The sequence below is a fragment of the Vanellus vanellus genome (assembly GCF_965231255.1).
Source record: "Vanellus vanellus genome assembly, chromosome: 3".
NCBI lineage: Eukaryota > Metazoa > Chordata > Aves > Charadriiformes > Charadriidae > Vanellus > Vanellus vanellus.
Genome location: NC_138907.1, coordinates 10,951,321 through 11,023,409, shown reverse-complemented (window position 1 = coordinate 11,023,409; position 72,089 = coordinate 10,951,321). Strand labels below are relative to the sequence as shown.

General features: G+C 40.4%; 1 protein-coding gene across 3 annotated transcripts; it reads left to right on the top strand.

Annotated features, from left to right (window-relative positions):
• Window positions 1-50,717: 50,717 nt before the first annotated feature.
• Window positions 50,718-61,253, top strand: ETAA1 (ETAA1 activator of ATR kinase; the record flags this gene model as incomplete). 3 transcript variants are annotated; one of them, XM_082481561.1, is made up of 7 exons in its annotated part: window positions 50,718-50,943; window positions 51,915-52,052; window positions 52,330-52,406; window positions 54,000-54,118; window positions 54,461-56,592; window positions 58,503-58,643; window positions 61,060-61,253. In XM_082481561.1, 6 exons carry the CDS (start codon window positions 50,718-50,720, stop codon window positions 58,616-58,618), a joined length of 2,808 nt encoding a protein of 935 aa, XP_082337687.1. In that variant the 3' UTR covers window positions 58,619-58,643; window positions 61,060-61,253. The 3 variants fall into 3 exon arrangements, with proteins under 3 accessions (XP_082337687.1, XP_082337688.1, XP_082337686.1); XM_082481562.1 differs by lacking the exon at window positions 61,060-61,253 and adding an exon at window positions 59,042-59,066; XM_082481560.1 differs by lacking the exon at window positions 61,060-61,253 and having other exon boundaries at window positions 58,503-59,796.
• Window positions 61,254-72,089: the final 10,836 nt, after the last annotated feature.

Sequence of the window (72,089 nt, the reverse complement as noted above, 5' to 3'; positions counted from 1 at the left end):
AGCAACAACCACCCTTTTTTCATTATTTTTTTAAAAAGCAAAACAAATAAAAATCAGGAACGGTACAATGGAACTAAGTGACTAAAAGCCTGTGTTGACCTACACTTAGTGCATGATGGTCCTAATTAGAGACAAGTAAAAAACGTTCTTCAGCCACTCCATTTACCTGCATTTAACCACTTTCAATTTGGTCAACTCTGTGTTGACCAATTTCCACTGTCTTGCTTGAAACAGCCACAAGATGAGCTCCTGTTGCATGTTCAAACTGGACAGACTATTCTACATTCCCATTTGTGGGCCTACACTTGGGAAAGCACTGAAGCATCCGCTTCACACACAGGTGGGGCTTTAGTTCTCTGCAGAACCAGGATTTAGTTACGCTGCCGAAATCACCACGCACAAAGCATAAAGATTTTTATGGTGTGGCCACTAGCAAGTGAAACAAGAACAACTATTTCTCTTCTACAGAACCCTTATTTCTCAGAAAGCAACTTTTTCCAGGCCCTACCGCTGAGGCTGCCTTTCTGCCACTCCTTACAGCCACTGCACCTCTGTCAGGATTATAACCTGCAGAAACACCAACAAGTAGAAATAACATGTTTTCCACTGCTCTGAACATAGCACAAGATGTGCATCGACAGACAAGGACAGTAGTAAGCAGACAATATTAAGCAGTAGTAAACACGCATCCTCATCAGATGGATCTGTTGCAGTGTTAATTGTGGCCTGCAGTATCTTGAAAAAAGTGAAACTGTATGCCTATGCAGGTCCTTTACTCAATAGTATGTTTGATCTCACTCACACATGTAATTTCATTCTCCTGCTTTGTCATTATTCAGCTTGTTCATTCCTTTTAATTACACATAACAAAATATATATGATAAATTACTGTATAGAGATTTAATTAAACATATTAATACACTTTAATGATCTTGCCAGTGACCAAAATTCTCCTGTAGATTAAACAGAAAAGAAGGCATTGAACATAAATTTGTACAGTAAATAAACAAAACACAGACAGCCTTGTAAAGCAGGAAGAAAAAACAGGCCTACACGGCCAATCTATTTCAAGAATGTTACAAATGGGAAGCATTTACTATTTTAAAAACATTAATCATATACTCACCCCATTTATTTACTTATCTGTGTTCTTCATGTAAACCCTTCTTGAAAGTGCGTAGACTCTTTAGAATTATAAACAAAATGTGAAGTCACATTTGGTATTTCACCTGTTTACACTGTAATTACTCAACTTCGCTGAAAGCTGATGAATGAGAAGGTTTTCATTTCTATCTGCACCCTTTAGCTGGAAGGAGTCTATTTCATATTTCAGTATAAAAGGACATGAGTTACCACTAGATGAGGTAAGTGGCAAACCTGCCTATGTGTATGCTCTGACCTCATGGATATTTGCCATAACTTTCCTCACATTTACAAAACAAGAGACAATTGGCAGTACGCGCAAGTAGATATTCTATACAGCTAGGTATCAAAATACTTGACAGGCTAAGAAATTCACATTCTAATGCACCCTACGATAAGCTTTTGACGACATAAACCCTCAACCTTATGTCACCTTTCTATGTTTTATTGTCTTGGAAGAAGATTATGGATATGTACAAGGTCAGAGAAGAGCTACCATTGCTCACCATAATATAAGTGGGAACTAAGTAGTTTCTGCAATACCTTGGCTATATACTTTTTACTTTCTCTCTTTTGGAAGCTGATTTTAGCTTATTTTTCCATTTGAGATGTTGCACAGCCCAGCAGTCTGCTACTTTTCCTTAGTTTCATGAAGAAATGGTTGAATAATTTTTTTTTCCATATTCACGAGACTAGACAAGTCCCGACACAAGCAGAAACCCTTTGATGGTAGCCAGAAAATACCTCTTGCAGGCTCAGCCCCCTCAACCCACTTCTCCCAGGGCTGTACCTGGACTAGGACCAGCCTCAAACCACCAGCCTTTCTCTTCCTCCATCCCAGAAAAAACACAGCCCAGAAAGAATCTCCACTGTATTTTGCTCGGTACACGTGATGAGACAAGCATTCTCAACTGTGAGAGGAAACGGTTACCAGCGATGTTTCCTGCTTGCATATTACAGATCTCTCAGTGATGCCACATCTTTGTCCTTCTCCAAGACATTTTTTTATTCTCCATTTGAAAGCAGAGAAGTCATTAATTAAAAAATTCATTTCCCACTGTGAGGGAAAACCCTTCTATGAGCAATAATGTTCACTGCACTTACATAGACTTAAAAAGAAAGCCCCACACAAGTCCAACATTGTTTATTTTGTCCCCTCCCTGGAATTCTGATCAAAGCAAAGGGCAGTTTTCAACACACGCAAGAAGAAAATGAAGCTGCAGCATGCTCAGAGTGCCCTTTCTGGTTCTCATCACTGTCACAAAGCCAGGTGAATAGCTGTGGTCATCCTACAGCCCTCCTCACTTGTAGGCAGCAACAAAAGGGCACAGACATAAGCATAAGTTTACTGGGGACTGAATATCCTTCCAGAGACAACCTACAAAGGTAGGTGCAGCTGAGCCAAACATACTGAAAAGCTGCATCCTTGAGGTCTTGTATCCTGGGCAATTTCAGACTCCATGGATTATGTATAGGATTTGGTTTTATACACCAACAGGTACCAAGCTTGGCAGCTAAATATATAATGACACTCTCAATTGCCATACACATGAACCTCTCCCAAACTCCTTTGGCCAGATAGAGCCAGGCAACATACTTACATGTGTTCAAATCTTACCATAAGGCCCCCGCAGCATCTCATCATCTTGCACAGGACTCATTATTCTCTGCTTCTCCGTTGCATCCACAGGGCAATTGACAAGCTAAGGATACGTTGAACATACCAAAAATGCCAAACATACCTTTCCAGAGTAAGCACTGGGCATCTTGGAACAGGATCCTAGTGTGTCTGTATTGCCAGCAGCAATAATTGGGAGAATTCAAGAACTAAAGCCAGGAAGATTGTAGTTTTTAAACTTCTCTCTTCCAGCAAGGGCATTTAAGACCTAAAAGAGACAAAAAAAATAAAATATCTATTAATGATAAGAAGATCCCTGCTGATTATTTCTTGTGCTACACTAAGGACTAATCTTTGCACTTTCTCTCTGAAAGCACTGGGCTAAATTGCCAAAATTATTGAAAAGGGCAGCCAGCTCTGGTCTGCAACATAGCAGCTGTCTAATGCCTCTCAACGCCCCCCAGCTGAATCTGGAAGGTCAACTCCAGTTTAAAAAGAGGATGCAGGTACTGTGCCATGGTCTTTGGGAAATGCAGTGACCAAGGCTCAGATCCTCTGGAATCCTAACTCCTCCTGACTAGAGGATATGAGTGTTAAACACATCTACATCTCACTCTATAAAAACAGCACCTCCAGGAGCAAAAGGCCTTCTCATGTGCCGATCTGGTTCTGGTAAGGGTGTCATCTGTTCATAAATATTCCTTAGAGACATGCTATGCAACCACTGATCTGAACCAAATCTGTTTGGACTACAGAATTTTCATCACAATATCACAAACTGGTGTTGCAATATACACAGAGCTGAAACAAAGAGGATTTATTATTCTATTGAAAGATCTCTTTCGGTCAAACTTGAATAAAAGCATCACATATTGATACTTTTGTAAGATCATACACTCAAATGAACACCAGCTGAAGAAGAGGACAATGGTAATGCCAGATGACAAACTGATATAGTCATCATATTCATCAACACCAACAGCAGTCGGTCACTTCCCCCCCTTTGCTGAATTAGCCATGAAGGATTGTTTTAATGATAACAAGAATGTGTTAAAAGCATGTGTCTCAGTGCCAGTTCTGAACGGGAAACTCGGAAGCCCACATCTGAGGAGACGGTTAAAAAAAAAAGACTTGCTAGGAAGGACTAAAAAAAGAGGTGAAAAAAACAAAATATAACTGTGTGGTAGGGAAAAAAAGTAGATTAAAGACTAAAAAGCAGGAACAAGTTTGACACTAAAAACATCCTGCATTATTCAGACTTGTGGAAGAGTGTGTGAACAGAAGTGATGACAAAAGCTACAAAATTCAATAAGATCACTGGAAGGGTGGGAGTTTTTGCAAGCAAACACTACAGCAAAGGAGAGTCTCAAAACATTTGAAATAAACATTGAAATTTTACACATTGAGTTACAAGCTTGTTTATAGGCTTCACGTGGTCTTGTTTCTTTGTAATCCTGAGAAGTCAGACAGCTGCATTGTACACATGGCATTTTCAAGTGACAGTGGCATTTTTAAAGGAGAAATCTGTTCAACAATTTGGTACTTGGGTCTCTGTTTTGAGACAAAAGCATTCATATTGATCTCAGTTGGATGAAAAAAATCATACATAAAGCTTTAAGGACAAAGCCATTAAAAAAAGGAATGCCTGATTGCTTTTCTTTTTAAATTACCACAGGTTAATGATTTATCTTTATCATTTACTGTTAGCAGCTGCTTATATAATGTAAATTCAGGACATATAAAATAAAAAGGTTGTTCATTCTTTTTTTCCAAGCATCCAAACAAGTTATAGTCAAAACTAAAAGAACAGGTGAAATAACTTCAATTAATTTAAAAAGTTGAAATTTTCATGTTTGGAGGTTTTAGTTTCTTTTTTAAAATCATCATCAGTTTGACTTCTCCCGGTTTCAAGCAACTCCCCAAGTGAAAGTATCACATCAGCCACACTAAAGCCCCTCTTTCTCTCAGTCATCCTTCACCCCAGGAAGCGTGTGTGTCCCAGGGGCAAAGGAAGGGGGGGGTTACGAAGGAGTAGAGGTCAAGAACACTCCAGCACTTGGGTTTTCCCTGCTGTGTTTTCTTCACAGCTGCTCCTACTGTGAATTTACGGTAAAGTAGGGAGCAAAAGTATGTCCTCTGTGGAAAGGGGCTAATGCAGCTTGCTCTTGCAAAAGCCATTCTAAAAGCCAACTCTGAAGCATCCCCAAGCATTTGCACTCCCTCTCCCTGCACCCCTCAAAATTAGGAAACTTGGGGCCTCATCCAAAGCCCACTGAAAGGGCTCATCAACTGCAAAAGGCTCCGCGCCAACATGAAAAAGCAAAACGCTTTTATTGAGACTGAGAAGCATATTGGTGTTTTCCTACTTTTTTCTGAAGCCTCGTTAAAGCCACAGGTGTGGGGAAAATTGTTACTAAAGCAGTAATAAAAATATGAAAGACTACTTCACCTATGGGCCTGGGATGGAGGTTTTGTTTGCCTTTTTTTAACCTAAATATTTATTTTGGAAGCACTAGAAATACCGAGAAAGACAGGAAAAGGAGGATTACCTCATTACTGTCATGATCTCACTTTTTATCAGAGCAACTTAGTCTTCTGCAAGGCCTAGGGGCACTCAGGAGAAAACTGAAATAATTTAGTGAAGAATAAGTGGGTTAAAAAAGCAAACTACAAATGAATTATCTGTACCTCGTACCACTTCTTGCAAAGTTCATTTCATGTTTGGGCCTTCAAATGAGGCTGCCCTTCATTTGCAACAGAAACCGCTGTATGAGGTCCAAAGAAAAGTCTGTCAGACCCACCTCTGAGAGATTCTGTTTTGCTCCATGGCAGTTCTTTCAACTTTAAGTCACGGACCTCTCCCCCCATAAAAATACTTTCTTGCAACCTGTGGCGACCTCTCAGTTTTTATCTGAATCTGCTCTAGCTCTGAAATACCCAGCATCTTGTTGAAACACTCTCAAAGAACTTGTGGCAGCAAGGGGTACATTTTTCCAAAACCACAGAGGGGATTTCTTGGGGAAAGCCCCACTGCCAGAAGGGCCGTGAACATTTTGGAAGTCTGTCAAGCTGAATATTGCTGCACCTCACTTTCTTTGTATTTTACTGAACACCTGCTGTCCGCTGAGACAGCCCTCTCCTTCCAACCCACACCTATATTTGTGATCTCCAGTGGGTAAATCTCCTCCATGCTCTAAACTAAGACAATCATGTGTGTTACACTAGAGGAGCATTACTCTCAGTTAGGAACAACAGCCAGACACTCCACTGTGCAGCAGCAAAGGATTTCAGAAGTGAGGGTTGAGAAGTTCAAAAACACGTGGATGTTATTTCCGTTGCAGGTGATGGAAATAAAGTGCTTTCTGTGGCCTGGTTTAATTTCATGTCAGCCATGCAAATCTCTCAATAACAGAAGCCAAACCAAATTTTCTAAGAGCACTAATCAAAAGCCCATCAAGGTTCATGCAAAGACTGGCTTCTGTAAAGTTTGGATCAGGCCACAGATAAATGCAGAACTTGCAAAAAAATGCAGAGAAACTTTAGTGCAGGTCAGACCTATGAAAAGAAACTTGCAAAGCCCAATATTTTGCAGGATTTCTTCCTTTGACTCTTTCAGGACTATGCACTTCTCTTAGGGAAGAGCATCTTCCTACAGTACCAGAGTACATTGCAGAGCCTGCGAGTTTCATCAAGTGGTTTCTACAATTACCTGAAACACTCCTCTAAACCACAGGGAAAAGGAAACAAAAGTTCAGTCTGTTACACAGCAAGCTGCCAGAAGAGTGAGCAGAAAAAGGTACTCACTGAAATAAGGTTAGACTGGAACTATTATAACTTTCACCATTCTCTGTCCTCCTCTATGTGATCCTCCAGGTTCCTTAGACTAAGTTACACCAACATAACCTTTCACTTAAGTGGGGTAAAGCAAATATATAATAAAATGAAAAGGTGCAGGTTGTCAGTTTTGATAATTTCTGGAAGACTTGTTTAAACATCTCTGGACACAAGAGTCACCTTTACAATTATGCCCTCAAAGCCATACACTTGTGCTCTGCCTTAGAAGATGTTTAAGCACATTTGCACTATTAGCCTGAGTGCTCAAGACCAATCAGGGAAGAAAGGTTTGAAGGTGATCATATACTCTAACTTGACGTTTTATTTCTTCACCGGTATTAACTTGGTGCCCTAAGTCCATTTCATTTTTCTTATACAGTGACTAGGCAGACAGTAGAGCTGTTTACAGATAGATTTGTGAGGTCTTTTTGTGCAATATATCTCCCATCACACAGACTGAAGCCGTCTTGCAATGCTGTGGTTGAGGGAAGCGTATTGTAGTGCTCCAGGGCCAGATTTACGCAGTTATTTTGGCACCCAGATACTTTTCCAAAGATGGCCCAAAGTGGTTAATAACAGAGGAAAAATTCATTTTCAGCATTCATCCCAAAACAGCAAGACAGAATTTGCCAGCTCCTAACAGAATGAACTTCTGTAGTCTAACAAGAAGGTTTTTACATTATTTTGTTCTCCAAACAGACTAAAAAAAAAAAACAAAAAAAAAAACCAAAAAACCCCAAGTGTTTTATCCAAAACCCATTTTTCTACTTCTGATTTTCAGTACAGTCTCTCATATCCCTGAATACATATCTGCATGTGAACACACTACAAACTCAGTCATGTAAAATGTACTTAAACATCTCTTTACTTATATTGGATGAAGGAAGGTATAACTTGATGACCATTTCTGATTCCCAACAAAACCAGTAAGGTTTTGCTATTTGTCACAGTGGGAGAGGAACTCTCCCCTTCAGAGTTCTTTGATCACAACTTTTCCCCACTCCCCCCCATCCCCTAAGGAAATATTCATCTACTGGCATTCTGTAAATGCACCTTTGCATTTATAACAAAAATGTACAAGATTCAAGGCAATAGCAGAATCTTGTGTGTTCTGGCAAAATCATTGATTTTCATCAGGGAGACAATTTTGGCTCAAGTCTAGAATACAGTCTGTTCTTTGGCACTAAGGATTTGCAACATCTTTGTGAAAATGCAAAACCGGGATACCTGCCTAGAATGGCCCAAGAAACATTTACCTTACCAATAAAAACAGAGGCCCACTTAACTATTTCCCCTAAAGGGCAGGTATTCATCTAATCACATCTGGAATCCTTTCCAACTTGGTTCCTGCAGCTAATGCTACTCTGTCATGATCTGATGGTTTAATCCTAGTTATTAAACTGCTTATTCTAGTTAATAATAAAAAAAATGTGGACAAATGCCTGCCTGTCAGTGCACCAACCTCAGAGCAAACACTGTGAAGCGGGCCCCTGCTTTCTCTAAGCAAAGAGGGAACACCGTTTGGAATTCAGAGTTTCAAAGAAAAGCTACCAGATCTAATGAAAATATTGACGAATTTACCAGGGTGGGTTTTTTTTTTAATCCCTAGACAACAAAAAAACAACAAACAAAATAAAACAACAAACCACAGCCTTTGCAAATCTAGTTTTCCCTACTACACACAAAGAAGTTCTTTCCCCTGGTCTCAGCAGACAAAATGTAACACATACATAATGCATACTTAATGTCTGAGCCAGCTGTGATATACTTTCACTCAAAATGTTTTTAACAAAAAACAATTTGTTAACAGATGCAAGTTCTTCATGATTTTACAGGAAAAAAAAAAAAACACCACACCACAATTCCAAGTCTTCATTTCCCAATGTTTCATTAAAACCAAATATTTTCAGATCCAAACGATAAAACTTTGCCAGCAGCCTCTGCTGACTAATAAGCCATTTTCTGTTGAAAACACAATATTGATGTGAAAATCGCCAACTAGTCAGGGTTTTTTAAATATATTTATATAGCTATAAATAAAACAGACATACCAGATAGACAACACACCACATGTAAAAACAAACTGAACTCAGCATAGCAAGAGGTTTCTATTTCCATCAGTGCAAACTTGAACCTTGTCCACACATTCCACAGCATGGGACTGGATGGATTTGTCAAAATCCAACTGTACAGCCCAGAAGTAATCCCTAGCATGATTCATTCCCTGCTGAGCCGTATGCACGTGCGCTAGTTTGGTCACACAAGAAGATAACCTCTAAAAATCACCGACTTCAAATAACGTCTGAAATGTTAATTGCAGAGTTCAGACTTCGCTTTCTGGCCCAACGTAAAATTCTTATTTCAGGCTTCAGGGCTGAGGCCGTCACCTCGTTACTCGCCGTCATCTTTCAAACGTATTGCCCCCTCGTAGTTTGGTCCTCCAATTCATCCATCACAAAGAGGCATGGAAAAGACTAAGGCATTTCCTAGGAGGAAGAGAGCTTCCACTACTGCTTGGAGGCTCCACTCCCGACAATAGCTCGGGTCTCAACTCCCTCACGGTGCCAATCACTTTAGACTCAAGATCTGGAAATTACCAAGTGAGAGCATTGTTGGGGGGGGGGGGGGGGGGGAAGCAGGTTTCTACCCAACATAAGATATTTACTTCTCGACAGAAATTGGTAACTTTCCACCTGTTCCACTATTAATTATCGTTAATGGAGGTAGATGCCAGATAAGAACAGCAGCTCCATTCTTTCTCATGCAGAGCTTTCATTTCTAAATTTTAGACAAGTAGTACAGCTTAAAGCTCATTTAACTGAAGGGCTTTGGTTTTATCAACTCTGAAGAAGTACTACTGGATTTTAAATGACAGTAACTACTGTCAAGATGATTGTAAGAGGTTATCTATTGGTAGACGAGACTCTTTCCCTTCCTCTCAGACAAACAGCACGTCTAATTGTATGTCCCACACTGAAAGATATCTCAAAGGTCAGGAGTCTCCTCCTAGAGAAGGGTAATGTCAACTTTTTGGCCATTTCCCCCTGTAACTGCAGTGCCTGCAAGAGGGATGCATCCTCATTCCTAGCTCAGGAGCATTGCTGGCTAATCCTTTTGGCCCCTAATCCATCTGCATAGAGGCCTCTGCAATGTCGGGAGTGTAACACAGCACACGAGTGCCATCCCTGCTACAAGGACTGAGGGGAGTCACAACAGTAACAGGATTTGATAATTTTGACCCTCGGTTAAAGGACAGAAGAAGGATACCAAGGACCGTTCCCATCCTATAGGGGGACCATCTTTCTGCCATAGAGTCCAGTCCCCACCTTCATCCAAGCCAGAGAGCTTGGCTTGCCTTAGTTCCATTTGTTTTGCTGGGGTAGCTTCCTGCCATTTTAGCACAAGCACCCAAGCTGAAGCAAGAGAAACAGCAGGAACACATGGCCAGGAAGTATCAGCAGGCTATTAGATCAGCTCATCCATCTTGTGGTACCTCATCTGTAACTGCCTAAATTAGAAATACAGCCTCCTTAGTCCCATACATAATCAAGAGAGAAAAAGACTCGGGCAGAGCGTGATTCAAAATGCCTAGGGTTAGTCCTTTCATGGCAGGTTTCAAAGTGGAAGCTTCAGCCTTTCCCAGAAGAAGCCTGCAGAGATTAACCTCTAAATTTAGGAGTGTAGATCAAGACAGAATGATTAGTCCCCAAAGAAAACAATTCTTGAGCTGAATTGTCCACAGCTACCAAGATTTACCTAAAGCAGGCAAAACGAAACGAACGCCTAAGAAAACACATCAGGGAACCTCAGGGCAGGAACGACAGAGGCATCTATAAGCTTCACATGGGGTAGTGACATCCTGGCAGCCATCTGGCAGGAGAGGACTCGAGTCCCTCAGACCTGCTAATACCTATTTCCAGCAGCATTTACTCACGGAGGCAGCCACTGCTCATTCGGTTCCTGGGGCTTCATGGATTGCCTCACCTCCAACGAAGCCAGGAAGCAAGAATTTGAATTCAAAGCGCATTTTCAGGTTACACATCAGATGGCCTGCTGGTAGAAAAATGCACAAAAGGGAAAGGTATGGATTACTCCGAGATGCACTCAGACACAGCTGCCAGGCCTCTGCATTTCAGCTAGATTAGTTCTCCTTTTTTTATGTTGCTGTTATTAATGAAGATGAAGAACCAGTCATTTCACCACCTCTGAAGAATGTGGCACTGGACCTGAGGAATTCCCCACATTCTTGATCAAGAAGGTGGGTATTAATGTTTTGGGGTGTTGCTTTTTTTTTTTTTTTTTTTTTTTTTTTTTTTCTTTCCTGTGCTCATCTCGGCAATTGTGTGCGGGTCACAACAGAATAGCCAGGTCTGAAAACACCATATTAAAGCTAAATCCAACATCCAAAGTCCTTGACCTCAGTCCAAGTCTCAACCATTTGAGTCAATGGGTAAGACTCCTGCTGGGGTCAGTGATCTGTGCTAATAATCCTCAGTCCTTTTTGGCAATTGCCACCCGAGCACACTGCTTAAATCAGAAGAGGACCAAATGCTGTCGTGCAGTCCAAGCTGCATTTTGAGACACAGTACACATCACCACAAATTACGTTTTATTTACTCTTCTAGAAAGAAATACAAAGAGTTAGGGTGTGGTGGAAGTGTTTTACTGGCAAGCTTGAGGAGAGCATCCCATGAATGGCTAAGCTTTTGCTGAGTAATATTGACATCACGCAAAATTACTCGCTATAAAAACCTTTAGACTATACCAAACTACTGTTTCAAAAACAGTGGCAGCTATTTGACAGATGCTCAGAGGTTCAGAATTTCAGAAGTAGACCTAAAAAGGCAGATTAATGAGCAGATGATGGTGAGGTAGTAAAGTTGCACAATAAATGAAACTTAGCAGATGGCTCTGCAACCATAAAAATCTCCACATTCCTAGATTGGATAGACAGAAAGGACACTTCCTTTATTTTCTTGAATTATTTCTGCCTTTTCCTTATGACTCCGGCAGTATTGGTGCTATCTGCTTTTTAAATAGTGCAACTTTCCAAATTTATTTTCCCTTCTGTTTTAAGCATAATGGATCTCATCGGACAAACTTTCTACTCTATCAACATGAAGGAAAACATTAGGGTGTGCATTCAGAGCTGCATATGCACAGCCCCATGTTTCCTAGGAAACAAGCGATTGCTCATCTCTGTGCCGAAATAAATTGATGCATCAGTTTCAGCTTCCTACAAATATTAGTATTTTGACTCAGGACAGAAACTCAAACACCCCCAGCATACTATCAGTTGCGATCGTCGTAATTCTGCTTCTGTTGCTTATCAGCATCTGAGAAGCTAGCAAGACCATATCGCTTGTTAGAGCTGTTAAAGATAAACTCTGATTACGCAGTGGTGGTGCGGACCTGAGGACAGGCAATCAGAGACACCATCGGTGCTCTCTGCCCAGGGAGCCAGCAGAGCCATATGCATCCCTGGGTGCTCATGTGCAGCCATCTGGGGAGGAAGGAAATTAGTGCCTCCCACCGCAGCACCTTCTGTTGGCTGCGCAGAGATGAACAGGAGTCAGAAAACAGGAATTTTGGCTTTGGATTATTTTGACTGACCAACTTCAAGTTTAAAGAGACTCATTCTGACACAAACTGATGCTTCCTCAGGTATTTCTACATTTGTACGAAAAAGCCTGGATTTCTCTCTTCTTTCGTTACCTCCAGGAGTTCCCTCCCTTAAACTCTATTTACTTTCATGGTTTTATGGGACTTTTTTTTTTTCTTAAAACCATATTCCAAAGTTGACACCAATGTATTTCTAAATAATGTTTTACTTCAGACAATTCCAATATTGATTTAACACTGCATTCCTGGAATCTAACCCTTAATAGCAGAGTTACTGCAATTTTAAGCTAAACGCTTGTGACGGTTTGACTCGCAATGCCAATACCACAGTAAATAGAACTCCGACTGATTCCACAGGAAGAGCTATTAAGGAATATATAGGCACATTTCAGATGTTCTGCAATTTCAGTCTGTCAGTAGCACATACATTAGGAACTCAGCTATCAAAATCTAAATTTTCTGAAAACTCCCTGTCATCTGAAAGATGGTCATGTCCCCTGACACCTATTAATTGCACTGAAAATTTCCTCATTATTCAAAATGTCGATTATATGAACTTATCCAATGTCTCCCATGACATTTGGATAATCGAGGTTGTATTGCATATGGGCCATTCTTGCAAATCTTTGAAGACAATTGACTACCCTCATGAGTAAAGGTTTGCAAGATCAAGCCATATAACACATATGAACAATATTCATCAAACATAACTTCAAAATAATTTGTTGTATATGATCAAGTGTTAGTATCAATAAATGGACATCATGGTAATAAGGCCTGAGTGTACAGCGTAGGTCTTTGCTAATATAGCGTTACTAATACTTGATATTGATCAGCCAGCAAATCTGAAACCTCTTAAGTTGCTTAACTGCTTTTTCTTTTGAGAATGGTAGTATAAGTTTCATGAAAGGACACTTTGCAGAAATAGGATAGTTTAATATTTTCTACTACTACTTCTTTTTCCCTTTAACTCTTTTGCATGAGTTGCTCTGGTTCATCGTTATAAACACTTTAAATTCTGGATAAAGGCAGGCTCATTAAAATAAAGAAAACAAGGAGAAAAATAAATAAATATGAATTTCCAGGACAAAAATAAAACAAAGTTTGGAAGCTCAAGAGATTAATACAATTTTGCTGCCAAGTGAAGCAAGCTACATCACCCCTTTTGTCATGAGGTAACCAATTCTAAGGGCAAGGGGGGGGGGGGGGGGGCAGAGAAAAATGTTTGCATGCAGTGTCAGCAAAAGAAATAGAACTTATTCTCAACTATTAATGCCAACAAAATTGCTTCTTTAACAAGTAGTTGTCTGTGGAGGGATAGGTGCTTAATTCTGCTGCAACCTGGACCTAAGCCAACTTCTGTCCAAATTCTACTCACAGCAACTAAACGGATGGAGATCAACAGCACAAACTTCTTTCTCATCATCTCTCCTAATAGTTAAAGACGTTTCCGATTATTTTTTTTCTTTATATGCTGATTATTATATGCTCTGCCCTCACAGCACTGAGGAACACCATAAATATACTTCACAGAAACTTTAACATCCAGTGTGTGTCTAATAAAAGAAATAATAGATTATTTTGCAGACTACTGATTTCTTCTTTCTTCAGTTGGGCAAAAGAATAAAGTCCTGAACCCACAAATACTTCCCTCCACAACTAACAATTCCTACAGCGTCAGCAGGCGTTACAGAGCTGTAAACACTAGCCAGCCGTCACTCTAGAACAGTCCCTCAATCTTGATGTCCTAGCTTCGTTTGTTCTTTAGCTAAGCAGCACAAGTACTACAGTCTAAGTCTGTGGAGAAAAGAAGATGTTTTTACTCATGTCCCACAGGTATTCTAGGTTTGGGTCTACCCCCTTTGGATATCACATCGCATTGTGGCCCAGCAGAAATTTCTTGAGGAAGTTAACAACTGGACACAGGCGTTCGTAAATACAACTCAAGAATACCTTATGTTTCTAGTAAATATTTTACATGGACCTATAGGTATTGTGTCAGACACAAATAAATGCAAAGACTAGCATTCTTTGCCAGCAAAGACATAAATGAACATTAGGGACAGAGACATTTTATTTTTCTCTTGGATTTTTTCACCCCATGTGTGCTGCATATTAGGCTCAGTTAGAAAATTTAACAGGCCTATACGACTAAATGGCAGCACTGTATAACCTACAAAAACCATGCTGAAGGATGCAGAGAAGCAAGCATCGTTGGGGTTAATCTTGAAAAAACAATATATCAGAAGTCCTCAAATGCTGTTGTTTTCCATCTGTTGCAAACCCATAAAATTTGCAGGAGGCATCTTTTTAACTTACTAATATTATTTGCTACATGCACGTTACTGGTGATGCCCATCTAGGGATAAGTCCAAACCACAGAACTCCAACATAATAATTTATTCCAGCAGCAAAGAAAAAAATCGCACTTTGTTCTCTAAGGATTATACACTTTGCTTTAGGGCATAAGGCATACATTCAGCTCCCCAGCAGGAAGCTGTGCAGTACCTATACTCCAGAGAATTAACTGGGTGGTATTCTGCCCTCTGCTATGGGTAGCCAAACCCCCTGCTGGAGGGGGCTGAGGCTAGGGGAGCCTGGGGAGGAGATCGACATTTAAAGCCAAAATACCTCCCTGACTGACAGGGAGGGATTCAGGGCCCACAGACCCACGCCTCTCAAGTCACTTCATCCCTAAGGTACCTCCTTTAATACAATAAGGGGAGAAATCATACCAAGGGGAGACTGCTCATCTATCAACACACAAGATATGAACGTCCTCCATTCACACCTCCAGCGCATCTTGGCCCCAAATGACTTGCACAGGCGTAAGAGGACTTCTCCTCAAACCACTCCCCAGGAAACAGCCTGTCCCCATGAGGATATCTCCACACTGGGAAGAAACTAATGTGGTTTTACTAACTGGCACCTTGCACCAGCAGAGCCGTGTGTTTTTTCCCCCCCAACAGCTTCACTTAAAATTCCCCTGTAGCATACAGAACAGCCTGTTTCCCATATAATCAGGGGTGGCAGGCGTTGTTTTGTTTTCTAACCAGGTGTCTTCAGGGAAATGAGAATCCTATTCCCACTACACTTTTCTGCTAAAAAAAAAAAAAAAAAAAAAGGTACAGGTCAGAGAAAAACATCTGATTACTGCAGTCAGTATTAGCACTTTCTCAAGGTTGAAAGAGGGAGCTTTCTACAACTGTACCCACGTCGCTTTCTCTGTTAATCATTACCTCGCTTCCCAGCCAGAAGAAGCATCAGAGATGTGCACAGCAGTCTAATCTCTCTCGTGTCTCCTGACAGTAGTACATTTAAACGCCACTTGTCAGCATCTGCAAGAAGACAACACTTGCTTTGCGCTCTAGTAACAGGTGACTAATTCAGGCTACAATGCAAATGGAGTATTTACACAGCCAGTAGTCGAGCCAGATGGAAAGATATAGCAAGACACAAGTCTATCAACACAAACCCTCGCCGAGAACACAGCTACCAACATCCTGTATTAAACCCGCTCCCTATCTGCAGCATCAAAAATTTCAGCCTGCATACTCACCCAAGATCAGATGAACTCATAACTACTAGAAAGACAATTAATAAATGAGGTAAGATCTTCCTTTGGGAAGAACACTAGATTGCTCCATTAAGATTATTGCAGCTGCATAACGTTAATAAAGGCATATCACTTTGCTAATGGGACCATCACTTCCAGAAGATTCCTTCACTCTCATATAAACTTTGTATCGATGCAGCCGTTTTAAGTTCATTTACTGGATCACACAGTGCCAGACATCTCACTGCAAAACCTCTTTTGCCTCCATATTTTGCAACCATACCCCTAATTGCATTTTTACTTCTGTCCACACTCTTAACTGCTACATGAAAAGTATTTCTTGCCTAAATTGATCTATTCCATTGTATTTTGGCAATTTCTTAACCCAGTCTGATTCTGAATGAATTTCTCCATGAAGGAGAACTGCATTTTGTTGAATTTTCAGACAGACCGGTTCCCACCATCCCCCAATCCTTCCCTCCCCCTTTCCCTCCCTCCCTCAATGCAATTTAGGTCACTTCAATACAGACATCTCCAAGTCATGGGTGCAACCAGGGTATCGCACATAAGTGACCTACAAAGAGGTCTGGTGGGGACTGAGCTGAAAATCTGAACCTTAAGGGATTTAAAGAAACATCATCTAATAAACATCACCCTTTCTTCAGACTCCAAAATGATCACATTAAAAGAAGCCAAAGTGCACAGCTTCTTGGCTGCACGCAAAGACATTGCTTTATTAATTTATGACTGCACAATAGCAAGATGGTAAATAACATGCAAAACTAACATGCAGTCAAAGAGGAAAGGATCTTCCTCTGCTACAAAAAGGCAACCATAAGTTTCAAACATACAGAAGGAGCCTGGGTTATCACCAACATTTTTCAGGTGCAGAGGCTTGTAGCTCACCCCAGAAACATTCACCTCCCATAAACTTCAGGTTTACAGGCAGATCTCGGAGGAATCTGGAGTAGAATAAGATTCATCCCACGAAAATCTGCTGACAGAAGGTGGAGTTGCAGCCCGGCCTCCTGCCACACATCCCTTAGGCACCAGGGTAAGTTACTGATCATTGCTCCTCACCTCTGCGCCTAGACTCGATGCTTAATGCATATTTTTGTGGAGGTTTAACAATGGCACACAATCCCACCTTTAAGCCTTCTATACATATACATAAGCTTCTGAAACAACTGGTACAAACCCTGGACGCTACCATTTCTTCAGGAAGCAGAGGTTCAACAGAAGTATCTTTCACTAAACACGGAAAGAGAAACCCAGGCTTCAGGAGGTTAGAGCTGGTGAGACACTGGGAAATAAGGCTATATACAGGTAACTGTAATGGGAGCTACATTTTCAGTATCCTTACATGCAGCTCTTGAAGGAGGACTGCTTTGCTTTGAAACCAAAAGATTCTTTTACATAATGGCATAAAATACAGTGGTCAATACAGAGATACTAGGGAATTACTGGGCACCCAGAAAACACAGGAAACATCGGAAGGACTGAAATCAAAGGGAGTACTGAATTTGAAAAAAAAGTAAAATAATGAAAATCAGATGCATTGCATGGAAGAGCCCTTAGCATTTCTAACGTTGTTACATCAGAGTCCTGCAGTTCTTAGTGGAGCAACTTACTACACAATTCTGATCCAAAAACGTATGACTAAGTGTTAGTCATGCACAACAAAATCATTTTGAGACCTTTAAAAAAAAAAAAACAACAAACCAAACACAAGAATTTAATTTAATACGATGCAGGATGTAGAAAGGACCCAAGTCACTGACTCTACTCCCCAACTACCACACCTTGAATTGCAAAACTCAGGGAAGACAACACCCATCTTCAGCAAGCAGGCTGGTAGCACTATTTTTGACCCTTTTCTCTCAAGGGCTAATCCTCAACGGCCAAGAAATATTTGAGAAATCACAAGGGAGCAGAGCTCCATTACATACTCACCTCCTGAAGATACACTTTCTTCTCCTGCACTTGGGATTTGAGTTGACCTTGAGGTAGGTTATAAAGATCAGTCCCTGACCAGACAAGATCTCAGACAGCTGGTAGTCCTTCCCCAGGTTTTGTAGCTTAGCCCGATGCCCGATTGGTTCCTGCAGCTCCACCCTCGCAATGAAGCAGCCCTGCAGGTGAGCACCGAGAGCTCTCCTGGCTAGCTGAAGGGGCTCTTCTTGGCTTTAGTATGAGGACCCCTTAAACAGGGCTCCCCAGAGGCTTCCTCTTTCTGCATAAAGCACGTGGTGCGTTCATTAAACAAGGGCAAAGCGCTGCTTTTCCACTTGGTCTACGCTCTCTGCACCAACTACCTTCAGACCAGCAGATTAGACCTGGTACTTTTTAAGTGCTTAATCAGGAGAACCCAACCCGGGTCTGATTTTGCTGTGTATGATTTTCATAGGTCTGAACTATATTTATATTGCAAGATGGATTCCTCTGGCTTAGCCTTAGCTGCTAACCTGAGGTGCTTCTTTTCAAAATCTCAATGTAGGTGAGGAGGAACGGACACCTGCAGAGTATGGCTGAACATACCTGCTGGCACAGCTGCCCTCAGGAGGAAGGGTCTCTCTTATCATTGACAGAAGAGGCTGCCAAGAGCAAGCAGACTCCTGGCTTAAGTACCTCAGCGCTTAATTTCCATGTCAGATAAAGCCAGCCCATTGCTACAAGGCACTTTTTAGGAAGTTTGACCTTCTCCCCAAAATTGGCAAGCAACTAACCTCTGGCTGTGATGCCCATTAGAAAGCAGAACTTTTTTCACCAGAGAAACAAGCCCTACCCCTCCATACTGTGCCAAATGAAACCTCTGAAAATTTGTTTCTCCCCTTAAACAAGGGTGTTTTTTCACTCAGTAGCTGTCAGACCCTCTGGCTCTCTGACAGAGTGGTATTTTTTTCTCCCTGTATTCAGGACTGAGCAGCTTGGTGAGGTAAAAGCCTGTACAATATTATAAAGTAATGACAGCCATAAAATAATTTAAATAATTTCTTTCTTACTTTCTACCCTATACATCAGCAATCAGGTTTTCTTTAGCAACAATAGCTTTTGCCACAACCCTAGGGGCAGGAACATAAACCATATGTACATAAAAAAGGTAACCTCAAGTTTCCTCTTCATAGCTCTGATGTGGAATACCACAGGCACATTTACTCAATTGTCCTTCAAACGTCTTCTGTACATTTGGCTTTTTTTCCCTTTATGCTTGAGAAGACCTCAGAGGCTCAGCTTCGGGGAATGTAGTAGAGTTAGACTCCTGTTCATTTCCGTTAGCTAAATTTATGTTGTAGGCTTCTGTTGGGAAATGTCATATTGTTTCATGATCTTAGTTTCACGTGTAGTGGAAGTACTCGCACTAGCTCTCTTTCCTTCCTAGGAAACCGCATTTCTTTGGATGGCTATCACCCAAAATACCTGGCAGTGAATCCAGAGAACTAGGTAAATTGCAAGGTTAATTATGAATGGGGTGGTGACAATGTTTTCATCCTCCTCTTCATCATACTGTTTTCTCTGGCAAGAAGTTCGGCACTGACAGTGTGCACTGGGAAGAAAGCAGTCCACATCAGAGGAGCGAACCCAGAGACGTGAGAATCCCACACTATGCCACTTCATACACGTAACGCTGGAAGGTTTTCTCCTCGAGCTGGAAAGCTCAGCATCTAGAGAGACTCTCTGCTGCTCTAGGAGACTTACCAAGAGAAACATACCATAAAAGCGTGTTGCTGAGGTGAGTAGGTGTTAGTCCAAGCCTTGTAAGTTAAAAGCAACATCTCATAATCTCTGCTAAATGTAATGGGTAGTCGAAGTAATGAAGCTAACCCAGGCGTAATGATTAATCTTAGTGTGAGTCGTGACCCTGGCAGCTGCATTCTGAACCAGCTGCAATCTATATAATGCATTCCCAGGAAGACCAGACAACAAGGAGTTGTATTAGCACACAGTGCAGATGGTATGAATGCGTGTACCAGCAGACTCAAGCCTCGCCAAGGAGAGCAAAGGTCTTCGTTTACTAATATTCTTAAAAGGATAGCAATTTGTCTAAGATATTTATTATGCTTATCATAATCAAAGAGCTTGATTTCTAGAATTAATCCTTTTATTGCTAACAAAAAATATTACCATGAAAAAAGGATGCTAGAGTGGACGCAGCCTCTGAGCAATGCATAGGATTAGCCATCAGCAATACATTTTTTCCTCCTCCTCCCCTTACACAGTGTCAGGGTCACGTAAAGTCAAAACACTAAATATAGGACAACATCAGTGGAAAGCAAAGCAAGCTTAGCTGGCCACAATGGAAACACAACATAGGGCCCCTTGCAAGGTAAACCCATCAAAACAGCGTGACTAGGCTAAAACAACAACAAGAGGCTTATTAAATCAACAGAGGGTGTTTGTGCCTTAACCCAGCTCTGTATTTATGAGATTCATTCTGGAGATCTGAATAGGTTATTGCAGAAAAGGAAACCAGGGCAGACAGATTAGGAGTACTTGCAGGGTCCTTTGGGGAAGATCCATAGGTCTGAAAGCATTTCATGGGTGGATTTTTACTCAGGAAAGGCAATGCCCCATCCAAAGCAAGGAAACAAAAACGTTCACCTAAATGGGAACTACCTGGATGGACAAGCCTCATAACATCTCCTGGCAAGTGCAGGAGAGATGGAACCAGCTTCTTCAGCCTGGGAAAAATCTCCTTTCCCCTGAAGAGCTCTGCTGTCACTAGCTCCTGACTCCTTCGATCTGTCACGCACTTTGAACAGAGCTACTGCTATAGGCTTTCACTGTCTACACCAGTTTCTTCTTCCTTTCAGAGCTGTCAGTTCAAAAGGAAAAGAGCCTGGCAATATGCTGGACTTTTCAAAGTTTATCCTCTATCTAATTTGGGTCATTCTCTGAATCATCTTTAAACAGCCACTGCTTATTGAGAAGAGGCAGCTGTACCCATATGATAAGTTTTGCAGTGCTCAGTACCTGGATTTTATGCTGCAGGAATGGTGAGATGTCTGATAGGACTAGGGATGTAAAGGTTTTAAGAACTTCAGTGGCAAAGCGGCCGAAGAAGTAGAAAGAGTCTTACAGCATTTTGGTATTCAGGCTGCTTGTTGGTACAGTGCAGAGCAGCAGTCTAACACGCTAGTACATGCCTGTAAACTAAACAGAGCAGCAGGTTTAATTTTAGGTCTAATGGTTGCTGACAATGAGTTCCTTTTGATCCCATCTTTTGCTTCACTTTAAAATATAGCTTGAAAGATACATGACATACAGTTTAAAACCAAAACCCAGCTCTGGGTCTCTAATCTCTTCTATCATTTCCTCCTAAGTTGCCTGTCACTGAAGCAGCTGAATACCAGCCATCCTCATATTGGGAAGTTCGGGTCTACTTCTGACCTGCACTGCCGTTCAGAATCTGTAGAACAACTGGGAATGGTGCCATAAAATTTCATTTGCTGAAGAGGCTTTCTTCTAAATTAAACTAGTTAGAACTAAGCTGATTCATAGGAGCACGGTGCGTTTTTTTAAAAATTGCACTTCTATGGATCTAAGCTATTCTCCCGTTGCTTGAAAAAAATACACCTATCGATTAAGACCTGTCCTAACGCACAGTAGCTCTTCAGTAATGCTGTAGTGAGCAGCTGTCAATATAGGGTACCTAGATCATCAAATAAAATGCAAGCATCTTCGCAGTCATCATATACAGAGACTGGAGATACTGGTGTAGCAAAACTTGCATGAGAAACCTGATGAAATGTCTTTATTCCTGCAAGCTGGTTTTGGCCCAGCTGGGGACAGTGCTTTTCCTGGGTTAGGCAGTAGATTGTGCAGGTAATGAGCCTGGTGCTTTTCCACTTACTCATGGGAGAAAAAAAACAGTAGTCAGTAACCTCGAAAAGACAGATAAAATAAATTCTTTACACTGAACGTTCCCCACATTATTCTAGGCAACCTTTTGGAGTCTCTCCATCCTTAGCCCAGTATAAAACAAATACCAGCATTGCTTTATCCTCTGTATGTTCCTGAGCACTTGCCAGAGGAATAACATGAATTCCTGTATTAATCTGTCCTGGATGACACATATTTGCTGCACCCCACCATCCCCAAGGAATGGCTGTCCCAGCAACTCCCGGACCCAAATGTGGGGCCCAGAGCAAAAGGGCAGGGATATGCAAAAGTGAGTACGGTCTGAGCCATACTAGTTTAAATCTTTCACATTCCTGCAGAGTTTCTGGGGAGTAAATGGGTCAGGAGCTCACCAAGCTACAGACTCCCACCCCACAGAAAGCTCTTCACTGGGAAACCTGATCCCCTCCACACAGCAGACAGCCATCGATAGACAGGCTCCTTTCCTCCCAAGTCTCTTAGAGACTTTAATGACTTGCAGGGGACCCTGATTTTGGTTCTGGGCTCCACCACAACATAAGCAACAAAGGCGGCTCCTAGAAGAGATGGCACAAATGAAGGCGCAGTATAAACCAGCGCACACCTAAATGAGCTCAGTGTTGTGCATTTGTAGTATGCTAACCCCCCCACCCCCCATAACAGCAGATTATTATTCACCTACAGTAACATCTGTTCCTTTGCCACAGTCTCACTGGTGTCAGAGCTGTGCTGGAGCAACTCCTATATCCCCTTCCAGGAAAATCTCCAGTGAGGCACAGTATTATAATGCCCTGACCACTGAGAGTTGTATACACCAGATGGATACTACCAACCTGAGCACTTTAAGCACATACATCCTACAAATTAAAGCAATCAGTCAGCCTCAAAGAGGAGTAAGAAATATCAGCAGATTTTTTTCTGCCAAAAATTCAGCTTCACAATAAAAGCTTCAATGCCAAACTTTCAAAGGGCAAAACTGTTTCATTCTGTTAAGATCAGTGATTCTTATTTCTGTTTTCTTGCTTTGCTTTTATTTTATGGCATGCTAAACTACCAACATTGATATTATCTACTTACTATTTTAAAATACCAGAGGCCTATCTTCAAATAATTTATTGAAACAAGCTGTAAGATTCCAAACTGATTTTTTTTCTGAATTTACTTTCCCCTTTAAATTATCTGCCACTCACCCCCACCCCAAAGTTTCAGACTCTGCCACGGAAAAGCAGTGGTGTTCCCCGAGCACCTTTGTGCAGTGTATACACAGACACCGCTCTCACCTGTATAACTTGAATTACTCTCTTCAGCATTTACCAGGGGTTAATGCACCCTTGGTAGGCTGAGCAGGTGTTAAGGTCCTCCAGGAATTACACCCCATCCCTGAGAGATGCTGAATTGTCTGCCTGGAAGCCCTCAGCCACGGACATGTTCTCTGTTAAGGCAGAAGAGGGCAATCTGGAAAGGGTAAGTGAAGCAAAGGCACAATGAATGTAGTCCTTATCCTAGGGGCTGGCCAGGAAAATGAGCTCTATAACAGCTAGAACCCTCCACAAATAAGAGAAATATACCTGCCTGGTTGCAGTTCAAGGTCCTATCTGATACAATTCAAGGTGGCGCAAGTCATTTCATGCAGACCACAGCAACACATGCCAAATTCGTTTCACCATTATTTCACTCTTCCATCAGATCAGGGTGCCAAAGGTGAGACAGCAGCAGTTTACCCAGTTTGCCCCTCAGTTTCTTCTTTCCTGGCTTTTAGCATCTCATCTGACAGCAAGCTGCCAGAGTTTAAACAATCTCAGAGGCACTCACAAACCATATCCTTTTTTGTTGTTCATTTTACAAAATTAAAAACATTAAACATTAATGTCTCTTGAGTTTCCTCTCCCCCTCAACCCCTCCCACCTCCCAAAGTAAAATATGTTTTTGTGATTCCACATCAGAAGGAAACAATACTCTGTTGTGCCCAATACTTCATGGGTGTGGGTGTTTTCAGGAACCACTTCTGAGAAGAAATCCCAGAGGTTATTGTAATCATTCCTTTCACTCCTGGGTACTCAAGCACAGGATTGCCTGCAATCAATTTGCTTTTGCATCCAAGTTTTAAACTCCCTGTGTATAAAAGTATCACAAGCACTTTCTATATTAATCTATGTAGCAATGTTCTAAAGAGCTTTTTATTATGCTGCAAAGAAATTACAATGCAGACCAAAAGCCACTAAAGCCTACTTGAGTATTACACCAAATACCAAAGTTGGGTCGGATCCTCAACACGCTCCAGCCAGTGTAATGGAGCAGTCTTGACTGCATTCACCAACTCTTTTCAGGGCAAATTCAGGTACATGTCCCTGTAGCACAGCCCCATAAGCCTACCTTAATCTTACAATAAGAAGGATTATAAAGCTACAAAAAACATGACAGGAAATTAGAACACATTTAAAGTAAAGCATATGAACAGAGATCCTGATTGCTTTCAAACTCATCTTTTTTTTTTCCAGTTTTATATCAAAGATTTGGATCAACAGACAAAGATATCAGAACCACAGGCTGCTCTACAAGTAGCCCAACAAGAGGGTAATTTAATCATTGAGCTCTAATCCTCGGAATATTCCATCTGAAACTACCCCAACGTTTGCTACTCAGTATTAAAGGTACTATTTAGTGTCTTGGGGAAACAACTGCTTAACACGAGGAACTTGAGACCACCTTTTCACCTGCAAATTGGCTTTAAGGAACCCACACCACTCTTCCCACACTGTCCAGCTGCCTCATTCCCACAGAGAAGGTTTCTCAGGAATTCTGAGCTAGTCCGTTCCCAGCTACACACAGGATTTTTCACCTCGTCAGCCAGCGCTGCTGGATATAAAAGGATAGTGCACGGGCAATAATCTTACGCGTGCCGTTTAGGATTTTCATTATGGTTAACTTTTTTATGGAGAACCTATAAGCAGGATGTAACGCCCTAACTACCATCTTTTCAACAGTATTTAAAAAGGTTGGGAATGAAGTAGTTCAATTCCCACAAATGGCTCAGAAATAAATTTTCTGTTTGCGTGCTGAGCTGTGCTGATTGTGAGGACAAAAGTCCTGTCGCAATATTTCCCCTTCCTGGCTGGACACGCACACAGACATTCCTACTTCATATGTTAACTTCTTATCGGCTCCAAGTGCCTTTTCCCTGAATGCTCAGGCACCAATTGTAAAATTCACTTGGATGTCCATGCTGAAATAAAATGACTGTAGTGCTTCAGCCCCAAAACCTTACAAACCTGACTGAAACAAAACCATTTCAAGATTTGAGTGATTATACACAAAAATCCCCCAAACCAGTGAAAATGTACATTCTCTCTGCTCACTACAACTTGTGGTAACTTGTGCAGGCTGGATTTGATCCAAATATCTTGCAGGGAGATTCCTTAGCTCTGCATTAATCCTTCACATCAACTCTAATCCTCTAAGTAAACTGTTTGCATTTTGCAAGTTTTCATCGTAAATGACAAGGAATTTTAGGTTAGAGATAACACAAAACACAACAATGTAAGAAAGGAATAAATAAAGAAAAGCTATTCAGGGTCTGACAGTGCTGGATAAGTAAGCAATATGACCCATAGGGCAAAAATAAGAACAAGAATGAACAGGGGGATATATGTTGCAGGTTTTGTAAAAGGTAGTACAGGTTTGGAAGAGCCATAAAAGCAAGTCCCACAGTAAGTAAATGCAGCTGTAGCTGGAGGTTTATGAGAGTGATGGATTCCCAGAGTAGAAAAAGAAGCAACTCTAAACAGAAAATTGTAAAAAAAACACAGGACAGTTCAGTCCTGCTATGGGACATTTGAGGGGACGGAAACGGCAACTGCTTTCCAGCCCCTGCTGATTAGAGTTTGGGGAGGGGGGGGAGCGAGAGAGAAAAATGGGTAAAATCTTGCAGCCTCTGAGAACAGGGGCAATACTCACAAATGGTCACAGCAAATGCTCAGCACATCTACCTACGGCTATAACCCAGCTCCAGAGACTTTTCTTACACATTATACAACTTCCTTTCTTAGGTTAGCTCATCATATTTATTTCTGTTATTTTTAGTCATTCTTTCTAACTAACCCATTTATGATAACAATCCTGCACCATAACAGACTTAGGAATACTTGTAAAACTTCAAAGGAAAACACATCTTTTATCTGATAGTCTTTCAGTACTATACTATTTTGGTATAATGACAATCTTTATCACGAAAATTTTATTGACAGTGATCATAGAAAAGTGAAGTTCTTTAATCAGGCCATTTTTCAAGGTATTGTAAGCTAATTTATGCATAGTTTTAGGCTAAAACTCAAACAGCTATCCACAAATCAGTATCACAATGATGTTTATTAACTGCTGCATCAAAAGCAAATCTTCTGAATTTGCAAACTTAAAAAGAACATGAATGAGAGAAAAACACTAGCACAAATGAAACAGTCTCAATCCCATAATACAGCTTTTCACTTCAGTTCCAATTTTGACTGTTTTAACTTACTGAAGAGCACAGAAAGGAGATCAGCACATCTCAAATGTTTATGTTTGTGCACCTGCAGCTTAGAAAAGTTATGAATACAACAGGGATTCTCCTGTTACCCTTTTTACTTTCATCATTCATGCATTTGCAAACACAGACCTTTCAAAACTCCAACCGCAATGACAGTGCTTCCAGCTGCACAGGATCTACTGGTTTTCTGAAGGCCATCGGGACAGACCAAAAGGTTGGCCAGGGGGTCTCCTTTAACAGCCACAGAAGTCCCTGACCTTAGGGCTCAGCTCTGCATGCTCTTAAGCTGCTGACTTAGGGCTCGCGGAGTCAAGCCCTTAAGAGCTGTATCAACTAAGAGGAAGCAGAGGCACCAGAATAGAGAATCATAATTTGAAAGGTCCCTACACACAAATCACCCACTTCTGGAGGTACACAAACTCCATTGGTGCACATCAGACAGTCTTTGAGCATGCAGGGCACACTGCTTAGTCTGCTTGGACAACTGTCTGCAGGTAACGTGAGGAAAAGGGACCAGGCTCCAGCACAAACTCTTTCCCCTTTGCCTTTTGGAGTCAGTACTGCATGCTCTCCTCATGATCTTTGACATCCAGCAGTGCAACCGCGCTGGAAGGAGCAGAAAGCACCCGTACCTTTTCTTCCTTTTTCTGATGAAGGAACAGATGGCGCAATGGCAGGCTATTCTCCTGTGAGCTGGGAGATGCAAGTTTAATCCTTCGACACTGAATTACTCCCCAAGCATCCCAGCTCCAGCTGGGGCACCCACCAACATTTTAAAACAGTACCCCTTGTGCAGTTCACTCACAGCTGGGTTACCAAGATCTGCCTCAAGCTGATGGAAGCATCTTCTGAGTAAAGTCTACAAATTCTGGAAAGAACATGACTTCCGACTGTATCGTACCTTCTTGCTAGCTCCTTTGATAGCATAATGCTTCTGAGACACTCCTCAGCCACTGCACAGGTCTTCACAACAGAGTCCTTTTTGAGGAGGCAGGTGTGGCAGCACCTTCTCCTTTCATTGATCTCCGTCTCCACTGCCCTGATGAACACAGGATTCAGTTCAAGAACAAGGACAGCATAATTTCTTCCTTTTTCCCTTCCTCTCATACACATATTCCTCTTCTAACTGAAATATGAAGGGTGAAGACTGCCTACCACACGTAGCCTACGTCGGTCTTTTAGAACGGCAAAGTACAGGACTCTCTAACAAAAGGGTAGTTTTCCATGCAAGACAGCACATCACAGGACGCACACAGTGCCACAGCATACCGGTATACCAGGAGACTTCCTTCAGAGTGGTTCAAAGTTTGATTTCATATTAACTAATGTCAGGCCTTTAGCATTACTTTAACGTGGGGCTTTTAATGCACGGTTTTATACATCTCTACTTTGTAAACTGAGTGCTTTTCAAAGAGAGCTCCAGAATCCTACAGAGCTGTCTTTAGGGGGGCTTTGATCTTTCCAGAGCACCTATCTTGTGTGTCTGTAATTGCTCTAGTTTAACAAGGCTCCATAGCACTTCAAGAAAGAAAAAAACCCAATCCTTTTATTAAGGCTGTAAACCTAAGTGACCGCAGTGACGGAATGTGCTGCTGTGGGTACCCTGTAAATCCCCCGGAAAAAAAAACAAACCAAAACAAAACAAAACAAAAGAAGAATCTCCACAATGAAATGAAATGAAATATTTATTAAACATGTTGCCAATGTCCCAGGTGGTATGAAGAAGCCTTGTGGTATGCTGAAAGGCTTGATCTTTCTAAGTATTATGAACGCTGATTTAAATGATTGGGTGAAAGCTGAGGAAGTTATGGCTGAAATTTTGGCTAAAGATGACAGCTCTGGGTTTCAAGTTGCACAAAGCAGTCTGAGGGATTAAGCCAACAAAACCCACTCAAAGATATCCAGTTTCAAAAAGGGTAATCTTCGTATCAGTGATTCACACTCAGACAATAGTGAGGATTCGTCATTACTCTGACTTTGCCATATTAATCTTACTTTACAAATACATGCAGTGATTTATATCATGTTTAATTAACTGATTGAGGGCTCCTGTGGTAAAATGGCATCACATTAAGCTCTGTCCTTATGGCAAATGCGAATCACATCTTTAGCCTTGCAAGAACAAAATATCATGGGATTCACTGATGACAGGATGTAGGAATCGAAATAAGGTCCCTCCTGTTGTTTGAGAATCCAGTGAGGGTGGTTGCCATATGCTCATCATTTCCAAGGGAAAAAAATGACAGGATAGAAGAAAGAACTGCTCTAGTTCTTCCAATATGTTCAAATCTCAGATGAAAATGATTGTACAGCAGTTCTGTACTGAGGCCAAGTTTTACATGAAAGTGCATAGCAAACTTTCAGAAAGCTTATAATGAGAGATCTTTTTAACGTGATTTTTTTTTTTATTTAAATAAACTGCTGTGTGAAATTACTCCTTTTTTTAGAAAAAAAAACAGAAGAGATGAACTAAAAAAAAAGAGGCTTCTTTGCCAACAACATAAGACAACACAAAATTAACTTAGCTTTTGCTATGAAGAGTTATTCCCCTCTAGCACTCACAACCTGTTTTTGAAGATAAAAACTACAACTGTTATCGTCTGATAAAATTAGATGGTGTATATAATTTGCTGCTACCCAGATTACCAAGATTAAAAGCCTTCTTTATATTATTACAAAGTTTCTTAAAATTCAGAAAGCGTTTTACTTTTTTAAACTGTCTTATTAAAAGACCACATTTTTTATACTCCTAATGAACCTTACATCCAGTGAAATTCACTAGCAATTGACAAATTGTATTACATGAGTCATAGTTTGTTCCCAGGAATTCAGTGGATTTTTGCAGTTTGTTTCTATGGCAAAGAGGATAGTGGTGGGATGGGAGAAGCAGGGTTCACATTTTGCAAAGCTTTTATGAGATTTCAGAGTCGTTCCCACTCTTTCTTGGGACCAACACTTTTTGAATTTTATACACGAGAACGAGAGACGGACAGTCAGTCTTTAAAAGCTGGGTGGGTAAAGCACTTGGTGCCGCCTGCTTCGCCACTCTCTCCCATTTTATACGAGTGCCTTAGCCATCAGGTCTCAGGCTAGTCGGACACATCAGGGACACATCAGGTCTCAAGATCTCCTGCTAGCATGGCTCCACTTTGCATAAACAGTTAAATGCACAGCAAGGAAACAACTCAAAAGCTTAGCATTCAGGGCACTCGCTTTGTAAATCTCACGTTCAAGTCCCTAGGCCGGAACCTTGATTTTCCACATTCCAGGTGAGTGCCCCAACCCCAGTGCTACCTGATACTCCAACCTTGCCATCTCCTTCTGGTCTCGACCAGAAATTCCATCCGATGGCTGACAAATCTCTTCTGATGAAAGTTTCTTTGAAATTGATACCTGCCTGCAAAAAAGTTTCAGTTTCCTCAAACCAGCCTTTTCAGAGAAAGAGAAAATTCCCAACCCCTTCTAACCATTTCACTGATGGGTAAAATGGAGCCACTTGTGCGGCTGGGCAACGGTCAACTTGGCTGGCACATTTGACAGTACAGCTGAAATCAAGGGGCAACATTTTTGCTCACAAACACCTGGGCAAGCCTTCATTACTACAGAATGTGCTGAAAAGATGGCTTTGTAACACCGCGCTCCTGTGCCCCCTCTTCATCCTTTATCAGAAGTCAATATGCTTCGCTGCTGCTAGAAACATTAGTATGGTTTTGTGATTAGAAAGGTTATATACGCTTTACAGTCAGTCACTTCATCCTGCCCCTGTTCAGATGCCTTAAAACTGAGTAGAAACAGGGTAACTATTTGCCCTTTGTGACATACATAAACTCCGACTCTCATCATATATCTTTTTCAAATTTCATCATGAAGCAACCCCTCCTCCCTTCTCACTGCCCCCATTACAACATTTGATGTTTTAAAAAGTTTTGAAATTATTTTCCAAATGTGAAGTACTAACAGGATATCAAAACCAGCTTGGTTTGTACTTACTTAGGAGGATAACTGCTATCACAATAACTGCAAATAAATGTGTACCATATCATACCTTCTGTTAATAATTTTGCAACTTGAAGTGATTTTAACACCTGTGCCATTAGTCCACGATAACGTGTGATAATTTCTGAAGTTCTGAAATGCTTTTTTAAATTTAAAACATAATTTTTAAGGTACTTTTAAATTAAGGAATTCAACACAATTCATAATGGCTTCCTGTTAAGATAAAAAGCATGTGTCTAAATATTCTAATAATTCTAACAAAACACTAGGAGCAATTCAAAATTGACTGCATGTAGAAGAGCATTTTAATTCTGAACAAACAGATTTTAAGACGCAGATATACTCATTGTACCATTCTGAGATTACTTTCACATTCAGTACAAAATTAATTACTTGTAAAAATTATTTTTAATTTTGATGTTTTAAAAGGCATTTTTAAAGTTTAAGGAATATATATGTGTAACATAAAATATCCTGAGCAATGTATGATTAACTATTTTTGGCTATTTTTTGCTTAAAATTTACAACTAACTAAGATTAACTATTTTGGGGCTAGACTGCATTTCCCTCCAAAAATAGTTTGCATTTGAATTTTTTAATATTTAGAGTAGAGCTTTCAGCTGTGTAAAAGTACCTTAAAATATGTGAAGGTCAAAGTAAACCTTCATTTTAAATATTTCAAATTGTTATAGTTTCTGCTTTGAGATAATGTGACATTTACAGTAATTGCTGAAATTCCAATTACTTTCAGTAAAAGCTGCTTCTTTTGCAAGTTGTTAAAAAATATAAAGGTGCATTGGATATTGTATTGCTGGAGACAGAGTCTGCAAGTAAAGGCAATTAAATGTGAGTCTGATGATACACAATGTACCGGACCAACATTAAAAAGACTTTTCCGTGTTTGACTGTTTACCAGTTTTGTCTTTAAATAATAGTCTTCTTTTGGCATGTAATGTATATCTGCTTGCACTAAACATAATTTATGAATATTTTAACACATGTGTACTCAGTGGGGTGTATTATCATACTGATATAAATAGAATTAATGAGCAGTCAACCTGCCACATGTCATGACATATGACAGGGCAGCCAGAGCATGGGAATAATTCTTTCTGTTTCATATTAAAGCTTCTTTTCCCAGTTGAATTTTTGTTCCCAGATGCCAACAGACCTAATTTTCTAAGGACCATTTACAAAAATAGTAAGAAATGACAAACCTGGACTAATTTATCTTGGGTCACTTCAAAGAATGTTTATTTTTATGCCATTTCAAATGCATAAATAAACAGATTAAAGGAATTGGCCTTTTTTTTTTTTTCAGTTAAATTTTAGGGGTTTCACAACAAGGGGTTTGATATCTGCCTCAACTTCCTTTCCTAGCAAGCAGACATTTTATTTGTTGCTGATTTTTAATTTGTTTCCATGTTACATTATCTGTTTCTTCTGTTAAGGGACTAGAATATATCAACCGTCTAAATACAAAGATGACATACACCAGGTAAACAGTAATATAAGAAATATAGATGCAGATAGGTAATATCCTTTTAACCAATTATCCATTCCAGTTTCAAAGGTTAGGTAACAATCTGCTAACCACAACTAATAAGATTTTTTTTTTTTATAAAGATATAGTGTAAGTTGACAGAATATGCAGAATGCAAGGTTAGGCCAGATTCCCCGTTTAGCACTTTATTTTAAAAGATAAATATTGAACCGTAATATCAATTCTGTTTACAAAAGGCTGCTTGGTCAGCTAAAAGCCAAGGGTCATAAGAAAATTAACAAATTAACAAGGGTCATAAGAAAATTAACAAATTAATATCAATTAGATTGCCCAGTTAACATCTAATTAAAGTTCCTTGACTTGAAAAGTTTCCTTTTCAGCAAAGAATAGTGCAAATGTTCTTTGATGCTGCAGTGTTGGGCTACTGAAAACAGAGAGGGAGATACATACCCTGCTTTTTCTCCTTTTTGGTTTGAAATCACTTTTTAAAAAATTATTTTACTGCTCATGAATCCTTAAGTCATGACTCATTCTCCATCATTAACAAGACGATCTCCTAAAGATGGATCTAGTTCAGGTTTGAAGAATTGGAAGAATTAAAAGAGACTTATCTCGGGCTCTTCATTATATTAAGGGACAAGGAGACCCTACAAGTTTTTGTGCCTGATGATCTTCACGGCAGGGCAGTAGCACCTCTCTTGGGAAATCCAGCTCTGTCACACTCAAAGAAAAGGGGCACCATCTAGTGCTTTTTTGGAGGAAAAGCTGCTAATACTAGTAGGGGTGTAGCGGGGGGAGGAACACACGAGGGGGAGGGAGTAGAAATGACAGTCCATTTTTTTCAAAAGACAAAGAAAACCTGTTGGCCTGTTTCATCTTCCATTTTGAGACACTGCAGTATTTAGCTCCAGGCTGTAAGTAAAAATTGTCAGCTTTCACAAGGTGGAAGGAAGGAGTCCCAACAGCTAAAATAATATATACAATTTAAAATGGATGGGGGGCTGGTATACAGACATTATTCTGCTTAATAGGTATTTCTTCTGCCTATTAATACACTTAAACATTTCCCTATCAGCCCTTTTCATTATACATTCTGTCTTTTATTAATCTGAAAGAAACCCTTTTTAAGCCATTTTCATTTCATTGGAGACTACACTGTGCTGTTAATGTTCCTGGAAATGTTCTTACAAATAATCTGTCCAGAGTTCACCCAACATAACAAAGAGATTCTATGAAAAATGATTTGTAGCACAAAATCCTTTACAGTGCAATAAGATCAAGTTAACCACTGATGCTGCTAGGAAAAAGCTTGGGAAGTTTTATCTGATTGGCAAAATAGGTTCATATCTGAGTCCAGGGAAAGAGTGCCCTTTGATAAAATTTCACAGCACTAAAGTCTGATTATCTGAATGATTTTTGAAACCTCTTTGAAATCAACTTGGGGAGGTGGGGGGAATATTCCTTTCTGCTGTAACTTGGGAAATAGATGATCTTCTAAGAATTGTGAAATAGTAGCTCAATATTGTTTAACTTACCGATACTATGAATTGACAGAAATTGTATTAGTCGGACTAATAAGTGCTCGGTCAAAATAACCACGGTTACAAAGGTACATCTGCTCCTTGGGAGCCCCAGGTTGGAGATGTTTATTGTAAACTGCAGGGGCTGCTGCCTTTCAGACACCCAGAACAACCATAGCTCTACACAACGTCGGAGCTCAGGATGTGCTGAAAAACCAATGTGCTGATGCTCTGACCAGAGCCCTGAAAGATACACAGTTAAGATCGGCGCTCATTTTTTAACTTTTGGGACATAATCTTGGATTCCCTGAGCACTCCAACCTCTAAGTCGACTGCGTTGTGCTAACAAGGGAATATCAGACCCATGTGTAAGACTAAATAAACAAGAAATATTTCTACTAGAATAGTGCTGAGCAAAGCAAATATGCGGCCCGATGAGTAATTCTCGGAGGGAAGCCTATCACAGGAAATGAAAACAAAAATATATTTTATGTTCCTATAGAACTTTTCTTACAAAGTTGTTCATGCCTGCAAGGAGACCTTTCACTAAAAAAAAAGGCAGGTGTAGAGCTAAGGGACCCGATAAAGAGCAGGTAAGTCAGGAGCAAAAATCAGTACAGATGTCAGATTCCCAAATCCTAATCAGGGCGAGAAACAACATGCAGGTCCTAGCAACCATTCAGGGGTGCTCTGGTCCAGTGGACTGACCACAAACTGGGGAACCATACTTGGACACACTTGCTCTGCAGCCCTCAGATTTCAGCCTCAGGGCCTGCCTCACCAATATGCTGAGCTTCCCTGTTTTCTGGTGAAATTAGGATTTCTGCTGTTTGGACTATGGGCTCAAATTGCCTCATTTCAGGCACCCGTATTTTCAAATGTTACCATTTTACCCCTCTGTGCCTCAGTTTCCACATCTGTAAAACTCGATAGCTATGCTTACCTTGCATGGGTGTCAGGAAGATTATTTCAAGTCTCTGAAGAACTTTGAAAAGGAGAAGCAAAACAAACTGAATTTACTTATTATTTGTCATTTTTTATCCCATAAAATGGAAGTCAGATGCAGCCCAGACTGTGAACTATAACAAAATGTTCAGCTAAGCCTCCCGTACGGCTCTGATGCCAAAACAGCTGCTGAGTTCAGCATGGCTTTGCAGGAAGAAGGCAACTTCCTCACCTGCTGACCTGGCAACACCGAGGATAAGTGCCAAATTAGTATCTTAAATAACCACAACCCTTACATACTGATTATTCTATCCATTTACATTATATTCTTTAACTGCACTATCAATGCAGTTTACCATGTATTTCTGATGATTAAAAAATACCACTTCAATAGAAGAATCCCTGGGAGGGAGCTTACTCTATTGAGAAGCAAAAAATTATAAAGTAAATATAATAATAAAACCCTCTCTTTGGGGTTTTCCTTGGTGCAGAATGTACCTCATTAGATTTCAGGCAGACACAATCTTGCCTTGACAAGTTTCACATCTTCTAGAATTGATTAGATGAGCCCATTAGAAATGTCTATACCAGTTTCTTTCTAAACTTGTATTTGAAGAATGGGAGACTTTACCTATCATATCCCTTTTTAACAAAGCAGCCACTCGTCTCCTGTGCTGGGTACCTTTGCAAACTCCTAATGTATCTCCAAGTTTCTTGTCTGAAGCTTTCTTTCCTCTGCTCTAAGTGTGCCATTTTTCTCTGGTCTTTGCAGTCTCACTTTCCTGAACGCTATAGTTTAGTGAAACCCTCTGGTAATGACAGCACTGGAGTGATAATGTACTTTCCCGATTTCCCGTTAATAGTAGCAATTGATCCAGCAATGGGTGCCAGCTCAGTGGCAGAAAGATGCTTGAATATTTTCTAGAGGTAAAAGGACCGGTTCAATCTACAGCCTTGGCTAACTCAGCAGTTTCGCTCAGTCTTGGCACAGAAATGAATGTTTTAGTTAAAACAAAGAAAAAAAAAATATCCCCCTTAGTTTGCTCAGTTTCATGCCAAAGAAACAAAGTACAATTGCTTTTTTCTCCCTGAGGAAATGTGTGAAAACTGCATAATGCAATGAAGGAGTTAAAATAACGGAGGGCAAGGAGGGAAAAGAGAAGGGGGAGAACAGCAGCATTAAAAAGGAAAGCAGTTTGTTTTTCTATTTTAGTAAGAGACACATAATCACAGACCATCCAACAATACGTGTATCCTTGCCGAAGAGCTGCTGATATTCTACATTAACCTTTGATAGCAAGAAGTGTATTACCCCTACTGTTTTCCACAATAAATTATGTTATATCTGGCATCCAAAGCACTAGGAAGTGTTCAGCCAGCTGGAAGCACCAGATTGGCCCAACATCCCTAACGTTCAGATTATAAATAAAGGGTACCTCATACTGCTAGTATAACAAAAACAAGCAACGCGGAGGAAGGGCAACTTCCCCCCTGCCCACAGAAGCAAAGGGCGTCAGTTGGGGAATGGCAGAACAGGAATTCAAGAGGGCAGGGTTTCTGCAGCGAGATGCAGTCCCCAGCACGCCAAACCTCAGGCAAATGCAGGACTTCAGACAGAGAAACGAGACTTCTCCGGTTACATCTTTACTGAGGATTTGCACGTAAAAAATGCCAAGGGGAAGTATATCTGGCTCTGCTCTTCCCAGATGGTATAACCACACAAACATGCGCTCACACATACACATATCTTCCCACTCTTTAGGCAGCATTGCCTGTTCTCTTCCAGCCATGAAAATAATTAGCTCAGCCACAACCTCAGTTTCAGAGGATGTGGTCAAATGTGCCACGGTGCACGCTTCTCCCATGCTCTCTAATCAAAGGACATTATGGCCATAAGTACATAACGGCATTGTGATAAAGGCTGAGGAAAACCCTGCCTGTTATGATCTGGAAGGTGAAGATATCAAATAGGAAGAGAACAAAAGATGGTCCCAAGACTCAAAACCCAATGACTGAAAATGGTTATAAATGGGCTTTCCGCAAAATCTGCAGCGGGTCCAACTGTTCTCAAGGAAACCACTTCATTAGCTTGAGTGGGAGCACAACTGAACCAGTGCTGAGAGCTGCTAAACCAACTCTACTGCTGGAAAAATTAACCTCATCTATTTATTTTAAGGGCTAGACTATGGTGGTCCCTGGTGAGGATGTAATGGGAAGTCGGATACAAGGAGCTGTTCTCCTCACCACTCCCCTTTAGTAGGAGCCGGCCACAGCTGCAGTCCCTGTGCTCTCCTGAGGGCAAGAATTAGCCCCAAATTGGTATATTCCATCTTCATTACTCCAGCTATTATATAAACATGGCTATACGCTTGCTTACTTAAGCTGAAAAATGGAGAAGAGGAACTAAAATTAAGGTTAATAGAGCCGACCAGAGTATTCCCCATTTCCCTTGCCCTCACCATAGCTGCTTCCCTATTCTGCCTTGAGTAGACGGATGCTTTGCCCCACAACAGCGCTGTTTTTCTCTTTTCCTCTCTTCTCCCTTCCCTCCTGTTTTTCTTTCTCTGGTGCCCTCTTCCCTCCCATTGGTACTGCTGTTGTGGCTCTTTAACTGTCTATTCAACATGCAGCTTGAAATTTCTGAAAGACGACACTAAGACAGGAGCTCTCCCTCTCTGGTCTCTAACACTGTGGGTAAGGGCCCCGAAGAATTGTACTAACAATAAAATTTATGACATTTTCAGTGTCTTGTCATGGATCTCATGACTGAAAGGAGCTTGAAACTGGGCAAAGAAATCATGCATGGCCAGCAAGACGTCTTTCAATGTCTACCCAGCTATCTCTCTACAGTTGGCCTGTGCCACATTCTGAAAATTTTCATTGCCCCTTTAGGCAACTGATGTGCTGCCTGGAAAGCCTCTAACCTGTTGGTTTTTGCAGGCCTGAAAGGGTTGGTGAGGTGAAACATATGCCACAGAGTAAATCAAGATGCCCTGATTTATTTCAGGAACATGTAAGTATTTGTGCTCCTCAGGGGAGCAGATGGGAGGCCAGACTGAATGCAAGAATCACACGTTTACTACTGCCTGTACATCCCAGGTTTAGACCTTTCTTTCTTGTAAGACCTGATGCTTCCCGCTCAAATGGTGGTTTGTTCAGACCCAGTTGTTGGCCACAAAAGGACTGCTTGGTTTTTTTTAAAGAAATGGTGCTCCATCCCAAAGAAACAGCACAGATTTACTGTTTTTCTCTAAGACTTGTTATACCAGTATGAGATTTGTGGAAGGAAAGAAAGACTCAGAGAGAAAGATTTGAAGAAAGAGAGGCAGATCTGTAGCACTGCTTCCATGCTTTCTTTTCACTGTCAGGGACAACATACTGCACAGCTTGTTTAAGGATTCTGGATAGTGTAGTCCCAGCAGACGTTTCCTGTACTAAGATGTATTCTCATTAGAGTTACCAAAACGGAGTATTCAAAACATTATTTATCTGCACATAATCACTATATCACGCCATGTATCCTTTATTTTAATTCCTACTTGCTTGCTAATTACCCACCACACTGAAGGTCTCACAACTGCTCTCCTTTCAGCAGCTTTGTTTGCAAAGTGTCTGGCAATAATCTCCCAGCAGTGTATTATCATGCCCTTTTCATCACACTATTTAATCAATAGGGTAATGACCTCATATAAGCTAGTTCCAGGACCTAGCCATGCCATGCTAAATAAATGAAACAAAAAAAACTGTAGGCTACACGCCTTCTGTTTTACAAACCTGGACGTGAACCATTTCTGCATTAAAACCTATTATAATATATAGAAATCGCAAATTCTTCACATCTCTTGCCAGAAAAAAAAGATTCTACAATACTGTGGGGAAATGACTGGTTTCTTTAAACAGACATAATTGCAAAACATGTGTGTTCTTGGTCAAGTGTTCATAGAAAGATTTATCCTGATAACACTGGAAACAACCCTTTCCCCCAGTACATCACGTCATCACTTAAGAGGACTGAATGGTGACCATCACAGCTAATGGGATGAAATCACATGCAGCACACTTCCAAAACAGAGGTTGGAATGAACCTTCTTTTCAAACGGATTTCTGTTCTAGTGAGCAGAAGGAAAGCAGCTTCTCTCCGTTTCCTGAGCTGTAAACTTACAAAGTGTTATTCGCTTTGATTTTGCATCCCATGGCTGGATTATACTCTGTCTAATAAAGTGCATGTGAAATGTGTTTAGTAATGTGCGAACTCTGGAGCATATGTAGCATCACTCTAGTGCGGCGATTCTCTTGTCCAGAGGAATGGGGGTGATAAATTGGGTCTGTCTGCTCTTTTTAACTACCACTTTTCATAATAATAGTAGAAATTTCATTTCAGAAAGACTTTTTTTCATCAATTTTTTTGTAACTGGACAACAGAAAGAGAGGAACACAACTGACTAGCTGGCACATAGAGTGACTGCACAACCCTTGTATTCTTGGGGAAAACAGGGCAAAATATCCACAACAGCACAGAAGTTTTGCCCCACGCAACCTCTGACAGAATGGTTAGGACAAAAAATAAGCCATCTTCATGACACCAGCACAGCTGGGGAAGGGTAGTTCGACATCTGAAAAGAAGACAAGCATGCACTAGAAGGAGCACAACCCACGCAATTTTACCATGGCGGTATCAACATCCACTGCTTTCATACGAACTGAGACCCGCCCCCAGAAACAGCGTGAAAGAAAAATAATAGTTTCTAATCCTGTTTTATCCCAGATATTAACTGAAGGCTACCTATTTCTACTGATATACCTTGAGACAAATTTTTACTGGAAATTTTTCACTGCACCAATGCCACTTACGTTCTTTTGGCGCTTTCCTTTTAGGTGTGTTATGAAAATGACAATGTGCCAGTCATCCAAGCTGTCGGTACCAGCTAAAATCTGTTCCAAGGCACAGTAATTTACACTTGGATGAACACCTCCCAAGAAGTAATCACATAAATACCTTCACGTTGAGATGGAACTCACTGCTGGTTAGGTAACTTCTATAATGAGCGTAAGTGTGATCTGTCCCAAAGATCTGAAATGGCTTCAGTGCAAATATTCTGTTAAGCTGATATAGAAGATGTTGGAGTAGTAACTATGCAGTGCACCTGTGAAGCACTTGCTGTGTTACAAGACAGTAGTTCTGGACTATAAAACTGCATTTTGGAAAATATTCTCTCAAAACATCCCATATGACACTAGTCTAGCAAAGTAAGAACTTAAAACCCCCAACATTCCCAGTCCCTTCATGAACTGAAACTCTCCAATTGGCCCATCTGGTGGTCTGCCCACCACAAAACTATTACCTTTACTTCTTATGCAGAGGCAGAAATAGCAGAGAATAGGAAAAAAGGAAAAAAAAAAAAAGAAGGAAGTGCTAAGACTAAGAAAAAGAGAAGAAAGAAAATTCCAGACATCTTCAACTGAGGCAAACTAACCTCCAACAGCGGGTAGTCACACTAGACATTAACTGCTTCCCTGATATTTATTAAGACACTCAGAATTAGCCAGTGTAAATATCATTGTCAGGTAACACCATCTTTCCTTCCCAGCAAGATCTGTCCTTGGATTACCCAGGAAGAAGGACATGTCCTTGAATTATTTCTCTAATCTGTCTTTACAGAAAATTCACTATTCCTATAATTGGTGACATTGCAGTCCACCATCAGTTAGGTACAAGAAATCCTTATGCATCTTGTGAAAGGATCCACTTCTACAACGGCAACACATCTCTCCAACAGATGAAGAGGGGTGGCTGGAATGAAATATGAGATCTGTCCTTTGGGGTGCTACTCAAAATCTAGCAGAAGGATCAAGCTGAACAGGATGGCAATGACTTGCCTTTGCAGTTCACCATTTTGGTACCAGGTAGCTTAGAGTATTGGTACTTAAAATGCCACCAGTAGTTTTCAAGTTAAATGTTGACTTGAATGAAGTAACTCTTGTTTGTCAGGTAGAGTTTCAAGCTTTGGGGGGAGTCTCCTTGTTCAGGAAAACACCATTGTGTAAATTTTCCCTTATCACTTTCGTTCTGCAAGCATTCTTGTAAGATGAAGGCAGAAATCCTTATTCCAAAGCATTCTCCTCATGCAAAAATGTTACATAAAAAAGAAGAAGTTAGTTTTCATCTCTTACCGCACAGGCAGTACAAGGTCATAGCTTTTCCTTCAGCCGTGTAAGCCTCTGCAGTCAGAGGGCAATGGGACACTATAGTCTCTCTGTTTACTTCTGGATGTCTCTCTTTTACAGAGAAAAAGGAAAGAGGAAGAGCAAGAAGAATCAAAAATGTTGTAACTTTTCCTCAGATATTAAAAAAAATCTTTTAAAACATGCGAGTTTGGAAAAAGAAACACACAATATAATATATTTATGAAACTTCCCATGTTGAGTCCTAAAAAAGCCCCAAAAAGCCCAAACAACAACAACAAAAAACCACTACCTCACCCTCCACTGTGAAGACTGCAGGACTTAACCATATGGGCAGGCTGCATGGTAAAGACTTCTGAAGATCTTCTTATAAGAGATGGCTGTAAGTCATCCTGAGACCTACCACCAACTGATCAGGGAGTGCAGGAGCACCTCAGAGAAAACTCCACCTGATATAGATGGGGTGGAAACAAACTAAAAAACCTAAGACATCAGAGCCTCAAATTTTTCACAATTTGGATGTGTGTCAATATTAAAGTGGAAAAAGTAGGAATTTGATAAAAAGATCTGATAGAAAAGCAAAAGAGGCATATAAGTGATAACTAACTTGATAAAGAACTAAAAGGAATAATCTAATTAAAGCTGATCCACATGGGTTTCCGGAAAACAGATCTTGTCAAGCTAACCTGATATCATTTTCTGATGCGATTACAAATTGGACTGCTAAAGGCAACCATCTTGATGGATGCCTGTAAGAGAACTGGCTTTGTACCACACCATAGTTTGACCAAAAAGCTAAAAAGCGTAAGAGATGGGTTTCATCCACAGTAATTATAGCTGTCTAAGAGTTTGGCATCTTGTCTTAACTTCTCTATGTTCCTATTACAGTCAATGAAAAGAAAAAGGTACTGCTGAAAAGCGATTTATAACTTTTCAGTAAGTCCACTACATCTTTCTGTGAAGGTCTCCATCTCTCTCCATTGTCTATTAAGAGCTTAGAAAACTACCAACCATTAGAAGCTAATGTTTGGATGGCTAGAATTAGATATGATGAATCAGAACGGCATCTTAAACTACTTTAAAAATACATAGAAGATACAGCTAAGCCATCATTACATGATTGGGGTACAAGGCACTAGTATTGGAATTGGTTATTGCCTCCTAAACTATCTTTCCTTTTTGTTTAAAAAAAAAAAATCATTGTCACAATATTGGAAGATGACTAGAAAATGGAAAATAATGAAGAAGACAGTTGGATTAGGTGAGCGTAACCAGACACTACATACTTCAGTATAGTCAACAGGAAGGCCATGGATCAACAAGTATAATGAGACAGACTTAATGAGCGAGGACTCTGGGAAAAAGAGACCCTAAAGACGAGGCAAGGATTTGGGAACGGAGGACATAACGAGTAACCAGATCACTACGAATTTCTAGAGTAGTGCAGTAACAAAAAGCTAGTATGTTCACCAGACGTGCAAACAATAACAAATAGGAGCAGGGAGGTTATGCCATCTTATTTGGCATCAGTGAAACGACTATTAGTTTCACTGGGTTCGTGGTGCTGTTTTAAGAAAGACTATCAAAAATTTTCATGGATTATGAGGAAGCCGGGGGAACAATTACGGTATTAGGAAATGTGTCTTACTGCGAGACTCAAGGCGCTCAATCAATTAACTTATCAAAGAGAAAGTTAAAGAATGATTTGATCACAGTCTACAAGTGCTTACCACAGGGAACAAAAATTTGATAATAGAGGGCTCTTCAATCTAGCAGGCAAAGGCAGAACAAGATCCAAGGGCTAGAAGTTACAGCAAGACTAATCCAGTCTAAAAATAAGGCGCAAAATTTAAACACTCAGGGAATAACTTGAAATAACTTGCCAAGAACTGTGATTTATTTTCCACCACCAGAAAATAAGTTTTAATCAACACTTGGCCTTGTTACAACTTTATACTTCTATTTCTAAGCTCATTAATACGTTCATTCTGAGAATCTCAGAACGTTATTGTGGAGAAAAAGAACAAATGTTGTAAGTTGGGAAGTGTTCACTGCAGTATTCATACACAGCCAAGAGATTTCTTTTCCATTTGATCACCGAGTCACAGACCCTCTACTGTGAAACTTGCCTAACTGAAACACCTTCTTACTACTCCACACTATGCAAACCTTTCTGATTAATGAGTACTAACTCAAAGTAGATTGCACTAAAATTAGGAAGCAGGAAGGAATCATAATCTGCAATTATCCTTCGCAGAAATACCTCAATACAATACTTTAGAGTCATTTTAGGCCGACCATTGTTTTCCAAATGTAAAGGTAAAACACAAATCACAATATGGTAAAGATCTCTCAGTAGGCAATTAAAAATTAATCAGCTAATTAGATCAAATGAACGAGAAAATAAGGCTCAGGAAGACATCCATTCTAATTAACATAATATTAACTTACAAAAGACTTCAGACAAAAAAAGATCATCTTTATTTCAAATACCAAACCAATCAATAAAAGGAAACAAACGGTTATTTCTTACCTTGTTATCCCCATGACCAAAGCCAAAAGGAAATGACAGTAATAGTGAGTCAACCGCCTGTGCAGCTGTATTCATTTCTTATTATTTCTAATCTTGTTAACTATTTGAATCCACTATTTAAACTAACTTGTATTAAATTTATGGGGATTCTACCTATGTTGTCCCTACTCTATACTTGCTGTGTCTCTTAAGAATCTTCTAGGCACTTAGAAATAAAACCAATGAGATCCAAAGTCTCACCTAGGTTTCTCCTCAGCTAGGTGATTCCTTACTAAAGCCCAGGGCTTTACTGTGGAGACAGAGGATGCTAAAATAAGAAAAAAGTGGAGGGATTCTTAAGTCTATGTCAGGGATGATAACATATACTCTCAAGGAAGGAAATAACATTATAGGACACCTTATTGAATAAACCTGACTGGTTAAGCGGAAGGGCTCAGGCAATCAGACATGGAATTGGGCATGGTTGAACCTAATTAGATAGATTGCACAGATTAGAAATATCTGTAATTATAGGACAGTTCCTAAAATATTTTTTCAAATGTCAGATTACTCCAGTGATGACCAACCACCCCAACCTTCTGGTTGGAGTCACAGGACATATGCCACAGACTTTTGAGTGCTCCAGGTGATTCAACAGGTGGGAGACGATTGTGACTCCCAGCACTCCAGTGCAGCAACTATGTGGACGGCTCTCAGCACAACCCGCAAGTACCACATTTTGCAGCCCCTCACATATCTCTTATGAGTTATCCACATCCATATTATCCAGTGACCCCTTTGCTAGGCCAACACAGCTTCCCTGCCCATCTTGTGACACAAGCCAGGTTTGGGAGACATCCTTGAACTTCCTGAGAGCTGTATGGGACTGAGCGCTACAGGCCAGGCTGGACACAACTGCGTTATTTACTTTTGCAGGGAAAAAAAGAAATCTAGAAAGAGTATGTAATGGTTTAGAAGCAGGCTTTGCAAACCAATTCCACAATGAATGTATTTCACTTTGATCACCCCTTCTAGCCCATAACAGAATTGAGGCAGTATTTTGTTTTGCAGAAATTAGTACCTTCAAGACCTGCAGTGGATTTATTATTTCTGCTAGGGCTTGCACTTCCTTTCTGATCCACTGCTGTAAAATCCAGAGGGACAGAACAGCACAGAAAATTACTGCGAAGATGTAGTGTGACATAGGAAGAGTCAGACGCATTATGTGTGAACAATACGACAAAAGGAAAAGCCATCTGAAAATAAATGAAAAAATTAATAATCAAAAGGGTGTCTAATTCTTATCTGGCACTTGTTTGCTCACTCTGTGAATTAGGACCATCAGGCCACGGCGTATAAAGCTGGAAAGGATCCTGGGGCCCAGAACTCAGTCCTGCTTGAGGAAGCTGCCAAAACCAACTGTTCTGGGGAAAGAAATGGTGCCACCAGAAAACAAGTGAGGCATCAGAAACATAATTTTTATCTTGCCTCATTCCTGGAACTAGGGCTCCACAACTTGAGGCCAAACCTCCAAATCCACTCCAAGCTTGGTCTTGTCACTGAAACAACCAATAATGGCAGTTGAGTCACACAAGGCAACGGTCCTATAATGCAGGCTTCAGGTACTGGTCAGAGACTTCAAATCATTGTGCAGAGATGACAAAACCACTGTTGGGAGAGAATAACTTCCAATCACCCCAACATTAAAACCAGCAGCAGTATACGCTGCATAATGAGAGTCACACACGCACATGGAACAGAGAGACTTCATTGTTATGCATTTCCATGTAAACTGTGGCTTACAGTTAATGGGATACAGGCTCAAAGGATAAAGTATAGAATTTATAAAATGAAAGCCTCAAAAAAAAAGCACTTTAGTAACTGAAACTGGTTTTCCAACTGCAAGCTGTGAACACTTGACATAAAAATAGTCTATTCAGAAATGGCGGAGTATGTTGGAGAAGAACAGAGAATGACTGCACTTGGAGAATTTCACCCTAGTTTGATCACTGATTCTTCAGTAAGCTATTTAGGACTGCAGGCTAAACACTCTCCTGGAGCAGATGTATCAATCAAAAGCTAAGCCTACTTTAAATAAATAAACAGTGCCTATTTTCTTCTCCAGAATGCTTGATCAAAAACCTGTCTTCTCTCACCATCTACTGCTTTGTGTTTGGAAGCTGACAAACGACTTCACCGATTCACACTGTAGCATGTGAGAATTTTAGCAAGTCTAGATCTCAAATACAGGTCAGTTTTTGTCACTGATGAAAGAAATCATCTACAGGACATATAGTAGATTAATATTTGTCAGACTTTCCAAACAAGCTGGAAACCTATTCCTTCCTGTTATTTAAAGAACCCTATAACTTGTTTTCTTATAAAGGATAAAAAAAAAAAATCCAGAAACTAAGAGAGCAGAACAGAAAACCTATTTCTCACTCCTTGATAGCCTGGAGCTGTAATACAGCAGGATCAACAGATTAAAAAAAAAAAAAAAAGGAAAAGAAAAGAAAAGAAAATCTTGCTGCTCTAATTTCCACAAACAGTTTTTGATCCTGCCCTTATTTATGTCTTCTCTTCATGTACAAGCAATATGGTAGCAGAGGGTGCATCTCAGCTGGGAGGATCACCCAAGATGCATGTCCTCCTTGCTACAGCAAACAATGATAGATAGCACCGACATGAGCGAAAAACAGTGAAAAGCTCTGAAAGTTCCTTGGCGGCAGGGCCAGATGCAGCAAATAGGTGAGTGGATGGGGGTGGCTGTCTCAAGACTCCTCCCGGTCATTCCTCGGTGCAAGCCTACTCAGTGTAAACCAGCACAACCCAGAGATGCCTAGATTACTGTACCTGTTGAGAAGAAGCGTTTGAGCTGCCCCCAAGCAGCAGTGCGCTGAAGCTAACTGGCCCAGCTAAGATTTAAGGCAGAACTTCTACCAACAGCGGTCTCCCCAGTCTTGCACAACCATGATTCATCTCCTCAATGCAGTTCACCCTGAGCACTGGAGAACAGCTGTGCAATTAAGCCTACATTATAATAAATACCTAATAGAAGGCCCTCCCGGTGCCTATCTCCAGCTTTCTGCAAGGGGCCTGAACCTCCAGGACTCCCTACAGACCTCTGTGACTCGTAGCCTGTTCACTCCCTGACCTAATTCTTCTAAATGGCTCACCCATTTTGGCTGACAATTTCCTCTAAATGCCCAGACACCAAGCAATGGAAAATTTCCTTTAAATGCCAGTTAATGAGCAATGGAAAATGTCATCACGATGAAGTTATGCAGGTACTTAAGTGCTCTGCTGGATCAGGCCTTTGTGAGCCACATTATAGTCTCACATTTTCTGTATGTGATAAATAAAATTTTATTTTTTCTGCTTGTGATAAATAAAATAAGATGAACTTCTATGATTAGAGAAAAAAAGATATATGTAAAATATTTTTAAAGCTTCTATGGTTCTTGGATGGTATGGCGGAGGGAAAGAGAATGCAAAAGCATAAACTAGGCTATGCTTGTGTAAATTAATCTGACATTTAATAACTCTCTACTAAAAATTCTCAAGCAAGGCTACTCCAGATACTTTTAAGGTCATGTATCATTTACTGTCTAGGTCAATTTATGCATCAGCAAAAATTGCTGCAAACCCTTCTGGACAGCACTTTAAAAATAAAGGTACATGTAACTGGTTTGGCCATATTTTCCTCACCAGTTTCTGCTCTGCGAACATTTCACCTTGGAAAATTAAAGTAACATTCTGTAATAAGTGAAGTCAGTATGATATTTCAAGGCAAGCCAAGGACAAGCTTTATAACCATGCTATCAAAACGCTATTAATAAAAGCAAAAATACACACACGATGCCTGTGTTCCCCTATGGATGGAAAAAATTATTGTCCATTAAGTTAACATTTCAGATACCCTCTCAGTTTTTCCTAAGGTCCCAAAGAAGGCAAAAAAACACATATTTCTTACAGTTAACTTGTATAAACTATCTGCTATCATGTGCTGCTCTATTTCAGTAAACACTCCAAGGCTTCTTAAGAGAATATACGGATGAGCAGGACTTCTGGGGGGAGGGAAAGGCAGAAAACTGTGGCTAGAATATTCTAATTTCATAGCTAATATTTATACCAGTGTCTTCATTTATTTTTGTTTGGGTCCACAGGGTTGTATTTATAAATGCATCTTATATTAAGCATCTAAATTCACTCCTCTTGTTTATACAGTTCCTCTCACTGCCATATCCAACAGCCCCGTGGTTATCCCCAGGACAACCCACGCTGCAGTAAGTACTATTATCTCCTTGTGACAGCTGTGAAGCCAGACATGCCAGGCTAGGCCTACGCGGCACCAGGCCGCGCTGCACACAAACATGTAAGCCAGCTCTGAATGGGCAAAGCTGGCTAGAAGAGAGCAGGCACCTAAGTTACCTCGCTCGGTGGCCCTTTGCACATCCCTGAGCACTGCTGAGCCGCACTCCGCAAAAACACACGACAAGGCTGAGGGCAGTCCGCACCATGCAAGGAAGCATGGCCAGAGACTCTTGTGCTCGGGACCACTGAAATTTACTGAGGACTTCTGCAGAACTGTAGACCTAATGCAGTAGTGTTATAAACTGAGGTATATTTTGCTTCTGCTAACGTTTGCTTTTGCATTTTGCTTTTATACAAAACCAGAGAAAGAGACAGGTTTTCACAGGTTTGGAAAGCCCATGAATTTTCTTAATTCCTGTCTTGCCAGAAGCCTAACTGCAGAAGTATAGGAGAGACCGTGACCCGTTTGTCATATTTCCTTCAGTACATAGTACAGGTAGCTAACCAGCTACATACACTCTTTATTTAACTATTCCTTCTCTAGGAGAAAACATGTTTATGTTTAAAGTACCATATAATTGTACTGAGTTGTAGAGTTTGTAGCCAGACCATTTTTTAAAACAAATTATCCAAGGAACATATGGCTTGGAGAATTTGTCTTTTCACCTGGTCTCAGGTGATCAAAATGCACGCACACATGTTTTCTTTGGAGACAAATTATGAGTGCATGTGTGTGTTTTGTTTACTTCTTTTTCAGTCCCTAAAAAGAAATCAATTTTGAAATGAAAATGTAGTTTGGGAACAAAAAAAACCACAAGACAGCTCACTTTGAAAATGTCACAGAGCATTTAAAAACATTCTGGAAAAAGGCAGTATTTGTCAAATTAATTTCATTATTTATAATTACTTCCGCCCTCTCACAACTCTTGTTATTTTCATCAAAATCACTATTATTGGTTTTCCCTTTTTTCCAGTCCTAATGGGAATGAAAGATGAACTATAACATAAAGTCACTTCTCTTTGTTAGTTACATTGATGCAGTATGTTAGATATTTTGAAAAACCTCACTAATGAATGATACATACTCTTTCGAAGATAAAAATGCTCACTTTAAAGAGCTGTACTCAAAGAACTTTAAAAAGAAGCCTTTTTTTCACTCTTATTTTCAATGCTCTCATTACACCGACAGGAAATTCTTAAGAAACTTCTCAGATCTTCCACATTTATTTAATTTCATTTTTAGATCCTTGTCTCATAAAACACAGCGACAAGTTCTCGGGCAGCTTGTAAGTACTATTAAAAACTAAACTAACTTTATTATTAATTCGATCTCCTCCATTATTTATCCCTCTTGACTTGAAAGCAGGACTCAACTGCAGCACTAGGAGTTTGCTGCAAGTCCCTGGAACGCAGCCTCACCACAATTAGCCATTGATCCAGCTGCTCATACCATGACAAGGGAACGCAAACTCCCTCCTCCTTGAGGCTACAGCTCCACAGAGAAACCCTTCAACATCACAGACTTCTACCACTACATTTCTTAACCTAATAAACAGCATCAGCTCAGAGCTAAGTTCTTAAGCTGCAAAGAGATATACATATTTTTATTCATTAGGAAAGTGGCAGGTTTTTTTCCATCATGAACCTGTTCAGCTTTTCTGTACATGCAGACGATTATTTTTTTTTGCCAACTTTTCATAATGCAACTTTGCATCTCTCATGCAGAACTAGATATACGTTATTTTTTTTTTATTTCAAAATGCTTTTACTGTATGAGTAAAACTTCACTAATGTGTGAGAGACCTGTGGCAAATATTCACATTTTGTGAATGAGGTTAGTGAACAATGAGCTCGGAGAAAGGAAAAAAAATCAAAGACGACACTGCAAAATTCACAGCACTCAGTGAATATGACAAATGTCACTTAATTTTAATTATTGATCACACTATTTCAGACTATGCTTGTTAACATGCAGGACTATGAGTGCAGACCACTTTACAGTACCCAGCTGCTAAGAGGTCACTAAGAAGTGGTAGAAGACATCAAGATTTTAGTAGCACTTTCTACTAAGCATGTTGATTTCAATGTTTTGTTGTCCCTCAAGTTCTATCTACCACTAGTGTAAAAAGACAGTTTCTTCTCAGTATCCATTTTAACTGGAAACAACGAGCAAGTAATCTACATTGTGCCTATGGCATAAAGAGTCCAGGTAAGCCATTTCCATACCTGTTTGGTACATACGGCTTTTAATTACTGTATTGCAAACCAATGGTCAGAAATGTCATGCATACTTTCACCACACTGTACTAATGCAAAGATCTACCCTTGTTAGTATGATTACAAGGCTGTAGCCATGTTCAGATGTCTATGATGGATTTTGGAGCCTAATTCTTCACCCATTTTAGTCTTTTGCCCAATTTATATTTGACAGGTATGACATAAACAAGTTGATTATTCAACTTTCTACAATTAACTGTGATATTTTAACCACGTTATAACACAACTTCTCTGTTTAATACATAGTACTTATTTTTTTCCTTGTTAAAAAGTCTTCTATTGGCTTTAATTACACTCACGAGAATAGAGAAATGAAAAAACATATTGTTTGCCTGAGGCCTCAGGTGGAAAGAGGAGGTTTCATGACTCAGGGAATCACTCTGGTGACTTCAGAAGTTCTCATTCTCCCAATTCTAGACTGAAATCCATTGCTCACATCTTATAAATGAAGTGTGATCCCAAAGTACTGCAAATTGATTAAATGAAAACCAGGCAGGCAACCAATACACAAGTAGTTCATTCCTTGACCTATAAAAGAGTTCACTCCTTGACCCTATATGCTTGGTAGATATGTTTATACGTTTACATTTAGTAGCTCAGGGAGGAAATAACCACCTTACGATGTAATACGTACATGTGTTTGCATTTATATTATTTTAAATAGTGATGTAATATCACAGTCCCTCAAGAACCTCACATTAATTTCTTACCTACCAAATTTGGCTTCTGTAAGTTTCTCTTTGCCAGCCTCAATTCCCCTGCTTGGCTGAAACGCTTTATACCTGTCTGGTATATATATCTGTCCTCAGCAGAGACCTGGACCGCCACAGGGCGGGCGGGGCGCGGACTCAGAGCCACAGGCGAACCGAAGGCACGAGGCCGCCTCAGAGACGAAGCCGCCTCAGAGGAACGCGAGGCCAGCTCAGGCCGCGGCCCGTCGGAGGCCACATCCAGCCCCTGTGGCGGTGAGCTTTCAGCTTTTCTTTCACTTAACTACCGGACTCAAAAGCTTTGAAGGCGGAAGTCCGAGGGCGACTCGCCTAAAGAGATCCGACCCCCGCAGCGCCGGGACGGAGAAGCGAAATCCCCTCAGGAGGAGAAAGAAGAGGCGGAGCCAAGAGGCGCGCGGCTGCAGTTCTCTGCCGCGCCCGTAGGTCGGCCCCCCGCCGCGCTGGGCCAATGGCTGCTCGAGGCGGCGCGGCGCCGGCCAATCGGCAGCGGCGCGGCGGGCTCCCCGGCAAAATGGCGGCGCCGGCGGCGGCGGGGTTGATGCGGCGCCGCCGCGGCGCCCGCTATGCCCGGTAGCCGGCGGAAAGGGCCTTGCCTCAGGCCCGCCGCCCTGAGGAGGCGGAGCGGCGGCGGCGAGGAGCAGCAGCTCACCCGGCAGCGGCCGGTGGAGCCCCCCGCGGCGGACGCAGCGGCGGCGGAAGGCGGCGCGGGCCGAGGCCTGCCCGCGGGAGAGGTGCCGCGCCCGCCTCGGCCGTCGCCGTCGCGGGAGGCGGCGGTGCGCGGCGCTGCAGGTACGGCGGGAACGGCCCTGGGGGCACCGCGCCGGTGGGGGCCCGGCCCGGCCCGCTAGCCCTGGAGCGCAGGGGGAGGCGCGGCCTGCCAGTGAGGAGGGGGCTGCTGAGGTGTAACCACCCCACCCCACCCCCCCCCCCAGCGCTGCCCCGGCCCTGCGCGTCGGGAAGGGGCAGCTCTTGCCATGGAGAGAGGAAGAGCATCTTCCCCCGGCAGATGGTTAGAACTGACTGGAGACGCTAATCCACTCGAGGAGAGGATAAAGCCTGGCTGTGCTAACCGCTTCAGTGCAAAGTATCTCCTAAGATGCTTCTCACGTAGTAAATGCATCTTTTAAACTTATTTCTGTAGGCTTCCACATCTGCAGTGTCGTTTCTAAAGGGCAGGGGTGACCAGCTGAGCTTCACCTACTATGTTCAGTTCACTTACTGATCTGAGACAGCTGTAAGCTGGTTTTGAATAGCTATATTCCCACTTTTAACAGTCCTAGCTGAAAAGGCCCAGTGGAGGGAAGTACAGACACAGGTAGGTTGTGACCCAGAACCGTTTGAGGCCCCATTAAAGTTGTGACCCAAATCAGAGTCTGGGTGAAAGACACAGAGCAAACCAGAATACAAAATATTCTCCCATATAGGTATATGTAGTTTTTCTCTTGATGTAAGCTGAAGTCAGTATTCCGTCAAATAGGAGGATTGACAGTTCTCATCCTTACCATCAGATTCTGAGCGTATAGTTGTCAGTATCACATAATACTCTCTCTGTGGTGATGTAACTGACAAAAATAGAGTCATGTTCTGCATTAAATGTATAGTTGTGAACAATATTCCTGTTCTAAGTAAAGGAATGTTGATGAGTGTGAACTCGAAGTTCCTAAAGCACCTTCTTTATGCCTTGTCTTGTTGTGTGTTCTAAGTTATTTTGGTCTTTTATGTGTTATTTTTTATTAAGGATCATCTTTCTGTTTATACAGAGCCATGTTTACATAAAACACCAAAGAGGTCGTTGAGTAGGAAATCCCGAATACCTACTTTCAGCTCTCCTGTTAATGACACCGATATACAGCAAGAAATCTTTTGGGATCCTCATTCACCAATTGCGCACAGCCTAGGTAATACTAACGAAATCCAGACTTCACAGCGCCTATTTGAGGCATGTAGTGGGAGCGTACGAAAAGTTATCAAATTTCTTGGAAAAAAAAAAAAGTCCCTTTTTATTATCGTGGATAGGTTGTTTGGTTTTGTTTTTATTAAAAACCCTTAAATTCTTCAATGTAGTGCTGAATCAAGTTCTGATTTTAGCACATATATTTGAATTATTTGAGATGTACTGCACTTTATAAATTGAATTATTTTGAGTTTTTAAGAAGGTTTTTTTTCTTCTCATAGGCAATGGAAAACCCAAACAGTCTACCAGTAGATGCGCAGTAGAAATTTCAGAAATTGTTAATCGTATTGCTCCTCAGGTAATTGTTACTTTCTATTCTCTGTATATGCAGTCATCAAACAGAATAGTGCTACAGTATTCAGTTTTAGTGAAGGCTCAATTTTAGTTACAGTAATCTCCTTAATATGGTAAGAATTGGGTGTGTGGAAGACTAGTAACATGTTCATAAAACTGGAATGAATTAAAATCATAAGCATAGCATTTGACTGGTTGCTCTTATGAGTGACATCTGCTGTAAAAAAGGATGTGTTAAGAAATTGGACTTGCATTCTAGAAAGTTTTACTTTCAGGCTACAAGTTATTGCCCCTGTCTTATGAGTACTGTTGTGTTTATTTATCCTTAATCACTCATCTGTTAAAAGGTAAGAGTTTCTTCACATACTGGATTTAATTGGCAGTTGTTTTTAAGCTTTTTGAATGATCTGGAATGACTGCTGAAGTACAAGAACAAGACTCAGATGCGAGAGCCACAATAAAATAAACAGAGTAACATTGCCTCCTTATTCTAAATAATTGTCTTTTTACCCTAAGATCTATGTTCTTGGTTTCCCTCTCTTGCTGTAAACCTGATGTCCACAGCCTGGAAAGTGAAAATAAGATAGTGTTGGCTTATTGCTTGCCTTTTATTAAGTACAAGAAGAGAACCTATTATTCCTGAACCAGTTCTGCAGTACTTAGCTTGCAAAATATGCCTGCTTATTTGACAGGGTCATGTAAAATGTATTCACTGTTTGGTGTATTTGTGAAAAACTATACTTAAGAATTGGAAAATCATTGATAAGTGATGCAGCTTTCTACCTTTTAAATGATTACAGCCCTGTCATAAATGTAAATAATATCAGACTGGATTTGCAACTATCTGTTGCTTGTGTTCTTTTTTATTAAAAAAAAAAAAAACACAAACAAACAAACAAAAAAACAAACAGAACAACAAAGAAAACCTACCCAAAACTACCCAGTTAGTAAAGCTCAAATTATTTTTGCTGATTTGGGTGCAGTAATTTCTCACATGCAACATTTGGCTCTGGCCCTCTACATATTTTACCACTGCAGTGTTGTATCTCTTCAATTTCAGAATTCAAATCCAAGCCTAAACTTTGAAGCTCTGGAACAAGTTCATTTAGTTTCTAAACTTCACTAATTTCTGTTTAAAGGCTCCTTGTATAAATGAGTTGTCATGGAAAAAGTCAGAATTTTTTCTTGGAAGCATACAGAATATGATTTCTTTCAAATTCTCTGATGTGTTAATGCTACTTTAAATGGATAAAGACAGTGCATCTCAACTAGCTCCTTAGCAGTGCACTAAAGTAAACTAGATCAGAGGTATACTGCAGATTATGTGTAATCCTGAAGTAAACAGAGTATTAGATATGAGCACCAAAGTAAAATTGAGTTATTTTAATTGAAGTTCCTGTTTTAGATTGATATAATTTAAGTGGTACAACTATCAGTAGAAAACGTTGCAGTAATCTCGCTTAGCTTGTATTGGTTTAGCTCCTATCTGTGGCTTTCAACAGATTTGATCCAGTTTAATAGACTAATGCAAGGTGCGTGTCTAGTCCAATCTTTATCTGACATCAAATTGCTAAGCATTACAAATCTAATCATTCAGGATGAAAAAGCAGCCTGTAATGAAGGCTCCCTTTTAGGGACGTGGATTGGTGAGGATGCTATTCCCTGTACACCTGGAGTAGTAAAAGCGCGAGCCAGGACAAAGTTAAGTTGTACGAGGTAAGTTACAGTTTTGTCTTGCCCAAAACAGCTGGGGTTTCATGAAAAAGGGTACGTGGTGTTCCTTTATGTACAGTGAGCCATGTAATTGTACATTAGCATACAAAATGCTTTTAACTTTGAGCTTGTTATCTCTTCTTAATGGGGTATTTATTGGGAATTATCAAAAAGATTGCTTGCTGACTGCGCATTAAAAGCAGTGGGATTCAGTCATATTCTCTGTAGTTGTTAAACTATAGAATGAACATCTCATATGGTCGTGTTACTGAGCTTGGCTAAACTTTCTCAGTAGGTCTGACTTCCTTTTCGGTTTCTGTTTTGTTTTGTTTTTTTTTAATCTAGAGATCTTAAAATAAAAAATCCTGAAGAGGAACTAATGAAATTGGCTAAGGAATTTGATAAAAATCTAGTAGAGCTGGATGCTGTTCAGGAGCAAGAAAAGTTTGGTCATGACTTCATCCGGACTGCCTCAGAGTCTTTAAATATTTCTAAAGATGAAATAAATATGAAGAATCTGAAATCACTCCTTGGTGAAGTTTCTGAAATAAATACTGCTCTGTCTCTCAAACCAGTTGGACAGAGCACTGGCATCTCTGCTGCAGAGCCCTGTCAATCTAGCAGCCAAAAGTCTATAGACCTTGAGGCTGAAATAGCCCTTCATGCTCTTTTTGACTGCTCTACCCAGAAGTGTAGTGGACAGTTGAGCCAAGGACTATCAAGTATTTCTTTAAATAATAGTTTCCATGAAAATAAAAGCACCTTGGAAGAGGAACACCTTCCTGAGCAAATTAAAGACGCGCAACGTGGTAATTCAGAGGCATATCAAAAAGATACTCCGTGTGCACTAGGAAGTGTTCCAAAACCTGATGCTTGCATGTTGACCAAGAAAAATCCTTCTTCTTTGAAGACACAATTGGTGGTCCCCAGTAAGCTTGCTGGAGTAGTTAATGATGATTTTGATGACTGGGATACAGATTTTTTGGCAGATGACTCTTTTGTGATGCAAATAACCCAAAATCCTGAATTGATAAGTACTGAAGAAGCACCAGCAATTCGTACAAATCTATCTGTGCATGGTTTCAGTGATGCTAGCAGAACAAAGGAAAGTAGTTGCAATTCAGTAACTTGTTTGAGGAGTGTACACAAATCTAACACTTTGCAGTTTTCACCTTTGAAACATTCTAGTAAAACCACACAGAATGCTGCAAAATCTCTTTCATTACAAAAGCCATACAATAAGACAGAAAACTCAAAGACAGAGACCATGGCCTTTCACAGCAAATGTGACGTTAAGCCAGGTAAAATAAATTCTACTTGGAAAAGTGCCCAAAACAGTGATTTGAACTATGTTCCTGTTTCAACGCAATCTCAAGTTAAGAATGGAAATGAAACTATTCAGCCTAAAAGCGATCCTCTTCCTCTTTTTCCTTCAAGATCTAATCTTCATAGACAACGGGCCGAAAAACCTGGGAATAGCAGGCACAACATTTTCTGTCAAACATCCAGTGTTTCTACCAATGCGAAACCTAGTGATCTAACTAAAATGGTTAACCAAGCTCATACAGGTCACTTAAATCAAGTTGAAATACCAAAGAAATTTCCTCTGTCATTTGATGACTGGAATGAACCCAAATTCTCTGATGAGATATTAGATATGTTTTGTGAATCCAATAGTCTCTGGGATGCAAACTGTGAGGATGATGAATTGTTGTATCAGGTGTGTGACGATATAGAAAAGCAGACTCAGAGCCAGGATGTTAAACAAGGAAATGAAAGAGCTAAAACCATACAAGGAGCCAGTATTAATTCCAGATCAAATGCTGATAGCAGCTTCCCATCATCTAAACAAGGACTATCTGATCGCCTCTTGGTACAAAAAACAAATGCAAAACAGGACGCACTCTCACTGAATGATTCCTGTAGGAATTCATCAAAGGTTACACATGGGCTATCCACAACAGGTCACGCAGCGAACTGTAAAAACAGCTCAAGTCCTTTAACTGTGATCTCAGGTACTTCTATGGAGTGTAAATACACACTGTCTAAAAACTGTCATCAAGCTGTGTCTGAAGATACTACAAAGACTGTTTTGGGAAAATGGTACAGGTCAAATTCTGTGCCAGCAGGAGAGACTGGTTCTGAAGTAAGTCCTGTTAATGCAGCAAACATTTTTAATAGCAAAACATCAGATAGCCCAGATCTGTTGTATAATACAGGAAAGATGCCAAGTAACAGTTCTGGTAACAAAACATCACTTATGCCTTCAAAGTTTAAGTTCCGAAAGACTAACAATTTTCAGGGTGCTCTTCATGTAGCATCTGAAAATCCAGGCAGTCATTCTGGCATTGGAATTACACTGCAGGGTTTGGAAGGAAGCAAGAATCAGGTGAATGTGACTTTGCACAGCAAGCTTGACAATAAGAAACCACCTTTCAAGAGGCACCTTTCAGAGTCTTTTGCGCTGCCTACATCAGGTATTTGTCTTTATTGTATCACTGTTGGACTGTTTTTGTTTGGTTTTTTTAACTGTAATCAGAATGTCAGAGACATTTATACTGTATCACAACTTATAGTAGGTTTCAATATTCATCCATTCAGTTTGGGCATTAGTAAACATTCTAACAAGAATTTGGAGGCTATTTTCTCCAAAATAAAATTGTCCTCATGCACCTCTTGAATTCCTGTAGTTAAGGACTTCTGTTTCCCATTTTCATTCCACCTCTCTGAATACTTCACACTCTCTCTCCATAGACACTTGGAATCACTAGGATCAAGTATAGGCTGATGGCAGCACTGGGCATACCATACTCTTACATAGTTACTTAAATATACTACTATTTTGATACATAGTAGATGTTGTAGTGTAGTAAAAGTGTAGCACAGTGAATCTGTGCTTTAATTTACAGTTCATTTTGAAAAACATTAAAAATTACTTATCTCAGCCATGGTTCATAAAACCCCAGTTAATGCTGGGGCAGGGAAAGAAGGCAGCAGGTGATACCAGAATGCCAATTTCTTTTTATTATTGTACACCTGGAAATTAGAACCTCGAATCATTCGACGCTTCTGAAACCTCAGCATGTATTGTTGTCTGCTCTGTGGCTAAAGCTGCCAGTGAAATATTCTTGTGTTATCAGTCTAAACACTAAGATTTCCTTTCATGTAGAGAGGAGGCCGGTCACTTTACCATCGTCAAGCGACAGTCTGTAATATTCCATGCACGGCTGTTACTTGCTAGGGAAATGTAGAACCAGTCAAGTGTCAGTCAGTCTTGTTTTTACTTGATCTCATGGCTTGATGAAGTTTTAATCAATATTAATTTTGATAAAATGTGCCTTTAGAGTGTGCTATATCAACCTCAATTTTCAGGAAGCACTGTTACAAAAACAACAAAACCCCAAATTCCTGTAAACTATCAGCCAGCATTGTTTGAAGAATTGGTATTTTATCTGTGTTTCCTCTCCAGCAAAGAAGCAATTTCAGGTGTTAAGGGAGAAAGGAGGGAGGACATAACTATTCACTTTGTGGAATGTTCTAGAGCAAAAAGCAATGAAAAAGAATAGCACAGATTTTCGTTACAGATAAACAACAACTGTCCTCATGTTAAATTTTTCGTGAAGGACATTGCTGTAACAAAAAAATAAATGTTAAGTGATCCATTCAAAAACTGATATGTAATTTTTCAAGGAGATCTTTTTTTTTAAGATGCAAAGAGACCCTTTGTTTTATTTATCCAGTTTGAAAGACTACTTGTTAAAAATTCATTAATTAGAAATTGGCATATAAAACCAGTAAGATTCTTGACATGTTTGGGGAGTGTTCCTCTTGGTTCTAGTCAGGTCAGGATTTTATTTATGGGAATTTATAGTTCTGTAACACAACATATAAAATATTACGCTTAGCTATCATGTTCTTGTCTCCTTTGCCAATTTTTATTGCTACTTTTGACCTTTTTTCAACCTTTCTGGCTTTATTTGTGTGACACCTGTACTGTATCTGACCCCTCTGTCTATACTATCTCACTAAATTGTAGAGCCCTTTTCACTCTGATAGCCTTAATTTTCTTAACCCATCGCCATCTCCTATGTTGACTCCTGGTGTCACAAGGTTCACTTGAAGGGCAACCAAGTAAAATTTCCTCGAAGCAAATGTCTGCATCCCAGTATTTTCAATTGGGAGGCAGTAATCAGCAGCACTACAAAGGTCATGCATCTTATCCCCCTTCTTGCCTTGGGGACAGCTTAGATGAGCCATTTTTAACTTGGGTGCCTGGTACGTCAGAATAGTGTGCTCTTGCCATAGATCTTCAAACACTGAAAACAGATAAGTTAAAATACATATTGAAAAAACTTGAAGGCTCCTAATAAATGTTTTTTATTTACAGTGTCTGTGGTGGAACAAAAAAATAGAAAATGTTCTCAAGAAGAAATTGAAAGAAAAAAACAAGAAGCTCTTGCACGAAGAAAATCCAGAATGCAGGCATTCTTTAAAGATGCTTGAATTTGGAGTTTGTTTTGTCTATGGAGTAAGTTTTTGGGAGGAAATACTGCAGTGCTGGAATACACTTTTTAATCTCTTCACAGCTACTGACAGCAAGCTTTTTCTGTTTCTCAATTTAAAAAATCTTGACCTGAACCGTAACTAATACTCTGGTGGTATTTATTCATAAAGAAAAACTACCAGTTGTAAATGCGTAAGTGCCAAACTACCTTCAGCGCAATGAAGATTGTATTGAGTTCACAAACTGTTATGTGTTGAAATTGTATAGTCTGAAAATCATCAGAGAGGAAAGTGTTTGTATACACACATAAGTAGAAGATGTCAAAAACAGGCTGTATCTTTTGGTTGTATTTCTCTTATTGCAAGTATTTTAATCTATAAGAAGACACACAGACTAAAAAAAATACTAATGTTTGCTCTCAGGTAGAAGAAAGTTTTTAAGTTTTGGGTTAAAGAAAAGTACAATCTAGAAAACATCCAACATTGGAAAACTAATGGAAATGAACAGGATTTGGAGAGCGTGCTCAGTTTGTCTCCATTACCTTAGGTAAGAATTGTACATAGTGAAAAAAGAATTTAATATAAAAGTTTCATAAGGTGAGAAAGCATCATGGAAAGGACATCTTATCTTTTTTTTTTTTATTATTATTAATTCCATTCATGAAGAGTTTGAAATACCCTAGCTAATAAAATTGGACCACCTTTTTCTAAACATGTATTACCGAGCTAATGAAAAGAAGTAGCCTATGTCATTTTACCAAACCATGAGCAATATAAAATACACCAGGTGAAATCTCAACAACTATGAATCAGTTTAGCCTTATGGGTTGTACATATTTTTTCAAAGTAAAGGCTGTTAAAACATAAAAATGCAATGTCATGTCAGCTTAACAGGGGCTGATAGAATTTTTGATGTGATAGATGGGTGCAGAGCTCAAACTGCAAAAACTGCCTGTGGGTAAGCTGCAAGATATTTTTCAACTGAGAAATGCTTATATGTAAACATGTGACACTATGAAAAGTGACTGCGATTTTTCTTTGTAAATAAATAACTTTGAAATGTACCAAAGGTTAGAGAAAGCTTTTGGTTTCTGTAGTATGTGCCATTTTTGTAACTCCTAAAAATCTAAGTATTGTATATTTGTAAATCATCATTAAACTTTTTTACATTTTTCTAATCTGTTCTGGAAAATACTATACTACAGAAACTGGTAAAAGGGAGTGAAATGGGAATTCCATATGGACTTTACCTGAACGTTCTCTCTTGATAATTTACCCAATTATTCCAAGCCTCAATTTTCTGCCTGTTGTGGTGACAAAGTGCTTCCTTTGATCCATTCAAACTAGAAATCCTTGGTGGAGGAACTGGTTCTACACAGAACCATCTCCACTGGAGTCCTGAAATACTCAACTGTACTGGTTTTCAAACTACTGTATTTGCTTTTGTATTAACCACCATTCTTGGTGCTAGTTAGTTGGTTATGACATCAGATTCCCCAAGTCTACCAAAGACAGTGCTGGTGCCCAAAAAGGGTTACTTACAGTCTGTAGCTGCAGCTCCCTGTCCTTCAGCTGTTGTGCAAGATATGATGAGTTGGATCAACTTACTGATCTGACTGAAAATTAACCCAGAAAAAATGTTTTCAGCTTTTCAAAGAACTTTATCACAATAATACCCTTAACAGATAATATAACATGCAAAAAATCAAGACTCTCTGTTGTGTTGTCAAGCCTCTGCTGGCAGTGTTCAAACAGTTTATAAGAGAGAAGATTTGCACGTCCATATGACAAATAAATGTAAACCCCAAATAATGGCTGTTGCAAAGATTCTATTTCTCCTGAGAATGTAGTTTGATGCGTGTATCTGAGGGATATGCTTGTCTTTGTGGCGGTCTAGGAAAATCTAAACTATCAGGTAACTTGCCAGATGCAATATTGGCCAAGAAAGTGGCAATGCAAAAAGGTTTCTACTATCAGTATTAGATACGAGAGTTACAAAACTGGCTTTTAAAGTGGTGATACATGAGAATGTCAAATCTTATTGCGAAAGATAAAAAATAGGCTTTTGCTGGGACAGTGTTCAGCTTATCAACCCTTCCCTCCCCAGGATATTTCTCTTGAGACAATTCTGTAAAGGAATCGGGATATTTTTTGTTTTCAAGGATAGTATGGTTAGTTATACTTCATGAGCTAACTGGAAAGGAAGGAACTGTTGTGGGTGCTGGAGAGTATTTTATTTTAGGAAGGTTATATTCTCTGATGTGAAAGGACTAACTTTTAATCAGGTTTGAAATTGGGATAAATAGTAGATACGTAACATGAAATACAGGCTAAGCACATAACGGCACCCAAGCTCGGCATACAAAATGATACATCCTGAACGCTTGCCACTATGTCCCTGAGCACACTCAAACTTTAAAACTAGCTTCCTGCCCTTCCAGGTGATGCTCATTTCTCAGCACGCAGGACGGAAAGGCCCTGGAGCTGCCCGCCTAAAATCCCGCCACTGGTCTCCCCCTGAGAGCAGGGTAAGAATATACTGGCTCATCCTTTAACACGAGCATCTAACCAACCCTCTCGTCTCCTGAGCTGTAAAATAAGAGCTCAGTGTGTGACAGGGGGAATTCTGTTGCCACGAGGAGTGTGGAAGGGAGTCTGCAAACTTTCCAATTGGAGGAAGAAACAAACTACTTTTTGACCAAATACTGTCACTTACTTGCTTACCCAAGTACTTCCTATGTGCTGCTTAACCGTATCTAAAGAATCTATTTGCTGATGAGTGTGAAACACAGTAATTTTGACAGTTTACACCAAATGCATCTGGTGCCCTCCCCTAATAAACCCATCGTAATAGAGGGGCTTTGTTTTTTATTTTACTTTTCATAAATACCTATTTTTAGCATAGATATTATACTTCAAGGCCTGTAATTTGCTTTTTCTTAAACATTACTTTCCAAATAGGAATTACAAGTTCTTGGGATAATGGTTTAACTGATGTAGAGACAAACTACTAATATTTTTTTGGTCACAGGCTGGCTATCCTCAAATGCCCTACCATATACCATCTCTCAGTTGACAACTGAATAGACTTAACTTTTTTTCGTGACTTGACACTATTAGCAACAGAAATAATTTCTTGTGTTAAAATTAAACCACTCCTATTAGGCAAATTTGATAAAAGTGGAAAGCTTAGAGAAATACTTTAACCCCATATAGTTTCATTGGTGCAGTCAATGCAGGCAGAGGATTCATTAAGGCATAGAAAGTTACAAAGAAGAACAACCCTCCACAATATCAAAAATAAAATTCCACAAGGTAGAAATTTTTGTCTTTAAAGATATATATATTCATATTGGTTGGTCAGAAACATCCAAAAGACTTAGAAGAAATCTAGTGAAAAATAAACTGTCTAGCTATGTATATCTTGAAAGGGTACACACCACAGAGCTTGTTTCTTGCGAGTGCCTGTGCTCGAAGTGCCAGACTTGCCTTTTGCCTCTTCCTACTGTGCCGGCGTTACTCAGGTGCTGGGCACGGGCCCAGCGCAGCAGACAGGGCAGCATACTGGCGTTCGCAGGGGTGCCGGCATGAGGAGTTTAACCTTTGCCTCATTCTCGAGCATCTGAATATTAAAGCCAGCAACGCAGCAGGGGCGAGACACAGCTAGAGGTGGCTTGGTGCCTTCTAAGCTGAGGGGCATAGGTACAGGCATTTTGGGTGCTCTTAGGGCAGGCAGTGACGCAGAGAGGACAGCTTGGACATTAGGTGCCTGAACTACATTTCAGATGTGCTTAGCTCTACGTCAACAAAAGCAGCCATCTGCCTAACAGCTATTTTCAGGATGCGGTGCTGGGTCTAGACAGCTGCTGTGCTGTGCGTGGCCAGCCAACAGCTTTGGAGAGCAGACGAGACGTGCAAAAGCTGCAGCCCTGCTCCTTGCTCTCCTGTTAGGGTCCCTCTCCTCGCCACTGAGGAGGGAAGCTGAGCGGCAGCCTCGCGACGCCACAGGTTTTACAGGTTATGCTCAGCGTCCCTCGTGCTTTCTGCTAAGTTCTTGGTGACCTACTGATACCGCGTGTGCCTCAATCATGCAGTCTTTTGTCTGACTGCTTGTAGTAGACAACAGATCTTCATTAGGAAAGTATCTACATCATTTTAATTAATTAATGCACATGTACACGTAAGAAGTTTGGTATTTCAATAGCTGACATTTCACTATGAAGCCACATCTTCCTCCAGGCAAAGACGACCTATACAAATAGTAACAACAATCTTAAATATATTCTAAATTAAATTATGACTGTCATGTTTCATTATAATTTAATTTATGACTGTTTGCTTAAGCACTCATCTTCGTTTCATTCAGAGCATAGTAATTTTTTACATGAGCAGAGCAAGCAGTGAGCTTAAGTTTAAATGTAAATGGAATTCCTGTATGTCCCCATACCTGAGTATAATTTGTATTCCACAGATATTGACCTATTTCACGATGAGTGATGTTACTCGCTAAAAACCAAGAATTATCTTTTTCAAGTAAAACCTGTGGTGGATTTTTTTTCTTTTAGGAAAGGCAGATATGATCAGGTAAACAATCTGTTCAGCATTATTCTCCTTAACTGTATCTAAAATTATGTGTTGTGGAATATACATACATCCATTCTCTCCCTTCCAGTTCATGCTGGTGAGGGACCATGGTTAAAGCATTTGAGAAATTTAGTAATATTGGGTTTTTATTGCGTTAGTTGTATCAGATTTTCAGAGAGGCCAACATTCAGCAGCTCTTCAAATTTTGGCCTATAAGGCACAATTAATCTTGGGGGTGCAGTTCAGAAATAGCAATGTAATCTTATACCGTGTACCACTTATTACATCTAGATCTTTATACCCAGAGGAATAACATAGATGAATTCATTGATTATATCTTTTTAAGCCTAAAAAGAGCTACAATTTGTCAGGAAAGAATAGCTGGAAGCAACAGATAGTGACCTAAATAGTAGAATTCCAAAGATAAAATAGAAGAAAATGAACACAAATGCTTCATTGTTTGAGAGCTGTATTGTCTGCAACACACTCCAGTGAATCCAGTGTTTGTGGAAGAGGCCAAGGCAGATATAATCTGTGGAGCTAAAAATGACAGCCTGAGTAAGTAGCCATCGAAGATGAAGCTAGAAAGACTCTGGCAATTGTGCTGTAAATCATAACTGCAATATTTGTTCAAAGCTCCGGTTACTACGCATACTGCTGGTTTTGAGAGAATAGTCAGAAAAGTCCTGCCTCATAAAACACTTAAGAATATCTAATGTACTGTTCTTGTGGAACTAAATATAAATTTCCATGACTATCGTCTGGGTGTAACATCAGTGTGGTAGCTAGCAAACCATTAAGGGCCTGATTCTACTCTTGCAGCAATTCCTTAAAGCACTGGAGGTAATGGAGTGACTCAGGCGAATAAAGAATCAAGCCCATGCATTTCATTATTGTAAGTAGTTCTTGTCTTTAGCACATAAATCTAGTAAAACAGCATTGCATTTATCAGAAGTTGTTATTGTTTATGTGCATTTTCGAAGTTTTTTTGGGAAAAAGGTGGCATTTACACATACCTTTTAAAAGCCGCATTTAACAGCTTTCACCTCAAACAATGTAGTTTAACAGAGGTGAGGAGAGGACTACAGGATTTATAGATTTCCTTTTTAATGAGGTTGTCTGCTCTTTGCAGCCTGTCCTCGCGAAAGGAAAAACTTGATTCAGGTTTTAACCCTGGAAAATTTGGACCTGTGTAGACATGGGAATGAAGCTTTGCATGCGCTGCCACACTCTCCGTGAACAGAAGATGTCCAAATAAAATATTATATTCTAACTGAGCATAGTAATGTAGGTTTGGGGTATTTATTTATTTATTTTCTGGCTGACCAGGGTGGGATTTCTTACATGCCTAAAGCTGAGCATATATTGGGCATGTTTTGCAGAATCAAGGCTGTAGGGCCAAGTGTCTGAGGCTATTTAAGCACCTGGGGAGGTTACTCATGGGCAGTCACATTGGTGGTGCACAGTGGTATGAAAATGATCTTGATGAATAATTGGATTTCAAGATCCCATGGGATACTTAGCTGCATCTTTGGGTGTTAAGAGACCTGCAGAAAGCTCAACCTCAATGGAAAAAGAAAATGTGTTGTCCAAGGCTCGCGTAACAATTTGGAAACATTTTAGTAGATGAAGTGTTAATGCTCCCTTCACCCATAATGACTCGCAAAGGCCTTTTTTTTTTTAAATTAGCTCTCACGTTCTACAGCAAAAGCCTGAAATATATGCTTAGAAATATCACAAATTAGAATCCTTGTCTTCCTGGTTCCTTCTTATCGGCTACACTGTACCTGGATAGGGCCAGATGTTTTTGTAAAATCTAATGCTGTAAATGAAGTCAACATTAACCCTAATAACTATTTTGTTATTGAACCTGAATAGGTGTTAACAAGGAAGAAATGAAACTGAATTTTATAGAAAGACTATGTTTTCCCTATCACCTGCTCAATTTTCAGCATGCTGAATGCTGATTTAATACCAGGTTTCCAACTAGTAGTAAGAAATGAAAAGCAAGCTATGCTCGTTTATGGGCTGGGGGCAAAGTCTCACAGACTCATTTTCTCTACAATTTTCTCCCACGTCACAAAGGTTGACCGAGGCCCTTCACAGAAGACTGCCATCCAAATCTCATACGGGCTGTTTTGAAACTCCTCAGGGCTTTTTTCCTCTCCGTCCCTTGGTAACTGTAATCCCTCAATGTCTGATGTGGTTGCTAAGCATTCTCTTTAGATCCAACTGGGAATCATATCCTATTAAGGCTTCCACAACAACCAAACTCCTTCTCCAGAGAGACCGGAGCTATCTACTAAATTTCAAATTCACATTTACTTTTAGTTAGATCTTTAACTCAGATATCTTCTAAGACATAAGTCATCCACTTCTGACATTTAAGTATCCCAAGTTTGATGTGTTAAAGCTGTACAATCTGTAATCTGTGGATGTGAGGGGGGAATACTTGGACCGCTTCTGAAGGATGCGTGCGGGGTGAGTGAGAACAACAAGTTCATATAAGCTATACAGCAATCTATCTACGTGAAATTTCTGAGAGGCTCCACATCACCAACAAAAAATTTCTAGAGATCAAAAAAGTTTGAGTGCACTGCATTAGAGTGTCAAATCTTGACAATGTAACACATTAAAAAGAGTCTGCCCAAGTGACAGTTTTCTAATAGATAACCATAGAGATATGAAGAAAAGTTGGAGGGCAGCCTGTAGGAAGAGTTATGGAGGTGAATGGAAAGAAATTTGAAGATGGTTTAAGATAATGTCAATCGGTGCAGAACAGATAAAGACAGACCCTTTTTCATTTTCTTGAGAAAGTTTGAGGCACCAACGAAACTACATAAAACACCTGTTAGTTATAAAAATGTCAAACAAGCACACATTTGGGAAATGGAGAGATTCAAACATTCATGAAAGGGCGAGAGAGTTTCTTGGAAGACATGTCGCATATATTTGTGATCTCAGCAATTTGCCTGTCTGTGTTCCAGAAAAAACACAAGTAGTTTTGTGAGCACTGAAAGTAATCAAGCCTGATTTCCTACAGACGAATTAATGGAGTTTCTAAAAGATGCAAGTTCCAATTGAAGCTTTTTTGGTTGAGTTCCACAGCATGAGAATCCAGCATGGATTCTCTAGGGACTAATAAGAATGAACGCACACCTGAGATACGGGTTTTCTTTGAGACTTTTCTCCTCCATCATTCCACTCACTTTCATCAAATTTCTTAAAAATACCGTTATTTTTCAGACTCTCGTAAGAGCTGGCCCTTCTCTCCCCCAGCCTGCTCGGTGAAATTTCCCCATCCTTTTCATTTAATGGTAGCATTGTACCCATGATGGCTTGAGCACGCACGAGAAAAGATCACTTCCACCCTCCAAACCTGCCTAATTTTTGTTATTCACAGGGCATCCTGCGCTTCACTAATTAATAAGTCATTTGATTTTATTTCTGACCTAGGAATGAGAGAAGATGGGAGAGGGCCTGGGACTTTCATTCCTTGACAAGCCTTGGGTGGGACCCTGTGCTTTTCTCCATGTTGCTGCTGATAGAAGCCACTGCCAGTCTGCTTGCTTTGCCTGCTGCTAAAACCACCCGTCCTACCCCTCTTATAGATATGTATGAATATTTTAATTAATTTTCCATACAAGATAATTTATCAGCCAAAATCAAGAAGTACATCTATTTTAAAATGAAGCTAGCTTCAATATTTACTGCAACTTAATGACAACTTTAGACAAGAATTTAATTACACAGAGTCAGCATACCATATATATTGTAGGGATGTACCATGGGACTTATTTTAAAGTGTAATTTAGAGTGTAACTTTTAGACTGCTCCTCAATATGAACTTAAATCAAAATATTTCCACTGATGGAGCACATTCTTCAAAACTGATTACAAAAGTAGCCGCAGTACTAATGGAGGCTTACTGTTATTTTATGTGTTATGGTATAAATGACTTGCAAGAACACTCTTGGGAAGTTGTACTGTAATTTAATATCTTTAAAGCTAAAAACTGCTAGGGAAATATTTTTTCACGAGGACCTCCTTTTTCCCCCTAGTGTTACCTAGAAATACATCTTTCTGTAGGACGCTTTTGTATCCCTTGCAGTTCCCATGCCACATCCAGAAAGCACATTGAAATCCCGTGCAGTGCTTTGCAGAACCAGCCTCCTCCAAGGAGTAGACAACAGATGAGGACTCAGGAGAGCGAGCTTTTTCTTGCTCTGACTCACTGGCGGCTTTGTGCATGCTGATCTCAAGGAGGTTTACAAAGGCCAGTAATAGTTTCCTTGTTTGCCATTACCCCATTTTTTACCGGCACCACTCATGGTGGTGTGGGGAGAGGGAGGTGCTCTGAAATGTCTGTATTTCAGGGCCTTGCTGTGAAAATACCACACAGCCTCTGTGGCACAGCTGCGTCCCACCACAGGGAGATGTGAATTGCCTCTGTGAATACAGAGAAACTAGCTGCGTGTAACAGTCTAGCCATACAACTAAATTGTTATTTACACTGACCTTATTTTACTGCGGTGAGTAAGACCTGTTGCCCTGGGACAGTACTTGAGGCCTTACCTATATGAGGCTGCTGTTCAACTGTTTAACAAACTTATTTCAGTAAAAAAGTTGCTGACGCCATTCCCTGACTAAACAATTTCTAGAAGAAAAAGTAGGTAAGTCAGCACAACACTCTTGGGTAGATGAAGAGCTAAGTTTATTCAGGGACGTAACCGCTTAAAGACGCAGACCCAAATAAAATAGGCTATGCCAAAGCACGAAAGGATATTTTCACTAACTAATTACGCTGTGTGGCCACTTTTTAGTGGGCATTATTTGTAGATCTTAATTTAGGTAAAAATAGCTATATTGCAGATCGCTATGGCACCATTCTATTGTAAGGTTATGCCAGGCATAGGCTCAAGGATGTTTCTACTTTATGGATAGGCGTGCTGTCTCCAAACTGCTCCAAAGGCATCTAAAGAAAGATTTACACCCGCGCAGCGCCGTAACAGCTCCACAGGAACTCTAACTAGCCATGAGTAAATAAGGCCCATAACCAAAAACGCTGAGCAGCACCTCAGCTGGTGTAAATTGTCACAGCTCCTCTGTGGAGCTGGGGACACTTTACACAACCGAGGGATTTGTTCCTCTGAATGCACAGAACATTGACCTCCAATACATAAAATGTCTTCGCACAGCAGGAACGCGCAAACTTTTTTTTGAGCAAAGTGGGCAACTTGTGATTTCTCGCTCCAGCCTCACAGGTGTGCTTCACCTTTTATTGGTCAAGATGGGTATTCGCAATGGTCTACTGGGTAACGGAGAGATGCCTTTTTAAGTTCCTTACTAAGGTATATTCTAAATGCGTCTGGAAAAATTTAGTTGCAGCTGGAATTGCACTGGGTAAGCCACATGGATTTTCAGTACTCTTAGATAAATACAGTCCTGCATGGCCATCAGCTGCTGTGCTGAAGGGGTCATGAGGCTCGATTAGCCCTGATGGGCTCAGAGGCCAGGAATTTGCAGTAATTAACTAGCACTTAAACCTAATCATACAAACATATCCAAATCAATTTTGTGATGGAGGGGGCAGGACTAGCCCTGGCCACTGAGTGACAGGCAGCTGGGCCTGTTGTCAGCACACAGACTCCTGTGGGAAAGAAGACAAGACTTTGTGCCACAGAGCCACAGTGGAGGGACAGTGGTCACCTTCAGATTTTCTAGACTGCGGAGAAGCCTTGAGCCAACTCAGAGTTCAAAGCTGGCTCAGAACTAAGGGGTTTCCAAAGGAAAACCTTTCCTATCGCACTCTGTAAGAAAAATGGATCACCACAATACAAGGGTTACAGGGCAAGAAAGGTAAAACGAGGAGGTCATGAAGTGACCCCAAGCATTTAATTTAATCTGGTTTCTTGTATTGGGCGAGTTTTGGTCACCATAAAGGTTGTGGCATGAAAGCAGGCTGGAGATCTAGATCTGGATCCTTCTGTTCATTTTTCTGTCACTCTAACCACTTAAAACCTTCAGCTCTAGACCTTGTCCAAACTATACCATGATCCTGACAGAAAAAGAAAGCCACTTGCAGAACACAGGATATATTAATCTGACCTGAAATTCATAAAATCAAGGGCAACAACTCACTTTGCAGCACCATCCAGACTCTTGAGTCAAGGCCTACACAGCCTTTAGGTCATGATACTAAATAATACAACATTTTGTAGCGCTGTGTGGCATTATATACTCTCCCTGTATCAGAGGGAATATTTCTAATAATCTCACTTAATGGTTCACACAGAGAAGTATTTCGTTTAGTTGTCACACTGCTGCAGCACTCCTTTTACTTTGGCTGTGGGAACTTTGCAGAATAAAATAAAAACCTGTGCAAAAAATTTACCATGGTCTGTAAAACTCACCAAGATAACCTCACTCTAACTCCTACATAGCCTTAGCCTCACCCAGTAGCAATGCCTTCCGGGTCACAACCAAAAACTCCCTACCTAATTTTTAATACAAATCTTTCAAAACAGTAGCCAGTGTGTTTCAATGCAAGATAACAGGAGTTGTACAACTCCTGCTTTCAGCTTTGCCCCAGACTTCAAGGTGTTCACCGTCTTCTTCATTTTTTTCCCCTAAATGCAATTATTTCATTTCTCAGTATAGTGATTATTCTGCACTCCTAACAACAATGTATTGCAGGACACTGAGCACCTTCCATGCATTACAAACACAAGTACCAATCACTGCTTTCTACCAGCTCCACAGGCTCCAGGTTATGTGGTGGACATTAACTGACTTCACTAGGGCTGGGCCTGGGCAAGACAGACTGCATTACTGGGGCTCTGGCCAATATCACCATTTTTGTCTTCCAGTGCATTAAAGTCTCTGCTGACTGAGAGAAAGGGACAGTTGAAAGTTTAGAAGTGAGTTTTAATGAAAGATTTCAGGAAGCAAAGGAAAAAATTGCTCACGGATGACAACAAAACCAATGCTTCCTTGTCTATGGAGCAGCGCAGCAGAAAGTGCAAAGAGAGGAAAAAGGGGACAGAGGAACCCAGTAAAAGAGAAGAATGGGAGAAGCAGTCAGCTAAATGGAGGGGAAGATAAATGGCAGCAGAACTTCAGGCAATAGATTTCACAGGGTTTTTTAACTTGAATTTCTTATAGCAGACAGTAGAAAATCAAGGAAGCTGCTGGCTGGTGGAGACAAGGTGGCATTGGCAAGCAGCATTCTAGATGGAAGGGAGGAAGCAGGGAGATCTTGCCAACACTGTCCATCACGAACAGGGATGATCATAACATTTTTAGCTCATGTTGATGAAAAAAATCAGGATTGCCACTATGATAGGGAAGACAATCAATGGCAGGAGAAGGGGCAGCAAGATGGGAGAAACGATGGTCAAGGAGACAGCCCAGGAGATGGCCCGTGTAACAGAACAGGTAGAGGAGATGAGGACCTGAAAATCAGGAAGAAGTGCTAAATAACTAACCTTCAGAAGTCAAGCCAATACCAAAGTGACAGGTGGATGTGCAGAAGCAGATGTTTATGAAAGTCCCGACAAGAGCATTACTGGCAGAGGAGAAAAGCGACTGGCAGAGAAGGGCAGGTGCATCAAGGATTCTCTCACAGATACCTCTGCAAGGCAATGGGGAGACCTAGCGGCAAAGGGAGACACAAAAAAATAAAGGAGCCGTCAGTGAGGGTACATCTCCAAAGCAAATCAGGAATGAGAAAACGAGAGAATTACAGAAGCAAAGTGTTGGGAGGGAGAGATCAGGAAAGAGAAGGGCAAAGATTGTCCCCAGATGGAGCCAAGTACAGGAGCTGGAGAAGCCTGTCTATCAAAATAAGAGACAGAGAAGCTACTTAGAGGTGGGAACAAACAGCAACGTCTGAGAATGTGAAAGCACGAGACACGAGGATATCAGTGGGTCGTTAAAAAGGCAGATTGAATTAAAGGAATTTCATTTTTTCACGACACAGTAGCAAGAGCATGCTTGAAGGCAGAGAGTCTGGAAAACAAAGTAGTTAAAAATACACAAGGAGAGAAGAAGAGAAGACAAAGAACTCGCACTGGGCCTGGAAAGACATTATGATCAAGTATAAAGAGAAGTAAGGGAGCTGCGGTTTGGGAAGGACAGTACCAGAGGAAGCTGGAGGTCTTCTCTGGGATTATTCACTCTGTCCTTTAGGAAGAGGACTAGATCCTGGCAGGGGAAGGACGAAGGTTAGCAGAAAAACACATTTTATTAGTCACAACCAAACACAGAAGGTTTGAAGCTCCCAGCCCAGTATGAACATCTGTATGAGAGGCAGTTCAGTCTCTGGAAGAAGTCCTGACCCTATTAAAGTCAATGACAAAACTCCTGTTGCCTTCAACAGAGCCAAAATTTCACCTTGTGTCTATGGCCACTCCACTGAGACTTCCAACATGAATGCCAATTAGTGCCAGTTTCAAAGGTGACATTCGTGACACGGATATGTGCTCCACTGGGAGATGAGCTAAGATTATCAAATTGAGTTTGCATAGACCAGTAAAGGTAAGTGTGACATTCCCTGTCCTAACAATCGACTGAGGCAAATAGATGCACACACAGAGAAATAGCTGAGATTTTGAACACTTCCAAAGCAGCTAAAAATGGCATCATTATTGATTTAGAGAGAAATAAATAAATAAAGGAATTAGTAACTCAGCCTGTGTGTGGCAGGTCTAAATGAATCAATTAGTATGTTAAAAGACATGCATAAAATAATGTTTAATTAAAAAAAAAGAGAGAGGGAGGGGGAAAAAGATTTTAAAGGGTAAATTGTCTCAAATTTAAAATTGAATGAATACAAAAAAATGACCTGAGGATAGTGGATTACTGCTTAGAGGTTTTCAGATGCTAG